At 42.3% G+C, this 72,089-nt stretch overlaps 1 long non-coding RNA gene across 2 annotated transcripts; it reads left to right on the top strand.

Moving 5' to 3' along the window:
• The first annotated feature begins 22,085 nt into the window (after positions 1-22,085).
• On the top strand, positions 22,086-58,408 carry LOC129334953 (uncharacterized). 2 transcript variants are annotated; one of them, XR_008597546.1, is made up of 4 exons: positions 22,086-22,333; positions 55,701-55,772; positions 56,163-56,261; positions 57,792-58,408. It is a non-coding gene; the product is annotated as an uncharacterized LOC129334953 (long non-coding RNA). The 2 variants fall into 2 exon arrangements; XR_008597547.1 differs by lacking the exon at positions 56,163-56,261.
• The last annotated feature ends 13,681 nt before the right edge of the window (positions 58,409-72,089 follow it).

The raw sequence follows: 72,089 nt of genomic DNA, 5'->3' as shown, positions 1-72,089 counted from the left end.
GTTCAAAGGTGGTTTGCCATTGCCTGCCTCTTTATAGCAACCCTGACCTTTCTTGGTGGTCTCCCATCCAAATTCTGACCAGGGCTGATCTTTCTTGGCTTCCGAGATCTGATGAGATTGGGCTACCTGGACCATCTGGTTCAGGACCAGCTTGATCAAATCTGTCCAGTCTAGAATATTGTCTCCTGCAGTGGCCAGTCAGGTGCTTCCATCAGCAAGGTATGAAGACAAAGATCCTTACTGTTGCTGCGTCCCCAACCCCAGCAATTGGTATTCTGTGGCACAGTGCCTTCAATCAGAACACAGCATCATCTTTGACTGCAGATCTATTTTTAATAAAGTGCCATCACTCATTCCGCAGCTGAAGTATGAAAGGTGGTCACTGTACAAAAGGTGGTCACTGTACAGAAATTATACAAGCAACTCGTGTTTGCTAAAAACACATTAGAATTTCCCCTGCTGCCTTTGTTATTTTGGGTGGGCCTTCCTCAGGAGCACAAGACAACCCAGCAGCAGCAGAAGGAGAGGTATCAGAGATTGTAGTGTCTTCTTCATCCTCCTTGGCAAGTTGAATTCCCCACGGCACTGAACTTTAAGGACAACTGCACCCCTTCTATTTCATCAGCTCCAAGACGATCTGGTGAGTGATTTGTCTTGCTTATCTCTTCTACTATCCCCAGCACACAGCAGCAGGCAGTCTGCACATATGACATGCAAGTATCTGTGTACATTCAATTGTAGACCACATGATTGGAGTTTGAGGGAAGGTAGAAGGTAGTATATGTTAAGAGGGTTATTCCAAGCTTGAAAAATTTGAGATGCAATATTTTACTTCATCATAGTTTGTAGCTGAACCCAAAAGGACTTGTAGGGCTTTGGTTGTGATGCTGAAATATTTAGTCTGCATGTATGTTTGTACATGGGCCTCAGGTAACCCTGAAGTATATTTGGCCTCTCATTAAAAAAAAAACTTGTTTTGGCCCTCCATTTCTAGATTTGTCTGTACACCCAGGGAATAGAGATACAATGCAGCAGCAATATTCCTGTTCTTGCTTTCCAAAACAAACCTGACCAGTCAGCTTTTCTGAGGGAATCCAAACTCTGCCCTCCACATTTCTAAAGTTATGTCCTCTTGCTAAATCCTCAGATCACTTGCTGCACATTGGAATGAGAATGGCATTGGGAATATGAAGATGGAAATAAATATGGCTTCCCTTCATACCACACAGCATAGCATGCTGTGCTTTCTTATGCTAACTACTGGTAATAGATCTCTTCATAATATTCAAACGTTCCTCAGCTCATAAGGTAGAAATCATTGGGTTTGGCTGCTGTTGGAATGATTCTTTTAAATCTAAACTGACTTCTGGTTTCTGAAATTGTTGACTAGGATATTTGTTTCAGAGTTTTTAGCTAGCCTGACATCTCTGTTTCTGGAAGAGCAGCAGCAGAGCGAGTGTAGCTTGAGTAGTTGGAGTATTTAATTGGACCTTGGGATAGGTATTCTCTGTCAGCCTGACTTACTGCACAGGATTGTGGTGAGAATAACATGAGGAAAGGAGAATTGTGTATGCTGCCTGAGCTTCCTGGAGGAACGGTTGTATAAAGAGAGAGAATTTTTCTGCAGTTGGATGATATTGTTTGAAAGCAAACTGACTGAGAAATGTACTAGATACCCCCTGAAGTCTGCTTTAGTGACAAAGAAATCAAGGGGCTATCCCAAAGGACTGTCTTAACGTACAATGTGAGGTATAACAAGGCAGTTGAAGCAACTGTATGTTTGGGCAGCTTCACTCCAGAACTCCTGTGGTTCTTTGGAAAGGGTCTGAAACCTGCCCAGATCAACTGTGCTCCTTTAATAGCAGTGTCGTGAAGGGAGAAGACAGCTAGATAGCATGCCAGGGACAGATCCTAGTGCCAGAACATAGCTTTTTGCCTTACACAGTACTATCTGTACAGCAGCTAAAAGTACCTGGCTTTAATAGTACTATCCTAAGCAGAGTTCTACCAGTCAAAGTCCATTGAAGTCAAGTTTATTCTGCTTAGGGACTGCTCCCTAAATCACCTTCAGTACAAACAGCCAGTTTAGGTAGTTGGCTGATTACAGATTGAACGTGCTATGATTGAAATGTATTTAGAAAATCAAGGCAGCCAAGTCTGAGCTCACAGTCAGCTCTCTCTGAATGATTATGTCATGAATATGCTGTGAGAAATATTTGAAGAATATAAAGTAATGAAAACAAACAGTCACTGAGCTGCCTGGAAATGCCATCAGAGAGGGTGTATATTCTATGCACGGTTCCATTTGGGGCATATCCACCTGGCTCGGCTTTTAACTCAGACATCAAGATTAATATCATGAGCCTGTTACTGTTTCACTAGGGATTAATCTCCTGGGTTTGGTCCATGCCATTGGTGCATACCTTCTCTCTTACAGGCTTATCCTATCCTTTTCACTGAACAAGACCCTGAATGATGGAATAGGCGACTCAACATGCCTTGGACACTGGGGGACACTGCATGTCTCTTTGTGTGTATGTGTAACTCTCTTGATAGTAACTTAGTTGCTTCTATTTGTAGAAGATGGGACATCTCCTGACTAGGGTTCCCAGTCCCATGGTAGGGTGAGGGTTCCCCTGCTCCCAGCCTCTGCCCCTGCTGCATCTTACCTGGCTGGGGGGGGGGGTAAGGTGAGGGGAATGGGCCTGGGAGCTCTGGAGCACGCTCCAGAGCCTTCGTTGTCATGCTGGGAATGATACCATTTGTGGCATAACAATGAAGGGAAGACCTCTGAGTGGGGGTATTTTCCTTAAAATTGGCCCAAATCAGCTGATTTTAAAGAAAATTTCCCTGCGGGGAGGCCTTCCCTTTGCTGTCACATTGAGAATGACATCATTTCCAGCACAACAGGACATTTCTAGAGCGTGAAAGGTAAATACTCCTCCACGCCTCCCCAAGACACCTCTACTACTGACTTCTCCTCTGTGTCTCTTGGGGGATTCATCTTTTCCTTCTTGTCTCATGGCCTTCCAAGCGTAAAGATGTATTTCTTTGAGCTCCTGCCATGAAGGCCTCATCCACATACCTGCATTCAGTCTTGATGCTGGATTAGCTGGCCATTGGTATAAGGAAAGTGACTTTATACGGGGACTCTTTCTTTCTACTCCAAGATATTGCTGTAAATGGAATCTACCTCAATAACCTTTAAGTATCTTTTCTACAATTTGACTACCTGAGGAGGGAAGTGATTCTGATTGAGTAACTCTGCTACTACTCTGCTACCAAATGAAATAGAACTATTTCTAATAATAAAGTGGTACCCTCAGGAAAAAAACCTCTGCCCAGTGACTACAATTGTGTGGAGGATCCAGTGTCTGTTATATCTGACCATAGTATGCCTTAAAGTTTAAGGTGACTGAAAACCTTTATTTCTGATTTGGTGCAGAGGCATGGTGAAATTCCTTTTGCTGCGGATCAGACTTCCTCTGTTCATATTAGATGATCCATTTAGGAAAGCATTTATAGCCAGCCACTAGACAGCTTGGTTCTTCTGGTTTCAAAAGCTTAATAGAAATTTACAGATGAATTTCAAATTTGGGAGTTGCCAGAAGTATTCATTCTGTGAAGGCATCTTGAACAGCATCCACAAGTTCCTTGTGTTTCTGGACACCATGACTATTATATCTCTTGAAAACTGGTTGAAGTTTGGAGTGCAAATGGCTAATTGACTGCAATGATGTTCTGCCAGAGTTAACAGACAATGCAAATCTGACCAAATGGGGTTGGTAACAGCCCATGCAGGCTAGTGGAACAAGATGACCTTAACCCAGTTGTGCTATTTCCCCCCCCCCCAAAACTGTGGGCTAAATGTTGGCAAAGTGCCAGATGATATGTGACTCCCTGTTTCTATGAGACAGAGGTTTGCATAATGAATGCAGTCAACAGTAGGCCAAATAAAGGACAGAAATGGAATTCATGAGTAGTTTTGTCAGTGAAACTGATCAGAGGATATAATTTCAACTGCTCCTTATTGCAAGGGAGAATTTACAAACAGATTTAAAATCCATACATGCTTTCCTAATGGGCTTTGTAAAGTCTTCCCTATTTATTCTCAGGGTATTCTCCATCCTGTTCCTCAAACACTCAAATTCAAACTGTGAAGTTTCTCCAAGGAACTGTTTTGAACTGAGCCTTGTAACTTATTTACAGAGGATCTGCAGTCAGGGATGAGTAGTGAATTGTTAAGTTTGTGGACAGTAAAATTCCAAAGCAGGTTGTGAAGATATTCTGAAATATCTTTCCCGAGTGAATAAGCAACAATTAATATTCAATATTAATTAAAATATCAATTAAAATATCAATTAAATAATATCAATTAAAATATCAATTAAAATTCAATATTAGTAAGTAATCTGCACTAGAGCAAAGAATCCTGAATTCATATATGTTATATGATTTTGATTGTTTGTGACTATCCTGAAGATAGATCTTAATGTCATGGTAGGGAGCTTGCTGAAAATGTCAGCTCATTGTGCTGTGGCATTGCAAAATTCAGTGGTGGGAACTATTGGGAAAGAAGCTGAAACCAAATTTGCTGGCATATTTACAATGCCCCTGTTTCAAACTTTCATATGTGTACCATTCTGATTACCTTCTGTACTGGAATAGTAAAGAGTCCAGTAGCACCTTAAAGACTAATCAACTTTATTGTGGCGTAAGCTTTCTTTTTTTTTTTGTAAAAATTTTTATTGGATTAGAAACATATCATATCATATCATTTACACTCGCATTCCTTTAAATTTCCAATTCTAACCCCCTCCCATTCCCCCCCCTTTTGTTGACTTCCAACAGTTTTCCAACCCCTCATCTATTTTCCCTTTACTCATATGAACTTTACTATATTTATTATAATATACTTTCAAATTCTTCTAAGCTTATCTATCATATTTGTGCTATTTCTGATTCCTTTCAATAATATTCATTCTGATCACCTATACTCTATTTTACTCTTTCTACTCTCTTTGATATGGGACAAGCAATTTGCCCCACCTTATACATATTTTCTAGTACTTCTATAAACTTTGCATGCATTCGTAATAAATCAATCAATTTGACTTATATTCTATATATGTTGCTCCTTACTTCCTTTTACCTATCATATCCAATATAATTATCTAATTTCTCAGTTATAGAGCTATTTAATTAGAGTAATCCATTCATATATTCGTTTAACATAAGTCAATCTGTTATATCCACATTTCACCAGCTGATATATATCCATTCACCCTTTTGCAACTATTATTTACGTCAGAAAGATGTTTAGTTTAGTTTTTATCCTTATATTTCTTATAATAATAGCACTACTAATACCCTATATAATAATCCAATATGATATTTGCCTAGAATTATTCAGTCAACTCTCCCCCCCTCGGTATAGTCACTTCCCTCTTCTTCCATTATGTTTCAGTAATTTTCAAACTGCCACAGTTCTCCACCCACCTCCCATTTTTTAACCAGATATTGTTTCAGCTTCTCCCAGTCCTTGTTAAACTGCCTTGGGTCAAGGTCTCTCAATTTTCTTGTCATTTTATCCATCTCCGCCATGTACAGCAATTTGTAGATCCAATCCTCAATGGTTGGCACCTCTTGTACTTTCCACTTCTGTGCGTACAAAAGTCTAGCTGCTGCTGTCATATAGAATAACAATGTCCTGTATTGTGCTGGCATATCTTGCATTCCCAAGTTCAGTAGCAGGAGTTCTGGGTTCTTATTCACTTGAAATTGTAAAATCTCACTCATTACTTTCATTATTTCCCCCCAGTACTGCCTAGCTACCTCACAAGTCCACCACATATGGTACAAAGAACCCTCATGTTTTCTACATTTCCAACATTTGTTAGACATGTTCAAATTCCCTAGCGCTATCTTCTTTGGTGTCAGATACCAACGATACACATTGTGGCGTAAGCTTTCAAGAGCCACAGCTCTCTTCGTCAGGTGCATGAGGTCAGATGAATGATGCATCAGAGCTGTGGCTCTCGAAAGCTTATGCTACAATAAAGTTGATTAGTCTTTAAGGTGCTACTGGACTCTTTACTATTTTGCTACTATAGATTAACATGGCTAACTTCTCTGGATCTTCTATACTGGGAAAGGTACAGAAAAGCTTACCCAAACAATAAATACTAAGTATTTGGACTTGTTAGTTTAGAAATATGATAGAAGCTTACAAGGTCATGGCATGAAAGGAACTGGTAAAGAGATATTTGTATTCCACTCATAATGCTAGAACTTGGGGTCAAGCAATGAACTTGACTGGCACTCGGTTTGGAACTGGCAAAAGGAAATGTTCTTCATTCAATGCATGGCTAACATGGAATTCTACTGCCACTGGATGTGGTGATGGACACAAGCTTAGATGGCTTTTTAAAGGGTTAATCAAACCCATGGATGATGAGTCTATCACAACAGCTATCACAAACAAGAGCTAAACAGAACCTCCATGTTCAGTAACATTATACCTGTGCATACTAGATATTGAAGACATGCAATGGAGGAGGAATGTTTATTTTCTGCAGTGCTCGAGGGGTTTCCAGCAGTATCTGTAACTACTGTGAGAAACAAGTTGTTGAACTAGATGGATACTTGGTCTGATCCAACAGAACTTTTGTTGTTCTTATATACCTGTATGTCAACTTCAGTCTAGTGGAAATAACAACTGTAGCTGTTTTCTCAGAAGTGAGTTCAGCTTACTTCAGTGAGCCTTAATCCCAGAACTCTGCAGTTAATCTACAGAATAGATCATATTTATATATAATTGTGCATAGAATTGTGCTGTTAATCTAGTAGGTGGTGTGTGGGTTTGTAGATCAAGAAAGTAAAGATTCTGCTTTTTGCATATTTGTTAAGTTTCCTTGAAAATGTCTGAAAAACTTTCACAAACCTCATTGCTTTTTATAGCCATCTGGTAGTTCACATCTGTCATACAATCATTGTATTTGACATTCACTTTAGCTCTACCTCTCTAAAAATCATAGCCAATCAAAGAACCCAGAAGACTCTCATGACTTAGGTGGCCCATGTCAACAACTATAACAGAACATAATGAGCAGCTGGAGTAAATGAAGCACAACCCATCCCTAAGCTCATGTTTTGTTCACATGCAAGGCTGTTGAGTACAATAATGCTTGAAAGGCAAAGACCTTTGTAGAATGAATGAGATAAAGATGAATGAATGAGATAAAGAGCTAAATTTGCAACATATGTTATTTACAATGAACCAATTGGTCTCCTCTAATCAGAGGGTATTTGTAAGGCAGAACAAATACCTGGAACAATAATTGTTTTCCTCTCCATAGGATATCATGCTTATTTTGCTCTTAGCTATTCATAGGGGATTTTGTTGTTTAATGCCAAAAAGAAATCTATGACTAACTCCATATGATTCTTCACAGGTGTGCATGGGTTCTTGAAGAGATCTTCTAATAGACACAGTCTCATAAGTGGTTTTGAATCTCTGACTTCCTTCATTAGTGCTACTCAGAAAGTTTCAGGTTTTTGGCACAAACTCTATCCAACAGGTGCACTAAATGAAAGAGTTTTGGACAGAAAAAGAGGGACATAGTTGCTCCTAGTGGGCCATGCCTCTGGGACTGGAACTTGCAAAGTATTATTTGGTCCTAAAAACAGCTGTGGGTGTCCTCTTTATGGATTAGGGGCTGCACTTTGTTTCTTTCCCTGATCTAAAATATCCCCACCACAGCTGGTAGGGACAAAAGACAGGCACTGATTTATTGTTATTACTGTTTATTTATAGTCTGCCTCTCTCACTGAAATCCAAGGCGGATTACATCCTGCAATACAATATAATATAATCAATAACTAGGAAATTCAATAAGTAGGACATTCACAGCAAAAATACAATATGATAAGCAGTTGGGACATTCAATGAAAAACAGAAAACAATAGTGTATAATAGCCACAAATTTTAAAAGTACCATGGAGCCAAAACATATAGAAGAAACCTTTCTGAATTAAAGCATAAGTGATTAACATGACATCTTTAGCAACGTTGAACTACCCACTAGAAGGGTATCTACATCAGCAGACAGTCCCCAACTGTCTAGAGTACAGTCCCTGTCCCTTACTGAGGTATCTCTCTGAGGTATTATTTATTGCACAGTCCTATAATCTAAGTAGAAAGCTCTCCTGAATAATTCAGTCTTGCATGGTTTGTGGAAAGTCAGGAGAGTGGGAGCTTTCTTGACCTCCTCAGGCAGGCCATTCCACAAGGTGGAGGCTACCACAGAGAAAGCTGTGTGCCGGCCAATGTTGGTTTTGCCCAACTGCAGGGTGATAGCTGCAGAAGGCCTTGTTCAGGTGAGTCACACTGCTGTGGAGGGACATAGAGAGAGGTTCTGCAAATATGAGGGGCCTAGGCCATGAAGGGTTTTGATCTGAATGTCTTTGACTGAGCCTAGTAACTGATCGGTAACCAATGGAGTGACTGCAGAATGGGAGTGATATGTGTGCTGCATCTAACTCCTGAAAGTAAACTAGCTGCAGCATTTTGCATCATCTGAAGTCTCTGAGTTGACTTTGAGGAGAGACCTATGTAGAATGAATTATAATAGTCTAGTTTCTATGTTACCGTGGCATGAATCCAGGTGGGGGATAAGTTTGCACCTTGCAGAACCCCACATGATAATTCCCACACTGAGGATAGCTGGTCTCCAATGAGTTCATCTCATGAGGAATGATTTAAACCAGCCCAGAGCACATCCCCTGATACCTACTTCTGCCTCCAGCTGCCTCAACCGGATGGCATGGTCTACTGTATCAAAGATGGCAGATAGTTCAAGGGGGAGCAACAATGAAGCATGGCCTTTGTCTACATTCTGGCCGAGGTCGGCACCTAAAGCCACTAAAGCTGTCTCTGTCCCTTAGCTTGGCCTAAAACCATACTGAAAAGGGTCCACAAGAATTGTCCAGGAAGGTCTGGAGTTGGTCAGCTACAGCCCTCTCAACTACTTTGCCCAGAAAGGGCAGATTACAGACTGGATGATAATGAACTACAGCATTTTTGTTGAAGAAAGTTTTTTTAGTGGGTGGATGATCGACTCTTTAAGAGGCTGAGAAAAAGTGCCTTGAGTTAGTGATTAATGATTAATGATAACCGAAATGGACACCTGTCTCCCCCCCCCCCAATTTACTAGGGTTTAAACTTGTCATGGAAAGGACATTTTTGCCTAGAGAAACTGTGCAGGGAGAAAAGTTAACCCATTTCCCCTGGTGTCAAAGCCTCAGTCGACATCAGGGGGCATCAACAACTGATTTTAGGTCCAAATAACACATAGTTCCAGCCATGGAATCCCAGTATCATGAGTGATTGGATCTTAGCCTTCCTGGGAAAACCATATTGCTGATTATAGGTTGGATCCAGTCAGGTTGAGCTTGGCCAATTCCCCTTCTTAATACAGCCACTATCTCACATGACTTTTGTCCATGTAGGTCCCAGGAGGATCTCCAGCACAACCTTTTTGGTGATCAAAGGGAATCCTTTGTCCTTTGTTGACTGCAGAAAAGCTGATTGGATATAACCCTATATGTGACACAATATATTTGCCAGGCACTCACACTGATGGCCTGACACTGGATGGTCATGATGACTCAGAACTTAGCAGTACTAACGTCAAATCCAGCATGACCTTCAGTTTCTAATAGAAATGCCCCAGTTAAATTTGACTCCTCACCATAACACCAGTTGCTTCTAACTGTTCAGTCCTTATGGGCAAGTGTAAGCAGAACTCGGGAGTTTAATCCTGGTCTCCGCTTAGGCTTGCCAAGTTTATTTTGGCTGGGCTCCTACCACCTTTAACAGTGGCTTGACAAGCAGAAATTCAACAAGTAAAAAGCGATTTTTTAAAAAATTAGCTTTATGTTTACTTGTTATATGTTTAGATTGAAAGGGCAATGCAGGGAGGAAGATGCAGACTGAGTGACAACTTTTTACTGTGTTTGCTCCTTTGCATTTACCAGCAGTCTGCTATGCACTCCTTTGCAAGAAGACAAAGTGACTGAAAAGCTTCCTTTGCTTTATTTCACCAGAGTACAAGAATAAGGACAGTAATAAAGGTGGCAGTCTGCAGAGAGGTCATACTACTTTTCACTCATAATCAAACAAACATAATTGTGCTGCCAAAGCACACTTGTGCCACAATTGCCCAAAGGCATTGCACAGCCATTGAAGACATACAAATGAGGGTGAAAAATATTTAAAACATCTCAACAAGGCATGAGATTGGGGGCTGAGTTATTTGCCATTGTGATGTCATAGATAGTAGCCAATAGACACCAGTTTCACTCTCAAAACTGCAACCCCTTTTAGACATATATGGTTGCGGGAGATGATGCAGCTGGAGTTTCTCCAGTACCAATTGCTTCCTTGGTCCTCCTCCAATGTACCTCCTCTGCCTGTTGTAGTGCAGAATTGGTTTGATAAACAATGCAGATTTAATTTGCTATGGACTGATGTGCTATCAGTGTGGGTTACACAGCACTAAATTCAGTTATGAAATTGAGGGAAATGAGATCCTGTTATATATATTCACATTAGTGATTTAGATATTATAACAGAAGCAGTTTGAGTAGTTCCAAAGGCTTCCATTTGGTACAATAACATGAAGAAAGAAACTGTTAAGTTTGGTCTCTTTTTTCCTATGATAGCAACAAGTGGGGGAGGGGGGAGAGCATGTGGTATTCTCAAGGCAAGAGTGATAGCTCTTTGCTTTCATTTTTTCCCTTCTGGGCTCATTATTGGTGATGGTGGTGTTCTGTAAATGCCGACCACATCCTCCACATTCCCACAAGCAGCCATCAGGCAGAATTCTTGGAACAAGTGGGGAACTGAAACCATCAATGGAAGCCTGCAATCATGTCAGCCCATATCTATCCTGCTACGTGTGTAACAAGTGACACACTGCTTCTAAGCCACTGGTGTCCATAGTGTTGCCAAGCAGGCCCCCTCCCCTGCTTTAAAGCCTGCTATGAACTGTGTTAAAGTTTCCTGCGTTACTGTTTTACTGCTACACCAAAGACTGCTTTACACGTGTGTGTGTTAATACACGTGTCAGTTTCCTGCCTGCGTGTCAATTACCTTGCTGCTGCTGTAGACTGTGTAGTTTACTGACTCCATGTTTGGATAACTGCACAAAGGACTCTCTTTCTGGGCAACCCTGCCCTGACCTGTATCTGGACTTCCCAGTGTGCGTTTGGACTGTGTGCCCCGTGCCTGCATTGCCATCTACCACGGACCGTGCCTGTTCCCTGCTTTGGACTGTGTTTTAAAGTGCTGTTTCCCCTGCCTCCATGGAAGCCTGCCTCATATGGGCCCAAGCCGCTGCTAGCAGCCGGGCGCCTGCCGGGGAAACCTCCAGCGAGCCTGGCTAGGCGCTCCCTGGTCAGTTCCCGCCTGGAGCCTCCCGCGAGCCGGTCCCCGAGCTTGCCCTCGCTACCGGGCAGCCTGCAAACCAGCCCCAGCTATGCCCAGCCGGCATCCATGTTCTCAGGCAGCCAGAAGACCCTGGGAAGAAGACTGCTTTGGGAAGCCATTTCGGCGAAGCGGGCACACCACGTCCGCAGCGAGAGCCCCTCGCCCCGCTCTGCATATCTTAGGAGCCGCCCCGGAGAAGAACTAAGTGCCGACCATCCCAAGCACTTAGAGAATGCATCTCAAAGAAACCTCCGCATTCCAGAGCCGATGACATCAGGACAAGCCCTGTCCGCTGGAACATCCTTTCAGCCCACTTGGATTTCCCCCTCCCTCTTTTGTCCCCTCTTCCTGAGGTGTCACTTATCACAATCTGATTACCAAAGCGGCCCATCCAAGCCATTCAGTAGCCCATTAGACCCTTTGTTTTAATCTGTGAGAACCACCAAGTACAGCACCAGCACCAGGGTACGTTTTGGGGTATTTAAGCCGGCCTCTCCGACCGCATGGTGCTCGTGCCATTCCCGTCCTGTCCCAGCCAGGCGCGTGCCATCCTATCCAGACTTCCTTGCTGTCCGTCTGTGGTTCCAGTGCTGGCATTGGACCACCCCCCTCGCTGCTGTGTCTCTGCTTCGCTTCAGGATAAGTGAGTATTCCCCCTATCATCGTTGGGAACCAGCTAATGCGAACGTCTCTGTATTTCCTACTCTGCATTTCTTAGATCTTGTGTGTTCTCTGTATGCTTGTGCAAGTTTAGGCTTACGCCACACTGAATACACGTGTTTGGAACCTATTTGTTGTCTGCCTCTTTTTCACTAGAGTGTCTGGGATCGGGACATAGGTTATGATCCGCGCTTAATTTTAAGTTACAGACTGCTATAGCTAATTCCCCATTATAATAAAGAGCAGTTCTGGTAACAATAGGGGATTGATATCGAGTAATATGTCAATATTTGCAAAGGCTCACCTGAGACTCTATTAAAATTGTGAGCATTGCCTTTTTCCTTCTCTCTCATTCTGAGATTCATCTTTGTGAGAGGGAAGCAACAGAGAAGATCTACTATTAACTGTCTCTAGTTCATTTTTCTAACTTAGTGGTGGATATGAAGATGAACAAAATATTCTGTAGCCTCAAGCAAAAGTTCCTATCAGTAAAACACAGAAATTCCCAAGGGTTTGGGGAGGGGGGTGGGTGGGGGGAATGGTAGATTTTTTCTCCTGCCAGGGTCTACCATTCTACAATCGCTTCTCATATCAGTGGTTCAACCAGCTCATGACTTTCAGCAGGTCTTGAAGCTGCCTTTCAAGTGCGTCAAGCAGAAGTCTTTCCCAGGACCTCTAGAACAGAATGTTGTGGAATCTGTCTCATGAACAAATAATCCCCTTTGCTTCAAGCAACTTATTCATGGTGACTGAATATGTATGGGCAGGGGGGAGGATTATGTCCACTGGCCCTACTTGCCGTCCTCCCTGCATTTATCATAACTTCTGAACACAAGCTGTGCATATACACATTGCACATGCATGGGCATGCTTTGTATATGTGATCTCTACTTCATAATGATGCAGGGCACAGGTTGTGCATACGGCTCATATATGCGTAGGCTCCATTTGAGAGTTATAATAATGAATTTGTTATCTTCACAGTGCTAATGCTGCAGGAATTCATAACGAGCTTCTTATAATTTCTCTTCAGCTTGTGGTTTTGAATGTTAACAGTTTGTTCCCAACATCTGCTCTGCAAGTAAATGATAGGAGATATTACTTGCTTGGGAAATTACACATTATGTTGTCATTGCTGGAACATTGCTTTAGTGGCACAGAAGGAAAGGCAGACACCAGTCCTTAGAACTGGGGTGCAAGTTAACATTCTAGCTACAAGTGCCATCCTTCAAAGGAGCATCAGTCTTCTAGTGATCTCATTTATTGGGCCTCCAAGCCAACTGCGGAGGACCAAACTGGGCAACTGCTTTTTAAAAAGACTCCCCTGCCCCAGCTCCATGCGGAGTATTTGGTGAATATGGGGCAGCAAAAATAGAGAAAGAACTTCCTTTCCAGGAGGCAGAAGCCCTTTCTTCCTCCAGTGGGAATTTTCTGAGCCCAAATGAACTCTGCTATATTTTTAAATAGCCATTCCCCGTGGCTCAGGTGTGATTGAAGGGAACCTGAGTTGAGTCCAGGGAACCAGACCCAATACTTTAAAAAGGCAAAAATGGGGAGGATGAGAAGTTTGCTCTGTCCATGGCAGACCCCAGTATCTGTCTGGTTGCTTTATTGGGCTGGGCTTGCTTTAGTGGAAATATAAATAGTGCAGGCTTGATCTAATCAAGTGGGGCAGGCCTCATCCTATCAATTGCAGATCATTCCCAAAGCAGCCTAGAAGGCTTCTGACCAAAAATGCCCAACACATCCAGCTTTCTTAGGGCCAAAATAGTTTTGAATGCTGTGAATTCTTCAAACTGATCTGGATTTCATGTTTTACACTTAAAGTTGCCAGATAGTCTCCACCCAAATATCGGACCCTGATGAGAGGGGCGGGGCCCTGGTATTCACATTATGAATGATCTTTGTGCACTTGTGCTCCTGGCCCTGGCACAATGAAGTCACTTCTGGAAGGGATGATGACATTGTGACAAGCTGCACAGGCCCCAGCGCATGAGTCCTGCAGAGCTCGGGCCATGTAGCTGGGGGCCAGTGGTGGGAAGCCATCCTAGTGAGCCCAGCTCTCCTAGGGGCACCTCTCCATGGGTAGCGGAGAGGTGGCACACCATGAGCCTGGCCTGCGAGCAGCGCCAGCCCTCCAGCCACATCCTGCCTGTTCTGTGGTGGCGAGTGGCTAGCTTCCTGCATGCTGTGCCACTGCCTCCCTTTCCTCCTCTTCTCCTTCCTCCCGTCCTGCAGCTAGGTGTCTGGTATTTTCAGTCCATTTCCCCTGGTCAGTCCAAGAAAACACCAAACTGTCCAGGTGAAAAGCCTAGGATTGTGACTCCTTGCTCTCTCCCTGTGCCATCGTGGTCCCAACCTGAATCCCCTCATCCTCCATGGCTCTTAGCAGGTTTAAAAAAACGGGAGAGCTGTTCATGGATTTCTCATTGCCATATCCTGAGTAATCCTTACAGACAACAGCTTCAGGTATAACTGGGCCTTACTAATCAGTAGAAAGTCAAACAGAAGCCCTTCTGTAGCTTCAGACGACCTTTATATGAATGAGAAGATGTGCAGTAATGTTCTGGGTTGCTGAACAACAGTGTGGTTGATTATCACACGTTTTTATGGACTTGGAGCACTTCATAGGGATTGTTTAGTAACTCAGAGAACAAGATGGTTAGGTAAAGGATAGGAGGAATTTATTCAGTAAAGCAATAGTAACTATGACTGATCTTGATAATTTTCTTGCTTGCACAGTAAGTTTTAGGAAATGGATCTTGGGTTGCTTATCAGACATTTGTGGGGAAGATACTCGCTTAACCCTCTTCCCCAAGGACACGCTGCTCAGAAGGAAAAGTTCTTTGTATGCAATGAAACTATGCCACACCCTCTAGGCTCAGGGCCTAGGTGTGGTGGAGAGACCTGCATAAGTCAGGTCAGAGATACAAGATTAATGCTTTCAGAGTAAGATAAATAATAACTGAGTCATATATTTTGTGTTCAAATAAGAAAGAGAATGGTTGCTCATTTTGTGGTTTGTGTGAAACCTAATTGCTTATTCTGAGAATTCATATTGTGGGAATTTCAACAAACTTCAATTTTTGCTTGTAAGTATAAACAAAAAGTGAGTCATAACTTTCAGTAAGTGTGGGAGAGTGAAGAAGTGATTGCAGGAGGTACTTATTTCCCATTATTAATAGCACGGTCCAGTGTACTCTAGTTGACTTCAATATTCTAAAAAAGAAAGCCATTGGCAACAGTTCAACTGTACTCATGCACAAAAATGATATTTATATGTGTCTGGTTGTACCAAAATGCGTATTTGAAAGCAACACAATAAGAATGGACCACATCTCCATTTGGATGCACATCCAATTTATGCAAGATTCCTCCTGATGTAGCATCTGAAACACTAGCAGTTTTCAATATATTTTAAAAACATTGTACACCCTCCCAGCACAAAGGGGCTCAGTCTCTAGCAGGATGGCTGTTGGCCACGCCACAGAGCTGGCAAGCATTTAATGTATGCACTGTTAACTCTCTTATTGTTTGATGATTAGCTTTAAAATGTTTGATTTTTAAAATATCAGATACACAAAATTATTACACCACATAATTACGGAATCAAGCAGAAATGTACGTTTGATTTGATTGCTTGTTTAGTGGCTACTGTTCTGTTTTTTGAATGGGAATGCTTTTAATTACAGCTTTTATGAATGCTACATGTTTCTTTGGGAGATGCTATAGAGTAAAAGTCCAAGACTGGAAAACAGACAAACAAATAAACACACTCCTGCCTGCCTCTCCAGTGTTTCATTCTGCCTGCTCCATAACTGAAGAGACAAAGGTAAACCTTTCCCAAGGCCTGGAAGATATCCTACCTGTGTACTATAGCATGCACTACAGAGGCACCATCTCAGAAGTCAGGGCCATACTCTTTTTAAAAAGTTGGGTCTGGGTTCCCTGTCATGACAACTCACATTCTCTGCAGTTGGCCAGGGGTCTGATTCTGCAGGGGCCTGATTTGGATTGGGACCGTAGCGCAGGAGGAAGGCTGAAGCCCCTCCTTTTCCTGCCTCACAGTCCCATTCAGAATCAGGCTCCCTTGGGGCTTGGGTAATTCATTCCTGCAGCTGCTGTTTGGCTGTGGGGAATGCAAGTTGGCTCAGGGGAATCCAGACCTGTCCTAGAAGCCAAGATCAGAAACAGAATAGACTAGAATGTGTTGTAAAGGTGCACAGGATCCAGTTTGGGGTACGTATGCTTTGAAGTTTCACATATGGTGATCCATTCCTTTGGATCCTCTGCTCCTGAGGAGAGTTGCAATCACCTGAAGTGTTAACTATTTGTGGACCAGACTGACTGCCCCAGAACAGTTCTGAACCTCAGTGGGCAGAGGGTGCCTCTGACAGGGAAAGTCCTTTTTCTGCTCCAGAAGGCCAAAGTGGGCAATTGTCTCCGCTCCTCCTATGTTAAGGAGCCTGAGTTGTGCAGCTTGTCATCAGAATTCTCTCAGGGCAAGATCTGATTCTAAAAAAAAACAAAAACGTATTCTCATTTCCTAGAGAGGTATAAAATGAGGAGAATTAAGGAAGAGAAATACGGAACTTAGAAAACAAGATTGAAGTTTTCTTTAGTCTTTATACCTTCTTTGCAGATGAGCCACCTGTTCCAAGGTTCACAGCTGAAAGCTTACAAAGGACTCTTTCTTGCTAATCTTTGAGGGGTTCTGGGAAAAGGAGGGGAATTTGATCAATCAGTGTGCTTATACAAATGTTCCCTCCAAAAGGGGGCAGACAAATGATCTATTTCCCCAGGATCATGTGGGTTTTATACTTGGGACTTCGGGGGCTATGGGCAGAGTTAGGGGCAGGGTGCAGGAGCAGCAGGTGGGCTTCAAAGGTCCCTTGGGCAGTGCACGCCAAAGGCAATGGTGGGGGGACTTCTCTTCATTGGCGTCCCCTCAGGGTACTTGACAGGCTACTTAATAGCAATCCTGGTCTCGAGAACAAGTTGCCAGGTTATGAAGTGGAGGTTTCAACTCGTCAGCTAAGATCCTCACAAAATTGGCCTGCCTTACAACTGCCTCCCATGCTGTCCCTTTCCCAAGTCTGTTCTCTGTGCCCACCATCTGCAGAGGTGAGGAGGGGGGTGACCAGACAGAGACAGAGCTTTTTTTATTGGTTGTGCCACACCTTTGGAATGCCCTATTTTTTGAGGCTTGTCTGCTGCCTTTCTCATTGTTCTTTAGGTACCAGCTCAAAACATTTTGTTTTACCCAGACTTTTAACTTAGGTGGTCAATATTTTAAAGTAATTTTTGTGGTCTGCTTTTATGGAGTTATAGAAAGGTGCAAGTGGGGACCCTTAATGTCCACCTTCCCCCACTATGTCCTTTCCCCTTTCCTTGCCCTCATAGCCTCTTTTCCTTTTCCTGCTTCCTTTCTATCCTAACCACCTACCTTTGTCTGCTACCCTGTCTTCACTTTCCCCCCTCCCCTCCCCGGCAGCCTCTCCCTTATGGCCCAGTTGCATGGTGCCAGCTGAGCAGGGCCCAGTTGCATAGTGGGCAACCTGCAAGGACATATGAGTGATACTTCATTTTTTCCTGTATCCCCTTCCCCACACTATTTCCTTTTTCCTTCCTCCTTGCAGACTCCATATTCTCATCTTTACCTAGGCCGTTTTCACACTGTCTATAAGTCAAGCGAGACTCACGGAAGGCTGCCGGCTTCCTCGTGCGATTTTTAACACCATTCGATTACAAAATGCCGTAAATCACTGTTCGTGGCATTTTGTAAACAGATGACGTCAAAAATCGCACGAGGAAGCCAGCAGCCTTCCGTGAGTCTCACGCGATTTATAGACAGTGTGAAAACGGCCCTGCATCCTTCTCTCCAAACCCACTACTTACCTTTTATCTGGCCCCCATCTTCACCTATATTTCTTAATTTTTCTTCATTTATATAGTGCCTTTCTCCACAATGGGGACCCAAAGCTGCTTACATCATTCTGTTTGCATCCATATTATCGTCACAACAAACCTGAAAGGTAGGTTAGGCTGAGAATGTGTGGCTGGATCAAAGTCATCAAAGCTTCAACAGCAGAGTGGTCATTTGAATCTGGGTCTCCCAGATGCCACTCTGAAACTCTGACCACTACAAGCAGCTGGGCCTCGGTGAGCCATGCAAGTCATGTGGTATCAGGTCACCTGGTGGTTGTTTCTGTGCCTGCCTCCAATAAGTCCTCCCTCAAGGACCAAAATAGTTCTGGAAAGGGTCCTCCCTACTGCCTTTTGCTGACAAGAACCAAGCCAGGAATACTGGCTAACCAGTTATGGTTGCCTAGCAACAGCCACTGAGGGCATCTGGTTTTTAAAACTACAGGAGCTCCTTTAATCATTTTGGGTTTTTAAAAAACCCACAATGTATTTTTTTTCAAGTGTGTAGGAAGATCTGTCTTGTCCGTTCATAGCTCCAATTTCTGGATTTAAGTATCTTCAGATTAGGGATACTTGGCTGTTAGTATATAAGATGTACTATATTGACAGTTTAAAAAAGGAATGGTATGTTCCATTGTCAGCTCTTGCTATGGTGGTTGTGATGAAATAGTCTGGGAGTTCACAGCTGAAAGTCTGGGAGTTCACAGTTGAGGGATGGAAAGGAAAAAAAACAGTAAACGGCTAAAAATATTACAGCTACATTGTTTTGTTGCAAGTTCTGATCTGTGTCAGTAAAACCCATGAGGCTCAAAAAAGTATTAAACTTCTATTCTGAAGACTGTTTAATGAATAGAATTTTAGGCTGCTGAATGTTGTTTTATGTCCAGGGTTGTTTTACAGCATAGTATTAATAATTTTTATTCTGCTGCTTTCATTATTTTATTATATGATGTTTGTTTTGTGAGATGCTGGAACAGATCTCTGAAGAGGTGGCAAATAAAGTTTCTAAGCAAGCAGCAAAAAAGAGTTTTGTTTATTACACTACTTACTGCAATCCAGCTCAGAGTCACTTTGACTGTTAGTAGTTCATAGATGAGCCAGGTTAAAGAAAAACATCCTTTACCCCATTGGGAACCTTTGGGCTGGCTGTGTCCATGCGGATGTCCTGCCTGTAGCCAATCTGGGGAGGTGGCGCTAAGCCTACTGTCAAAATGACGGACTTAAACTTCACATTTCCACCCTTCCACTTGGCCTTTTACAGGCTTTTTAACTTCACAGATAAGTTGTGTGTGGTGCACTTTTGCCTTCTGGCTCAGCTAGGAAAGGGGAAAGGGTGGTTGTTGGGCTGCAGGGTGTGGTGAAATTGCTATCACATCACTGCTTCTGCACTGGCACAACAGAGGGCAAAGGGGAGTACAGTGAGGCTGGGGTGTGGGGATGCTGTCCTCATCTGCCTCTGTACCAATTATTGTAGCTTCCACAACAGCGCAGCTGTGTTTTCAGAACCCAGTATGGAAACAGTCCTGCTTGAACTTCTTACTGAAGACAACTGTAGAGCAGAAAAGACCCACCTCTTGTGGATATTATAACTGGAACGTATTACTTTGTGATGTGAGAGTGAACTACCATTCCAACTGCTAAATGCAATGGGATTTATTTGGGGAGGTATTCCAGTTTTACTGCTCATTTTGAAGAAATTAAAGTACTACTGACTCTTTGATGACATTTTCAAGTAATTCAAATTCCACTGGCTCTTTGAAGTTACAAATAACCATACTGGCAGGTACATAGACAAAAAGTGTCCCATAAGTGTTTGGTATGATTGAATTTCTTATTTACATGTAAGTCAGGTCCCACCTGTTCCCTCCCAGTGAACAAGAGGTTGGCTTCTCTAGAACTGCAGTGCAACACCCCTCCCCAAATGGTTCTGGTGCAAAGAAGTTTCTAGGTGTCCCAATCAGAAGTCTCCTGTGACCTTTCTTTTAGTTATGAATGAATGAATACAGAGCTTCCTAATGGATCATGGACTCAATCAAGTACATAATAAAAGAGATGTGCTGCGTGGAGGGTAGGCAGCTAGCTGGCAGCCATTTCTGTGATTGCAGAAATTTTGCAGTCACGATGATAACAGAAAGTGACACTGACTCCTTATCGGTATAGCCCAGTAAACACAGTACAGCCATGTCCACAGTCACATGGAGAAATTTACTCACATGAGCAGGACTTAAGGCATACGAAGGCAGCAAACCCCCTTCACAACTCTTGATCCTGTGAACTCTGCCTGCCAGTGTCCTCGGAGGTAAACAGACATAGGCACCAGTAGTACTGAAAGTCCATTGCTAACCTAAAGTACAGGCAGTTCTTGGGTGCTTTTTGTGTACTTACAACTTTATTGTGCAATTTCAGACTAAGATATGGTCAACTGAATGTTTATACTTTGTGTCCGAGTCAGTGCCTCAGACTCTGCTTCTGGCTGTTGTTTCAGCTCGCGAGTCAGACGCTGAAGGAGCCTGGCACAGGAAACCTAGTTTTTTACTAACGTAATATTTGACACTGGGTCTGCTCAGAAGACGTTGCATGTTGATCTGGAGCAAGAGAAGAAATACATACTGTACAGTACAGTTCCTGGGAAAGCTGATAAGCAAGTGGAGCAGCAAGCAGCAGATTTTCTTCAAGGCAAGGAAACAAAACTCTGCTCCAGGCACCGCATTCGGGGGACGGGGGGGGGGGGTGCTGATCACATAGTCATCTACTTTTAGAGGGGTGGGCAGTATATATTCATTCTAGTGTAGCAGGACTTGTTCATTTTTCTTAAGAGAACATTCACCACCACCAATCACCCTTACAGTTTTAGGCACATAACTCGTTTAGTGCTTTATACACAAACCCTCAGTTCGTCTGGTCAATATCATGTGGCTACTTATTGTATTGGACCCTGAAGCAACACCTTTATTAATGCTGGTGGAGAGAACAGAATCATTCTAATAACCTACTTAGGGCGATACAATGAGGACTTTTTCCAGTTTCTAGGGCATGGAAAAACAGCTGGCCCAACTGGAAGATAGGAAGCTTCACCTGTGGCATATTTTTTGTTGAAACAAGGTTAATGTAAAGCTTGTTTGTTTTGCTAACAGTGCAAGACAATGCATTCCAAAGGAGATCATTCATCCATAAGAACCATAACCAGTTATTAGTCTTGGAATGAAGTAATATATTCTGTTTAAAAACAAAACAAACCCCCCAAAGCCTGAAATGAAAGGAGGCACATTCTTTTGCCCAAATTAATTGGGCAATTGAACATACTTTCAGAATTCAGGCATCGTCATTTAATAGTTTTTCCCCCAAATTGCTGAAGCATTTTATTTATTTATATTATTTATAGTCCACCTTTCTCATTGAGACTCAAGGAGGATTTGGAGTTCAACAGCAAATGATACATCATGCAAAACTTTGGTCAGAGATACGAGTTTAATAACAATGTCTAAAAAACAGCCTGAGGAAAATAGAGAAAATCATTCTTAAAGCAGATTTGAGGAAAAAAAATGGATGAAAGATGTACAAAAGAGCTATTATGTTATCATATGACTTAAATTCAGTGATGTATATGACCACTTTTTTTTTAGAAACAGTTGATTTTAGTGATCACAAGGTTTGACTACAAGTTCTTTCCAGTAGACAATTGCCTAAAGAAATGTCTTCTGGAGAGCAGAAGATAGATCAATGTTTTGACTGTGGAAAGCTACCTTGGCAATATCAACCATCTTTAAGACAGTCCTAACATTAGCGAGCAAATGAAGAGTCAAACTAAACACAACACTAGGCTTATGAATGTTTTATTACCCAAAGTAGTGTTGAAAGATGAAATCTGAGTAAGAAAGTTATATGGTGAGGACACAAGGCTTTTTTCCCCTTGTAGGCTAGTTTTCTTAACTATCCAGCTTAACTATGCAGACAGGAGAATGATACAGATATTCTTCTCTTTTCATCAATAGGGCAACAAGTTGCACAGAGGGGCAATTTTTATAAGAAAGGCCTCTTGCAGAAAAAAGAGCAAAATAACAGCACCATCCTAAGCATCAGCTTCAAAGGAAACAGGATGGCAGGGTTCATCAGCCACTCTTGATGAAAACAGGCACCTGGCTATGTGTCACATGTAGTTTGATAACATGGAGATTGCTGGAAAGATGCCAGATTGCAAATGGTGAAATTAGGGAGCATGGAACTTTGAAGCATGAAGAGTAAAGACACATGCAAGCTGTGAGTAAGACTCTTATGTGGCCTAAATATATGTGTCTGAAATCTAAGTGAAGTGTCATTTTTTAGCAAATCAGTTATTTGCATATATAAATGACTAACACATTTGTTAACATTGCGTAAGAGCTGTTATAAACAATTGTAGTATACAAGGAACACTCTCATAGCGAAGTTACTTCATGAGACTCAAAAGCCTTACCTATCAAATGACATGCTAGCTGGAATCAACTGTGCTTTTTAAAGGGTTCTAATAGTAATTTTTCTGTTTATGCTTCCATTATTATTTGCTGTGGAATCTGAAATGTAGTTATGATGAATGCATCATGGACACAAGTTGGTTACTGACTTGGCCTGCTGTGATGGGCAGTGGTTCTCCAGGGTTTCAGGCACAGTGGGATCTTTCTCTGTACTAGCTTCCTGAACTCCTTGAACAAGAGACACCGACTATTGACCCTGGGACAGTCTGCATACTAAGCCTGTGCTCTACCATTGAGTCATAAGCCTCCTGCCACCTTCAGTCCTGCCATTTAATTGTTTAAAAAATGTATTTTGCAGGAAACGATGTGTTTAGGAGTATCATGTCAGTGGGACTGCATGGACAGTATATGACTGCTGGCAAGGATGAAATCCCAGCAGAGGTGAAAGTCACTTAAATGTCTTTCCAGTACTGTCTCTCTTGGGGGTGAGGAGGTACCACTTTGTCTCTTTCTGTACCAGCCAGTTCTGGCTTACTTTCATCTCTGAATTTTGATCTTGTTTTTCTTATGTGCAATAGAAACCTACTGTAAGAAATGCCCAAGATCACATTCAGTGAAAGCAAACATATTTCCTTGCTTTTGAACTGCCAAGAGATAAAGCAAATAAAGGCTTCTCTATTTATAAACAAGAAAATATTTGTTTCTTCTTGCTTTGTAACAATGCACACCAAAGGAAAACAGTCTCCCAAAATAACTCAGGCAGAAGGTACAATAATAAATCCTTAAGTCTTCTATTAATTCTGAGCTAGTTTGCAATGTAAGCAGCTAGCACCTAGCTGTGGATGTGGTTCCAATGAGTCATGCAGTGAAAGCATGACTCGGCAGATCTGCAGAGCAAATTCTTCCCTTCTGGCTGTGTGTAATCCTGCTGTTGTGTTAGCTAAGAAGTACCTCCTCTATAACATCAGGGGCCTACAAGAGCATGTACTCCTTATTTATCTGGCATGCTATATTTATTGGTATTTGTCCCTGGTAAATCACTGTCTCTGTTGTTGCCTTTGGGGGATATCTCGTTAAAATCTGCCATGTGAGTTGCCACAGTAAGGGTTGCTACAGTTGCTACTCTTCAGGGTTCAGCCTTTCACCCCAAGTTTCTAAGTTAAATCTCAGACTGGGTGCTCAGTCCCTGGGGTCAATGGTTGTGCAGGAACTATGCATGAGGGATGTGCATGTATCTAACAAAAATCCAGCTAATATGCTCTGTTCGTTAACCTAAGAAAGGTGACTGACTAGAATGAAATTATTTATTTTAATTCCTGTATACCCTGCCTTTCTCCCCATTGGGGACCCAAAGAGCTTACATCATTCTCTTCTCCTTCATTCCCACCCCTCTCCCCCAACAAACCCTGTGAGGTGTGACTGGCCCAAGGTCAACCAACAAGCTTCCATGGCACAGTGAGGAATTGAACCTGGGTTGCCCAGATCTTAGTCTGCCACTCTAGCCATTATACAACACTGCCATTTAGAAGCAAACATCTGAAAAATTGGGGGCCTTTGGCGTTCTGATGCTTCGCTTGCTGACACAGTTTCTGTTCCAGTATCTGGCATACATGACAGTTGGGAGAGAAAAGGGCAGAGGGCTGCTATGCATCTGAGGAGGGGCCCTTGCCGCCCGGCTAGAAGAGTTAGAGCACCCACTGCTCAGCCTCATCCCTGATGGGCATTTCTGTACACTACACACCATGTCCCTGGAGAGACACAGTTATGCACTAATCTTCCAATCCGTGTGTGAAGTGAGGAAGAGGATGAGGGCATTTCTTTGTACAAATATGGAGCATGTGAGTGAAGTGAGTTAGTGCTTGAGCCCACCTGCACCTTACCTTGCTGTACTCTGCTGTTTGTAGCCTTTAAGCATATGAGTTGCAATGAGTTGCCAAAGCAATTGCTTCCAGGCCTGGACTGACCTGATTCATCGTCTCTGGGTTGGGACCAAGTCTACCCAAATACTGTCAGTCAGATGTACACTTGGGAGTTCCTCACTCGATTTTTAGGTGCATGGAGCCTGATTCAACAGGGGGAGAAGGGGGAATATCTATTTCTCCTCATGCCTGTTTTCTGACCTGAAGTGCTATTGGCTCTACTGGAGAAATTTCTGTGTACCCCATCAGTATACATAGAATATGTAAAAGGACACATAGCAGCCCTCCTTTGAGTGCTGGAGGTTGGAAAAATGGCACTGCAGGGAAGGCACAACCCCCTTCTCTCCTTATGCTATGGTCCCAGTCTGAATTGGGTCCTATGTGCCTGGGAATGAAGTTCCCGGAAGGGAACTTGAAAGGACACATTGGATTGTGATGCCTCAGAGAAAAACAGAACATATAGTCCTAAGAAAATGAATGGGCCTAGTCCAGCATTCATGTTGAAGTATAGAACTGAGCTCCTCTCACCAGTTCTGTTTTGAAATAGCCCCTTTGGTCTGTTTTCGTGTTCACATCATAAAGAAAAAAATCAGCCACATATTTCCATGTGTTTGTACTTCAACAGAATTTTTTAACATGGGGGGGGGGGGCTGTAACATGGCGGTGGTGGTGGTTCCTCCCTGTATTCAGTTTCATAGAACAGATTCCTTGAATAAGGGTTACAATTTCTGAGATCGGGAAAGGGGAAGTTAGTTCTGAAAATATGATATGCTTTTCATTTTCACTAGCATGGAGGAGAGGTGGCTGACATTTTGGAGGGAGGTTCCTTCGAGTGAGGAGCACAGCTCTGAGAATTTTTTTTCGAATTGAGTATGAGTGTCTAGTTATAATTGGAAACGTACTTCACATTATAACCAGTAGGAATGACTACAAAACTGTTTAACTAATCCTAACAAGTCCCAGGTAAAAGTTATGATTACATGTCTAGCATGTGGGCACAGCCTGCCATTGTACATACTGCACAGTTCAACCTGTTGCTGAATAATGCTGCTTTTCTAGTGTATTTTTTTAATGCAAAGAGTAAACTCTCCTGGATTTTAAGTCAGTAGAAAACGGCGTAAATGACTACAAAATTACACTCGCAAGACATGGAAGTGAGCATACAAAAGCTGGGCTGTGATCCTTGGCATAATCGGGATGTCACATAAAGATTTCTGATTTTGACTATGACATGGGGGCGGAAGGGTCTGACAGTTATTTGGCAATGATGCCATAGTGCTATTCAGTTCTGATGAAAAGGTTTGGGATGCCTTGTTTGTGCTTGGCTTCAGTCTTTAGATTCAGAAGTAGACCTTCTCCATGGTCTACTAGCAAGAAGATCAAGAGCAGGCTTGACAGGGTGGCAATAGGAGCTGATATCAACTTGAACCATGCAACTGAAATTGGAAGCTAATTTGCAATAGTCAACATTCAACACAAATGTCAATTTCTACCTGTTCAAATGTGCAAATTTGAATACCCGTTTTGGAAATGACCTGTCAGCTCTCCTGCAAGTTATTTTACCCTTCTTTCTCTGTGATGATACAGTTCTTGTTACCCCTCTCAATGTCATCTTTTCACTCAACCTTCAGTCTAGGAGAGTGCATTGCATTCTTTTCCTACCAGTTTGCTGCTGTGTCAGGGCACACACGCACTGCAGTTGCTACTGCTTTTGGCAGAACATCATGTTATGACGCAATGCGAGATCAAATGCAAACCCTCCGACACCATCCTTAGAGTTATTTAATTACAGTCAATGTTTGTCATCCAGACAAGGGCCCAGGAAATCATAGTTGCCCACATTTGAGGATCTACTAACTTGGAAAGTACTTTTGTGTTGTGCATATCAACTGCATTCAAAAGAGCAATACCAGTGTGCTCGGCTCTTGTGCAAGATCTGAAATAGATTCCCCATGCCGCTGCCAAAGAGACTCTTACAGTGCAATCCTATGGAGAGTTACTGCACTCTAAACCCATTGAAATCAATGGGCTTAGACTGGAGTAACTCTTCATAGGATTGCACTGTTAGAAAAAGCCTGCAGATGGAGGTGGTGGTGGTAGCAGCAGGGTGAAGAAATCCAACTTAGGAACTGGATACTATGCCATCAGAGGTTTGCTAAGCTGCTCCTTTGCCAGTACCAAGTGAGAGTAAACAAAAAACAGGATTTCCATAGAAAGGGGGAAAACAACTTGCCCTCCTTTCTCCACCCCCTTGGCTGCTCCCACCCCCTTTGCTAATTGTCAGCTTGACGGCATTGAGTGGTGAAATTCAACTCTGTATCTGTTCATCTTGAACAGCACAGCTCTGTTTACATACATTTATCACCGTCTTATTTTTTTTAAATAGCCAAAGAGGTGACAGCAGCAACGAGAGGAGGACTACTTTGAAAATCACACCATGTGCAAAGCCGTGTTTGTCCTTGGAATTCCTGTGCAAGCAGCATCTGCTGACAGTCATGAGGGAGAGGGGAGGCTGGAATAAATGTTGGTTTGCTGGATCCCCATGGGCTTCTCTTCAAGCCAGCAGTTGTTTTGTAATAACCCAACTTCAAAACAACTCTCAGTAATGACTTACAGGGCTAGACTTTGCCATTGTGCAGCTCTAAGAGTTTGGCTGTGATGACAATGGTGACAAAAAGTGGCATACACACTGCTCAAATGCCAGGCACAGAATGCCCTGTGAGGGCCAAGGCTCAGGATCAAAGAGCTGTGCCTGTTTTCCTTAGGTAACTATTCCCGGCTTAGTGCTTTAATCTTGTTTACCAGGTGAAAAAACTGAATTATATAAGGGGAGGGGCATGATTACCTCGTGCTTGGGAGCAATTTGTAAATGAGGACATTTCAGCTAATCCTGCAAAGGAACACTGCACTTCACAGCTTAATAAGGGTATAGGAGCTATTCTGTGCTGTGTTGCCACTGTGTCAAGTGTATGTAGAAACTCTTCAGGTTTCTGCACAGAAGTTGGGGACTCTGTGTGGTTCAGGCACTGCTTCTTTTGTACATGGTTGGAGCACAGTGCAACTTTTCCCCCCTTGCATACTGAAAGCCAAACCAAACAACTGCATAGATAACAGGCTCCTTTCTAGCAGGTGTAACTGCAGACTCTGGAAACTGTATAAAGCTGGTACTTTTGAGAGGGCCTTAAATCAATGACAATGGACTGCTCAAGAATAGGTATGTTATGACTGATACCCTTACAATGCAATCATAAGCAGGCCTACTCATAAGCCTTTTCAAAGGGGCTTCCTGCCACTCTGGATTAGGAAATTCCTGGAAATTTGGGTGTGGAGCCTGGGAGGAAGTGGTTTGGGGAAGGGAGGGACCTCAGCTGTAGAGTTAGGGTTACCAGATCTCTTTAGCCTCCTGGGAGGAGGGGGGACCTGGCACTTACATTGTGCCTTGTGCATGGTTGCTTTTGCACTTGTGTGAAGTGCGCACACTCCAGGCACTTATTAATTTTTATTTATTTTATTTATTTCAAATTTCTATTCTGCCCTCCCCGTGAGTGGGCTCAGGGCGGATAACAATATATTAAAATATAAAATACAATAAAAATCCATACGCATTTAAAACAGGATGGTGGATAGCCTTCACAGGGAGGGTTAAGATTTTATACACCCCCTTTATTTTTGCATGATGACATCGTTTGCATGATGACATCACTTCCAGGAAGTGGCATCATCGTGCCAGGCATAGCATGCTCTCGTGCTTTCCTAAACATAAGATTCTCACCCCTTATTAAATTTAACACAAGAATGTATCTGTATACAAAACTTAAAAAAAAAATCTTGTGACACTTTAAAAGACAGATGTATTGTGGTATAAGCTACTGTGGAATAATCATTAGAGTCTACTTCATTAGCTGCATGAAATGCATCTTCAGATGGTATGTGTATAAATAAAAAATAGTTATGAACAGTGAGGCTAAAAGGCTATGAAATGTAGAAGATAGTCTGCCCTTAAAACACAAGTGTATGCAAGAGAAACATAATCTTGACTTTCACACACGCCCTGGGAGATCGTGCAAACTCACAGCATGAAACATCTTCCTAGCACGATCTCCTGGCACGATCCCCTTTAATGGCCCAATGATGTCCGAAAAAGGGCCATTAAATAGGATTGTGCCAGGAAATCATGCCAGGAAGACACTTTTATGCCGTGAGTTTAGTGTGATCTTCTGGGTGCGTGGCTGTGTGAAAATGGCCTTGGAGCCCTGACAACATTAAGGTGGCAACGTAATTTTCCTAGATTTGCCATGCAAATTGAACACTTGCCAAGGGGAGAAGAACTTGGTTTGGACTGAGTCCTAAATGGGTAGAATCAAACTTTCTGATAAATTCTTTTTCAACCTTTCATAGCTTTTTGGCTCCACAGCATGCTGACAGAAGTGGGCTCTAGTCCACAAAAGCTTGGCCGATTCCAGATGGCCAGAAATTGCGGTTTTTCTGTGGAAATAATCGCTTACCGGCCACGCGTTCACTTTCGTCTCCATCCGCTTTGTCTCGCAGCGTGCCGTGCCGTCCCGCTTCCGGATGTTCGCACGGCCAACTGAGGTACCCGGGATTGGTTGTTTCCTCCCCGTCACAGTTGACATCGGGGGCCTTCATTGGTTCGCATTTCGTTTTTTAAAATTTTTTTTACGTGTTTTGCGCAAATGCGCAAACGCGCAGGTATGCGAATACGCAGCATCGACGTTTGTGTGCTTTTGTGCATTTGTGCATTTATGCGCATTTGCGCAGTTTGATGTGCGCAAACGTGCAACTGCGCAAATGGCGCCCGTTTTTTAAAAAAAAAATTAAGGGAATATTGTTGCCGGCTGGCCAGCAAAGGAAGGAGGGTAAGGGGAGGGCCTCTCCGCAGTGACAAAGCATCCAGAAGTGTGCAAACCCGCAATACCATGTTCACACCGTCCGCTTATAGAGCGCAACCGAGTGCCATGGACCTCAGGTAAGCCAGGACGGGAAATTGCGGGTTTTTACGAGTGCTGTTACTGAAAAAGCGAAAGCACTCGCTTTATTTGTGCCCGTCTGGAATCGGCCCTTATGTGACAATACATCTGTTTAAGGTTTCCCAAGACTCTTTTCCGTTTTTGCTGTCAACAGAATAACACAGAAGCCCTTCTGTAATTAAAAAAGACACATGTGACTCTGTCATTTGAAAACGTGCCAGCTCTGCTCTTGAAACTGTGTCAGATTCATAGAACCTTCCTGGCTTCAGATGGTATTTCTTCTCTCTAGGAAACTGGCTGTTGACTTCTAGGAAATGAGTTGAGCATTTATGACCTTTCAAATACTAATGTTCCCTTGGCCTGCCTAAGTACTACAAACAGGGAAACATGACCACTTTACATTAATTTATTTATGGTACCTATCATGTATGCCTGACCATTGCTTACCTTTTCCAGAACTTGATTAAACACTCACATCATTTCTTCTTTAGAAAACAGCTAGCTAGAAAAGTGCCTTGACTACCACACTGTTACACCAATATAACATGACATTGCTTAAAATCCAAGGTGTGCTCTTGGAAGTCATAGCCTTACACTACTAAAGTGCGCAAGAAAATAGTGTCAACAGGAGCACAATGTCCCCATCACCTGTGGGGCCCATTCCATGCTGCCTGGCTCTTTTTGACATTGTGTTCTTGGCTTCCTGTCTTCCTTAAAAGAGCAAAGTGATCTCTGGAAAAAACAAAATCCCTTCTGTCTGCCATTGCAGCAAATATGCAGGTCTCTGCCAAAAAAAATAATAATTCATGAACAACAACACAACTGCTAAATTGCATAAAGAAAGCAGGGTCTTTGAACACAAATGCATTTTCAAGGCAGATCTTTGGGAGGATTGCCATGTTTTCAGTTTGCCAACTTAGAGATTAAACTGGACATGCCAGAAGTGGGAAAAGTCTGCTGCCTTTTCTTCTGCACTGCTCTTCTACATTGTGTGGTGTTACTGATATAGGGCATGCCAAGTGGCAGAATTGTGGGCAACTTCAGTGTCTAAAGACTCAGCCCACGAGGGCTTCAGAAAAACTAAATGTGTTTATTGAACACATGCAGTTCCCTAAAAGGGCCTTCTGCAAATGTGACTATTACCAAACATCACAGGAGACATTCAGCTTACTATATTAGCAGTACAATTGTACACAGATACTCTAGTTTAAGCCTCTTCATTTCAATGGGTTTAGACTGGAGTAACTTTGCATGGGTTTGTGCTGTAGACCTAGCAAAAGCCTAATGTCTGCCTCTTTCCCCCAGTCCCCCAGCAGAAGTATGACAGGAAGGTATCCACTCATATGCTTTGACTTTGCCCCCACATCCTCTGCCTGCGTTGACATATTTGGCAAGTTCACAGCTGGTCAGGGAGCAAAGCTATTGTGTCATGGATTCATAAGTTTACCAGTAGGAAGTTGCAGAGAGCCAGCACTGAGAAAAGAATCACCATTTCATTTGATCTTTGTTGCAAGTTTTCCAGCAACTAAAGCCTGTGCAGGAAATTCACAATATAAAAAAGTGTGTGTGTTAGGGTGCGTGTTAAAGTGATAGCACTGCCAAGGGGCCTCATTTGTAACAAGTGACCTTATTTTATATGTGTGGGGTTGGATTTATTCTTTTTAAAAATGAGTTCTAGGTATTTATGTAATCTACCTTAAGCAGTATGGCAAGAGAAATGTGTAAATCCAAGTAACTCTGTATTAGACTTCTATGACAGCTACTCAGTAATTCTATTATTTCAAGAACCTGAAGCCATCTGAACTTTGATTGTGACGATCAACGCCCCCGTACTCCTTAGGCTAAGTAGCAGGCAGCTGAACTACGGAATGTAGAGAGCCATTAGGAGGACAGCTTACAAAATGGCAACGTTTTCCTGAAGTTTTTTTTTTAAATATAACAAGTACAGCTGCCTTCAGCCATGTATATGGAAAGCCAAATACAGGCTGCTAAAAAGGAAAACAGCCCAGCCCAGCCACATTCTTGGCCGCTGCAAAGGCTACATGTCCACTGTTTATGAAACTCAAAGCCCACCTCATACCCTACAATGCAAACTCTTATTTATCTATCACTGTACTGTATTAGGATCATAGAATCATAGGGTTGGAAGGGACCTCTAGGGTCATCTAGTCCAACCCTCTGCACAATGCAGGAAATTCACAACAACTCCTCCCCCCCCCCCCCGACTGCCCCAGTGACCCCTGCTCCATGCCCAGAAGATCATGTGTATATATTGCTATTCTCTGGAGCAGGATTGTACAGTAATATGTTCAAAGTTAGGTTACGATGCTGAATAGGAAATATATACTAGCCATATATGAGAGATGGTAAATTACCTTTCTTGGGTTTGATTCATCACATTGTTTACACATACCTGCAAAGCTATAGTTAGACAATGGCAGTCAATTCAGGCCCATAAATATTGACAAGGAGACTTATGAGACCTCACAGTGGCAGAAGAATTCCTTCCCACACCAGCCCCCCGCCTCTGCCCCTCACTCACTCCATTTCTTCCATCCCATTCCCATTGCCTCTGATTCCATTTCCCCTCTCCTCTATTCCACCCATTATAATAGCCAAATCAGTGTAAAGCATTATGAATTACATGATATTTTTGGACACAAGTGTGGGCCCAGGGGCTTTCCCCACAGCCACCTGGCAGCTGTGGAGAATTTACTTACCCTAGTGCCAAAGGGCCCAATTTAGATCAAGACCATGGCTCCGGGGAAGGAGGGGCTCCAGCCTTCCCCTTTGCCCTTTTCCTGACTCAAAATGGCCCTGGGGGCACTTTTTGCACCATTGTGGCCCTGCATGTTCAGCATTCAGCACATAGGCATCCCCACAATGGGGCAAAAAACTAGAGGGACAGCTGCCCTTTGCCCCTATCACTGCCACCACCACCACCACCACCACCACCATTAATTGGATTTCTATCCTGCCCTCCCCACAAGCAGGCTCAGGGCAGGTTACAAAAGTAAAAACGTAAGTTACATTCAAAACATTGATAAAAACAGCAAAAATCCCATTAACACCACCCACAGACAGCGGCCTTGCAGCTCATCTCCTACCAGTAAAACACAGAGGGGTGGGTAAAAGAGGGGAACAGGCCTTTCTAATCAGGCTATAACTCATCTGGCGGCAGATGATCAACTATAACTCATATGCGGGGGGCAGATGGTATACGGCCCCTCCGCCCGGAGGCCAGTTGGGAGGCTTCCAGGTGACTGCTGGTCTGGCCTCAAACATATGCCTGATGGAACATCTCAGTATTGCAGGCCTGCCAGAATGACAAAAGATCCTGGCAGGCTTGCATCTCCTCTGTTAGAGAGTTCCACCAGGTTGGAGCCAGGACTGAGAAGTCCCTGGCTCTGGTTGAGGCCAGTCTCACCTCCCTGGGGCCCAGGACCACCAGTAGATGTTTGTTGGCTGATCTCAGTGCTCTCCGGGGCACATATGATGAGAGGCAGTCCCGTAGGTCCCTGTTCACTAAGGGCTTTAAAGGTCAATACCAACACCTCCACAAGAACTCCACAGGAAGCCAGTACAACTGCTGCAAGATGGGAGCAATATGCATCCTATATGGAACACCAGTAAGGACACGAGCAGCAGCATTCTGGACCTGTTGTAATTTCCAGGTTAAATCCAAGGGAAGCCCTGCATAGAGCAAGTTACAGTACTCCAGTCTGGAGCTGACCATTGCATAGATCACTGTAGTTAAGTCCTGGGTTGAGAGATAGGGGGCGAGTTGCCTAGCCTGCCAAAGATGGAAAAAAGCAGACCGAGCAAATGCTGAAACCTGGGCCTCTATTGACAAAGAGGCATCCAGAATCACTCCTAGACTCCTGACCACTGAAGTAGGCACAAGTGGTGCCCCATCAAAGGCCAGGAGCTGGATTCCCAAATCCAACGGCCCACGACCCAAGTGCAGGACCTCCGTCTTCACCAGATTCAACTTCAGTCGACTCTGCTTCACTTGGCAAGACGCAGCCTCCAGTGCTCTTACCAGGACATCTAGGGCAGAGCCGGGCTGGCTGTCCATCAACAGATACAACTGGCTGCACCCCACCCGTCAGAGGATGGCAGCGGGCTTGGCAGCAACAGCTGCTCATAATGACACCGTCTGGGTCTCGGGCATCTGGCAGCGTCTCCTGCCTCCCTCACATGGGGCATGAGCTGCCACTTACTTGGACCCCAGAGACAGGGGTTAGCATGGCAGGGAGCTCAGTAGATTGAGGCAGTGATTCTGGGGCCCCATCCTGTGTGTGTGTGTGTGTGTGTGTGTGTAAATTCCACCCAGCTACTGTGTGTTTGTGGGGAATCAAGAAGGGCCAGGGGGCTTGTGGCCAAACGTATTACATGCTTTGCATGGCTATAAAACAGAAGATAGATTATAGCACAGTCAGGAACTAATAAAAATAAACTACATATAGTAGCATAAACATCCTTAGGTTACATTTACAGAAACTTTTATGTGACGCATTAAGTTCTCAACAATCTGGATCCACCAGAGTATTGTAGGGGCTTCCTTCTGAAGCTTCCCATGAGCTCAAGCTCTTTGGTTGTCTTGCCTTCTGAAGTTAGCTTGTTGCTATATTGTTGCCTATGAAGCTTCAGAGACAATTTTAGTTGCTTCAAACATTTATATACTTTATTAAACAAATCTTCATACATATATATTGCAGGAACCTCTGGGCATTCTCCCATTTCATGTTGTCGTCTGGAGTGATCAAAGCCTAGTTTGTTCACACACTTCTGAGCATTTCTGAAGCCAACAGGGCTTAGCTTAAGGAAGTAAAAAAGTTACACCCAATTCTCTCTGCTGGAAATGTCCGTCTGTTCATAAGGGGATAACATGTTTTTAGAGGGGCACTTAAGAGCATCTTGGATGCCCCCCTAAAACCCCTGGAGCATATATTTTAATTTTTAAATTCCGCTTGACGTTCCTTTGTTTGAATCAGAATCCTCTTATGTTAGAGGGCAAAAGCATGAATATTGAAAATGACAGCTGCTGGAACATAAGTGCAATATAGTTCTTTAGTTTCACAGGAATTTAAAAGTTGGCTGTACAATAATTAAAAGCATAAAAATAGCATTAAAACAAAGACAGCATAAATCATCATAGATAAAACACACACTTCTACACAAACCCACAGTCAAAGCAGTCTGAAAAAGTAGCCAAGAGAGCATGGTAAAACCAAAAAGCAAGGATTTAAAAAAAGGAATGTTTTGTTTTCCTGGAGCCAATGAATCATGAGACTTGGCACCAAGTGGAGGGTTATAGGAAGTACCTTCTAATGAAATCACTACAAAAAAGAAGGCCCTGTGTTTGGTAGCAACCCACCTCTCTTCGGAGGGTGAGGAAACATAGAATCACTGTCTTGGGCATATTTGCATGGGAATAGGCGGCCCTTTAGTTAGGCTGGACCCAGGCTGTTTAGGTACTGCCTCCACACAACTGTTCACCTGACTGTGCTGTAAAGGAAAATAAGAGCAGTGTGTCATCAGTGCAGTGCTGCTGACACTTCATTCCTAATTTCCACATGATCTCAGCCAGGGGATATTTGTTGATGTCAGCCAGTGCTGTCTAGGGCCTCTAATATTTGCAGCTCTATTTTTTAACAATATAGAACAATATGAAAGATTGGCTTTACTTTGTCCTTTGTGTGCATTTCATGGACTTTCCCAGTCCCATAAAATTTGTCCACATGTTCTTTTGGCCATTCTTCTACAATGTTTGTTGATAGTATTATGATGTTCAGATCAACGGCTGTCTCACAGCCTCGCAATTTCATTCAGCTACAAATCACATTCTTGGAATGTATAGATTTTATCACAGCTGTAAATTTGCTCTTAATTTGTACCTTCACCTTAGAACCCTGTGAATATCTTGCAATAGTGTTGTGAGTTGCCCCATCCCCCCAGCTGTATTGTGGGGATAACACTGACTTTGTTCACCACTCTGAGTGGGGCATTAATTGGTCTAGAAGAGCAGCATATAAGCACAGTTGTTATTGTTGTTGTTATAGGTTCCTGCAGGTCCTACAGGTTGTCTCAAACTGGCAGTTCCTTCTATATGTACAAGCAACTATATTCTAGCACCACTTATGTAAACAATTATTTTAGGCTGTCTTTTTGAGTGTCCTTCAGGTTTTACTTTCCATCCAAAAATCTAATTTTCGTTAATACTCATTTCTCTGCTTGTATGATATGGCTTGTCCCCTTGTGCAGTTTTGGCTTCAGCCTGTGTGCTTCAGTGATTCTGTGTTCTTAAGGGTGTGACAGAGTTCTTTTCAGGGCTCTTGCATGCAAGCTCTAGGAATTCTGCTGGTATAGCAGCACACTCACGGAGACCTTGCTTTTTCAGGTGGGTTAAACTGCACTGCTTTATGATGTGAAAGTTTATTTTTTTAATCAGCATTTCCAAAAGCACAAGCTGTTGCTAACTGATTTCCTGGCATGTTATTCATCTATTGTGTCTGTAACTTGCTGCTTTGCTTGACTAACATTAAACATTTCAGACCCAATATTTGCTTAAACCTTTTAAAAATGCTGTTTAGCACAGGTTGGAAATCATCTTCATCCTTTGCATCTGGGAATGTGTTAAGGTATCATAAACTTCTGTGGCTAAATAATAAAAGAACAAAGCTCCCTTTTCTGACATTATCAGTAACTCCAAGGATCAGAAATAAGTTTTGCAGCTGCTGTATGCTCCCCCCCCCGTCCTCTCCCCACTTGCCTATAGCACCATTTGCATGCACTTGAAATGGTGGATATGCTGGCAAGCTTTGAGCAGTCCTTTCAGAAATGGGAGGATTCTCAGTTACATCTCAAATTTTGCTTACAGTTGCACAAAGCTAGGTTTTTAAAAAGTCTTTATCAGCTTGTTTATGTCTTCTGTAAATTGTTAACAAGTTTCAATTTCCTTTCAAGTTGTTTTCAGAGATAGAAACCGCTTCCGTACTTTTAGCTGCTTTTAAACACCGACATTACTTCACTGACCAAAACTACAAACCATCCATTCTAGCCTGCAGCTACTTGTTCTTTTTTCTTCTAGTCATTACTTTTGGTCTACATCAACTTTCTTTTCCTAAATTGACAGGCTCACTTTCTAGAAAAGACTGCTATCAAGTGTGCTATAAGAAGCTCGTATTTCTCTACAATAGTTCCTTAATTATAGAATTTACTTCTTCTGGAGGCTTGTCAGCAGTGCTTGTGTTTTTAAAAAGTGCCATTTTGGGCCAAAGTGATTCAGATTTTCTTCGATAACTCTAGCCCTTAGGACCCTTTTCATGGCCAGGCCACAGGACGGAGACAGCCCTAGTAGCTTTAGTGGACGATCTCTGCCTAAATATAGACAAAGGCCATGCTTCATTATTGCTCCTCCTGGTTCTATCTGCAGTCTTTGATATTGTAGACCATGCCATCTTATTGAAGCATTTGGAGGCAGAAGTGGGTATCAAAGGATGTGTCTTTGACTGGTTTACATTGTTTTTCAAAGGCCTGTTGTGGGAGACAGCAAGGAATTACCTTGCAAGGTTCTGCAGAGCACAGTCTAATCCCTCATGATGTTCAACCTCTATGTAAAGCCTTTAGGAGAACTCATTTGTAGCTATGGAACTGGATGCCGTCAATATGCAGATGAAATGGGACCACCTCTATCCTTATGTTTCACTACAGCAGCATTGCTCATCCGAACAGGGCTTTCTGCAGGTGCCACCTTGCACACAGACAAAATCAACAGCTACCTGTATATGTGCATTCGCTGTGGTGGCCCCTACCTCATGGGATGGCCTACCTGAAGAGGTCAGGAAAGCTCCCACTCTCCTGGCTTTCCACAAATGATGCAACTGAATTATTGAAGAGGGCTTTTTTACTCAGATAGAAGGGCTGTAGAGTAAGGAAGGGATCTCAGAAGGATGCTTCCGTAGAAGGATAGTGACCATAGCCTTTACTACTATATATTACTAAGCGCTAGCTGTTGCTTTGGGTATGATCCTACTGGGTAGCTCAATGTGTTAGACTTAGAACTGCTTATGCTCTGTTTCAGCATTTCTTCAACTCTGTATTGGATTTTTGCTTGTTTTAAATTCTTGTAAATTTGCCTTTATAAACCCTGTTATATTGTTTATTGAAGCGTTCTTGAAATTGACTGCATTAATGAACACTGTGTAATCAGTCTTACATCTCAGTGAGAAAGGCAGACAATCAATCAATCAATCAATCAATCAATCAATCAATCAATCAATCAATCAATCAATCAATCAATCAATCAATCAATCAATCAATCAATCAATCAATCAATCAATCAATCAATCAATCAAAGATTGCACTAATTTCCGCCAATTCCCCCCGCCCTCAGATTCCTACCACTCCCTCTTTCTTTGGCAGAGTAGCATGGGCTGTTTCTACACTGCTTACCTTCCCTCGGAACAACCCGAAACATTGCGCAAAAAATGCGGAAGTTCGCGTTTTGTCACGCAAATCTCACGCGAGAAAACGCGATCTTCCGCGTTTTTTGTGCTATGTTTCAGGTCATTCCGAGGAAAGGTAAGCAGTGTTGAAATGGCCATGGGCGGCTGCAAGAGGATCATGGCTTGTGAGAGCCCTCCAAAGGTGTCAGGTGCCAGTTCTCAGTACTGAGCACCATAGCAAAAAACCCAAAACAACCCCCCCCCGCTTTTTAGATTCTGGTTTTGACCCTTTAAGAAAATGACATTTTGAAGGAAGACTTGTGAGTTCTGGTGTTTTTATCAGATGGTTGGCTACATTTCAAACAGATTTCAGAATGCTTTATGGTAGAACTGGAAGCTGCCTTAAAATTTCACCTGAGCAAAAGAGTATCAGTTGAATGGTTTAATATGTCTGCATTCAATGTAACTTGTGAACAGGCAGCTGGCAACCCTAGACTCCTAGAACCAGAATCTACTGTACTATGTACCATAGTATTTACCTGCTGGGATTATTATTCTTACACAAGTAGACCGACTGAAGAGGAGGGAAGCATGGATTAAAGTGTCCACTCATCACCATTATGTAACAATAAGTGTCCTCCCATAGATTATAACGTCCAGGTAAAAATTTAAGGAGGTACATATTGTACAAATAAAGTAATAGCAGATCTTGTGGCCAGAATTAATAGAAAACATGCTGCTAATATTTATAATTCGTGTAGCATGTTTTGAAGATATAAAATGCTTTCTCTTATAAGGTAAGTCATAATTATTACCATTTTATAGAAGGAAAATAGACTGAGAGAGGGTAGTTCTGCCTGATACAATGAGGCCTTGGCAGACTGGAACCCACATTTTAGAGTTTAGCTTCATCTTGCTATTCTTTAGGCTGTAATATGGCTCAAGCAATACCTCTTAATAAAGCTCACAGACAATTTACAATACAGAGACATCAATCTGTTCCATTTAAAAAAAAAGACTAAACCTTACCAAAGTGAAAAACTCCTGGAGTGACGGGTCCTAAATAGGGCTGCCAGGTCCTCTAGTGGAGGAGGGGGATCCCTCTTCCACTGGAGAGCCAGTTTGGTGTAGTGGTTAAGAGCGCAGGAGTCTAATCTGGAGAGCTGGGTTTGATTTCCCACTCCCCCACTAGTCACAGTTCTCTGGAGCTCTCTCAGCCCCACCCACCTCACAGGGTGTTTTGTTGTGGGGATAATAATGCCACTCTGAGTGGGCATTAAGTTGTCCTGAAGGGCAGTATATAAAACAAATGTTGTTGTTGTTATTATTATTATTATTGTTATTATTATCTCCCGCTCTCACACTCTGTCCCCCAAATTGGCCCCTGTAAAGGGCGGGAGCATGGTCGCTGCCGGGTGCGATGATGTCTCTTCTGGAATTGACACCATAGTGCCAGGATCATAAGTGTTTGTGTGAAGATCATAAAGGTGAGTGCCAGCCCCCACCTCCCTGCCAGGAGGGTAAGGAGACCTGGCAAACTTAGTCCAAAAGCAAACGTTTTTTCAAAATACCTACTTCATTTCTTTTATCAATTTCTTGTATTTCAATAAATAGGTTCAGATTTTGAGGGATACAATATGATACAGCAAAGTAAAGTTGCAGTTGTTCATATATAAACCAATATACTAAAAAGATAAGTGTATTCTGGGCTAAGTATGAATTTCTTTCCATTGCAATTTTACACAAATGCAACTAGAATTTTTTCTTCACTTTACACATAACGGGAATCATATCAATTAACTAGATAATTTTTATTGCTCTGCAACAAATACCCAGTTCATTTTATCCTCAAAGTGGCACTTTTTAGGAATAAGACACCCCTCCCCTCCTGGAATCCAGAATTCTGCCCAGCAACCGGGCCACACTCCATCTGCTGCCTCACATAATGAGCTAAGCTAGGATCGCTGGCACAAGCCAACTTTCATTCTTCTATTCACTACGATTTACCCTTTCAGCTTCCCATTGTTCTTTGCTAATGGTCTTACAATGGGCCTCCCTGTTGCCTTTGCAGCTACAGCGAGGCCAAAGGGGGTGGGTGGGGGTGGGGAGAAGAGCCCTAATCTTGGCTTCAAATTAAAGAGACCTTTCTGAATGAATAATGCAAAGGGAAAGGCTGCCAGGAATGTGGTGCCTGGAAGAAGAGGATGTATAGCACTCTCCAGCCATCAGCTGCTGTGATTAGCTGGGCTTCCAAGTGTCATGTCCCAATATTTCATCTTGGGCCCCCCTTCCCTTCCCCCCCTCAGTCTGCAGGGTTGCCACATGGCTCATCGTGCGTCTTCTTTTCAACCCCTGCACCAATCGTGCGGCAAATATGGCCCAGATAGGGTGACAGATGGGACTAGGTTAGTTTAAGGCTGGGCCGAGGCCTGAGGGCTTGCACTGATAGCTCAATTCTATACTGAACAGGAAGAGAAAGGAGGGAAAGGGGAGGGGGAAGAAAAGCAGCATAATGGGACTCTGTTTCAACCTGACTACTTGTGCAGCAGAGAAGAACCCACCTGTGTCTGCAGTTTATCTGTTCTTCTGCCAGACACTTGAAATGTACAAAAGGAGAATGCCATTTTGAGGCAAGATACTCCCTTACACGTAGCTTGTGTTTGCAGCTTGCTTGTGGAGAGGAAAAAAGAGCTTGTGGAAAGAGGGGAAAAAACTAACAGGAACAAGGGAATCATGCATCAAAAGAGCAGTCAAAGAGAAATCTAATTCAAGAGGGCTCATACTGTCTTGCTGTATCTTTGAAAATAAAAAAGTTTTTGGTAAATAGTTCTTCTTCAGGCCAGTAGTACCAGAAAATGTCACTGGCTAGGATGTGTGCACATGGAGGGAGGTATTTGAACACTGGTGTGCTGTTTGTACGTACTGTACTTTCAATATGACTTAAAAATATATTCATCTGACAATATCTCACTAATTCTGTTGCTTAATCAGACGTTGACTCTTACAAAAATGCTTGGCAAACCTATGTGTGCAATCTCCTGTGTGTAGTTTTATCATGTATGTACACTACCAGCATCATTTTTTTTAAAAAAATAGCATTTATATAATGTCTCTTTATGCTATACTCTTATGAAACATTATCACTTTGACCGAAATATTAAAAAATTAAAACAAAATGTACATAAGCTGTACCACCAAACTCTATGATGTAAATTCATTGTTAGGCATTTCAAAAACTGGCAAGCATAAGCAGAAACCACAGGCATAAATCATGCATCTCCTTGTTTTGATCCACTAGATTCATCGTTTGCATAACTATGTGCAGGATTTCAGCAGGGATCCATAGAAGACAGCTCACATTTCCTTCTAAGCCATGGGTCCCCATCACGGTTCCCATGGGCACCATGGTGCCCATCAATGTCTTTCCTGGCACCTGACAAGCGTTTTTAGAAATTATGGGGCTTCTGATTGGTCTTTGGGGATCTGATCGGCTGTGTGCAGAGCAAAAAAAAAAATGCTTCAGCACAAGCCTCTTCACTGTGTGACTGAAGGTAAGCTGTGTGTATGTAAGAGAATGTTTTTAAACAGTTATGTTCATTTTAAAAGACATCCTGTTAAGCAGAATTTCTGCCTGACATACTATTAGAGTTATGTCACTCCCTGACATTTTGTGGTTGGTTCTGCCTCCTATGGCAGCCATTTTGTTACTGGCTGTGCCTCCTTTGAAAGGTATTTTGTGGTTGTGCCCACCACTGTGTCAAAATTCCAAAGGTGCCACAGGTTCAGAAGGGTTGGGAACCTCTGTTCTAAACTATTTGTTGAAAGGAGTCATAATCTAAACCACTAAGTATGAAGCTGTCTCAGATAACCCCCCCCCCGCTACATTTCACAAACCCAAATTCCAAGATACAGAATAAATTATACAAATGAGATAGCTTTGCACTTTGTAGGCAAAGAGATTGTGAGAACAGTAGCAGACCAAGTCCAGGTCTTCTTGGATAACTCTGGTGCTCTGGATGCTTTTCAGTCTGGGTTCAGGCTGGGCTATGGTATGGACCCTTGCTTTGGTAGCTATAGCAGATGACCTCTGTCTGGATGTAGACAAAGGCCATGTTTCTTTGCTGCTACTCCAGGATCTACCTGCAGTCTTTGATGCAGTAGGCCATGCCATCTTCTTTAGGTGTTTGGAATCAAATAGATATCAGGGGAATTTGCTTTGGACTGGTCAAATAATTCCTCATGGACTGGACTCAAAGAGTTGCTGTTGGAGACCAGTTATCATAAATGTGAGACCTATTCTGTGGGGTTCCACAGGGTGCAATCTTATCTTCCACACTACTCAACTTCTATGTAAAGCCATTAAGACAAATCATTTGCAGTTTGGGGGTTGACTGTCATCAATATGCTGATGACTCCCAGCTCTATCTCCTTATTCAAATCTCCTGGCGATGTGGTAGAGGTCTTGAATCAATGCCCCTCTGCTGTGGTTAAATAGCTAAGAGCAAAGAAATTGAAGCTAAATCCTGAGAAGACAGAAGTAATACTAGTTGGGAAGGTAGAGATCTTAAAGGAGATTGTGCTTCCCACCTTTGATGAGGTTCAGCAGATTCTTGTTGATGTGGTTAAGGACCTGGGTGTCATACTGGGTACAACATTACTGGTGGAGAAGCATGTCAATGCAGCTGCAACAAATGCTTTCGTCTAACTCAATTTAGCCCAGAAATTTAGCCCTCTGCACGTCGTGTCTTTTTCCGTAGTCTATTCTTGATGTCACCAAGGTGTGGATCCAGATGTCCAGATCAGACACGACGTGCAGAGGGCTAAATTTCTGGGCTAAATTGAGTTAGACGAAAGCATTTGTTACTGGAAAATGAAAGTTTTACAAGATGCAAAGGAAAGAGGCGGAATGCAACTGCCCAATCTAAGACTTTATTATGATGCAATCTGCCTAGTGTGGCTGAAAGACTGGATGACGCTGAAGAATAAGAAATTATTGGCCCTAGAGGGATATAAAAAAATATTCGGATGGCATGCATACCTATGGTACGATAAAGTGAAAGTGAACTCTATGTTCTTACATCATTACATACGGAAAAGCCTATTTGCAACTTGGAAGAAGTACAGAGACTTTCTACAAGAAGGAACCCCCCATGTGGGTGGTTCCATATGAAGTAATAGATCCAAGAGCTGTCGATACTGAGCAACAGTGTTTAACATATAAGGAGATAACCCGAATAGAATCTTTCAAACTTAAAATAAAGACACAGGACGAGTTATCACCCAACTATGACTGGTTTCAGTATAGGCAGATCAGAGATCTCTACAACTCGGACTGTGCAAAGGGAGGCATAAGAACAGAGAATTCGGAACTAGAGCAGACATTTTTAAAAGAGGATAAGAAGGAAATTTCCAAGGTATACCAAGTACTGTTGAAATGGAATACTGAAGATGAAACAGTTAAAGTACAAATGGTGAAGTGGGCCATAAATTTTAACAAAGAAATAACAATGGAGGCATGGGAACACTTGTGGAAAAACACAATGAAGACTACAACGTGCACTAATATTAAAGAGAACATTTACAAAATGATCTATCGTTGGTACATGACACCAAAGAAGATTGCGCTAGGGAATTCGAACACTTCTAATAAATGCTGGAAATGTAAAAAACATGAGGGCTCTCTGTACCATATGTGGTGGACGTGTGAGGTAGCTAGGCAGTACTGGGGAGAAATAATAAAAGTAATAAGTGAAATTCTACAACTTCAAATCAATAAGAACCCAGAACTCCTGCTACTGAACTTGGGAATGGAGAACATTCCAGCCCAATATAGAACATTGCTATTTTACATGACAGCAGCGGCCAGACTTTTGTATGTGCAAAAATGGAAAGTACAAGAAGTGCCAACTATTGAGGACTGGACTTACAAATTGCTGTATATGGCCGAAATGGACAAAATGACAAGAAAATTGAGAAATCTGGACCCAGGACAGTTCAACACAGACTGGGAGAAGCTGAAGCAATATGTGTTGAAGAAGTGGGAGGTGGGAGGAGAACTGTGGCAGTTTGAGAACTATTGAAACATGACAAAATGTAGAGGGGGGTGACTTTACCGGAGGGTAGAGAGAGAAATGAAAATGTCTAAGCAGTTATCTTGTTAGACTGTTACATATAGAAAAATATATAGAATATGGATAGAAAATAACTAACTATAAGGACCGACTAATTAATATTGTTTCTGGTATAAATGTGTAACATGTTAAATTGAATAAGTCTACCTGAAGAAACATATGGATCAAATTGAGTGATAACTTTTGATGATAGTTATATAGATGTATAATTAAAGAAAGAGGAAATTAATAACATAATTAAATATAACTAAAGTAGAATGAAGACAAGATATGTAGAAAAAGTAATATACAGAATATAAGTTAAATTGGTTGACTTATATGAATGCATGGATTATTTGGTTTATATGGTATATGGTTTATAGAAATATTTGAAACCAGGAAATTATGAAATTATGGAAAAAGGGACAAATTGTTTGTCTAATGCGGAAGAAGGGACTTAAAGATAGGGTACAGAGTGTTAAAAATAGTTAAAGAATTAATGCTTAGATTAAAGGGAAAGTATATGTTTGTTAGATAGATGAATTTAAAATGAGTAAGGGAAAAGGGACAAAGGGTTGGAAAACTGTTGGAAGTCTACAAAAAAGGGGGGAAAGGGAGGGGGTTAGAAATCGGGAAACGGGAATTGATTGTAATGTGAAATCAAATGATTCTAATTCCAATAAAATTTTATTAAAAAAAAAGAATAGACTACTGTAATGCAGTCTACATAGGCCTCCCCTTGAGGTCAAACTGGAGACATTCCAGTTGATGCAGAATACCACTGGTCAGTAATTATCAGGATCTAGACTAAGCATGAATATTACTCCAATTCTACAGTTATTCGATTGGATGCCCATAAGTTACCATGTTCAGTTCAAGGTATTAAATATTGCAAACAGAGCCCTTCATGACCTTGAACACTCATATCTGCAGGACTGCCACTTCTTCCCCATGACAGTTTCACTCATCTGAGCTGGAGGTTCTGCAAGGGCCACTCTGTAAATGGGCAAGATCAACAACTGCCTGTACATGTACATTCTCTGTTGTGGCCACCCACCTTATGAAATGGCCTGCCTGATGAGGTCAGGAAAGCTCCCACTCTTCGGGCATTCTGCAAACTATGTAAAACTGAATTCTCCAGGAGAGCATTCTTACTCAGGTGTTAGGGCTCTACTGTAATGGAATGGTTCAGAAAGATGCTTTAAAGAAGGGAAAGAGACTGTGAACTATACCCAGGGCCAGCATGCCCATTGAGGCTAGGTAGGCGGATGCCTCAGGGCATGGGGCGCTGGAGGGGGCGCTGGGGGTGGGAGTGCACGCCACAGAGCTGCAGCCTCCCAGCCCTCCCGCCCTGTGCTTCCGCCGCCACCAGCAGACGCCCCCGGCTGGGCACAGCAGCCACGGGCAGGCGTCTAGAGCGACGCAGGGCAACCGAGCAGGAGAGCTGGGAGGCCACCTGCGCGCCGTCCCAGCCTCCCACCACAGCAATCGAGCCAGCTCATATGCACGGCCGTGATGACATCACACGTGACGTCATCACGCAGCCCGCGGGCGCCGCAAACCCTGGTGCCACTCCTGACTATACCACTGTGGGTAGTATGTAATGTACTTAATGTAAATATGTAATTTTCGTATAGTTTAACTTGGCCTGTTAATGCTTATGCTTTGTTTCAGAGATTTCTACTTGGTTGCAAATTTCTGCAGTCCTAATCTTATTACATTGCTTACTGAATGTCCCATCCTATTGGTTCTTTTATTTCTGAAGTGCTGAATATGACTTTCAAGGGTTGGCCCTCCCAGTCTAAAAAGTTTTGATGAAACGTTCTAGTTAAGCATAAATAGGATTAAAACTTGGGCGGGGGGGGGTCTCAGTAAATATGAGCACAAATGTAAGCAGAGACAGCTAGAAATTGATTTTTAAAAAAGCATTGGGATACATATTGAAGGAAGGATCCTCTTCTTGTCAGGTCTATTAGAAGCTCAGAACTCTGGTTTAGCCAAAAGGACTTTCCGGTGATTTTTTTTCTTATATAGAAGCATGCATTTTAAAGAAGCAAAAACTATTTAAAGTATGAGCTTCCATAGAAGTTATCAAATTCTTCAGCAAAAATTGTTGCTTGGATTTTTGGGACACAATTGCAGTTCTAAATCACTTTTGTATGCTGAAAGTCAATGCTGTTCTATTATCCATCTAATTTTTGCATTTGTAGACCTGGACGTTTTCACCCTCCTCTGGTTGTAGTATTGACATTTGCCTGCTGCTAAGCAATTAATGCTAACATTCCATGCCCAAAGCAAACTGTTATTTATTGAAGGGTTCTGACTCATTAATTCAGTTTTAATGGAATAACTATCTCTGTGTGCGCTTCTATCTGTATGGGTGTCTAAATAATGGGCAGTCTCTCTTGTCAGCTATGACCAGGGAGTGCTCTCTCTCTCTCTCTCTCTGCTAATCTTGAAAGCCCTGTCACACTGCTAAGTTAGATCTGCCTGTAGTCTAGGCACGTGGCATCAGTCCAACATGCAAATAAGCCAAAATGCTTTTGCCCCCTGGCCCTCTAAGCTACAGTGAGCAGCCTGACTCCTGCAGAGCCATTTAGCAGGTGCTAAGCACAGAGCAGGTGTACCATTCACCATATGTTGCACTTGGGATAATGTTTCCTGTAAAGTTCTTTAAATTACAGGCCAGGTGAGAGGAAGCAAGTAAAACATGTGTACTTGCAGAGAAGCACAACATGCGTACAAGCAGTGATTAAGGGTGCTTCTCCTGATACCAAAATGTACTTGATTTTCTAAAGAGAACATTAATGCAAGGAAACCTTCTTAGTTTGTTTTCTGACCTGGCATATACATAAAGGGCATGTGTGTCAGATAGTCTCCTTTATCTTGGACTCTTCATTAGTTAGGGTTTCTCTTATTTTGGAGCATTACAGCTTCAGAAACAATAGTTGGCATCTTCCATGTGCAAGGCCAAAAATCTTCAGACACTGTAATTTATTATATTTTGACTTGTCCTCCTATATACAAGGTCTCAAAAGTCAGCTGAATTGAAGAGGTAATTTGCAGAGCTCAGCAACTGAGCAGTCATATATAAAATCCATAAATAAATGTGGATGTTGCACTGTGTGCTTTTTTTCCCCTACAGAGCAAACAGACTGACGCAAATGTGTCGGGGTTTGCATGCTTTCCCCTCCCTGCCAACTGAACTGTCCCAAATACTCAGGGGAACTGACTTTGATCTTTGTGCAGCTGTTCTCTATTGCTGCCAACCCAGTGCTCAAGAGCAAGGGATGTCAGAAAAGGTGTAGCATGCAAAAATAAATAAGTTAATTAAAGTTTTGAAGGATGTATTTGATGACTTAATTTGAATCTTTGGCTTCTATTTTCTTGCTGATTGAAATTTCCAGTAATTTAACTCATTATTTACATGGAAGGGCAGTTTCTGTTTTTTGCCTAGTTGTGCTTGCTATTGGGTGTATACAAAAGTGCAATGTTTTATCTGTGCAATGGCAAACATATATGCAGTGTTCCAAATATTCACTACCAGCAAGTAATGATTTTTAAAATGTAAAGTTCATATAAGATACATGGAGGACTGTCACAAATGGCATGTCTGGCATGTGCATGTTAATAGACCTATGATGTAGACCCTCTGAATACTGTCACGTTTAACATTGTTTTGGACTTTTCAGTTGCATCTGTATATTTCTTACATGGAAGATACTTTCCTGTAAAAGCCATGATACTCATAGAAGGAAGCCGAATGTGATAACTGCACATTTCTCAATTGCATGGTTATTGTATGTTACAATCTGTACATAGATTTCATGCTTTTTCCTTACATGTAACAAATTATCAATTCTGAAAGGGGACCCAACTCTACTTATTATTATTAAGAATTGGTACTGTCTATTCTTAATGATAATAAGTAGAGTTGGGTCCACTTTCAAAATTAATAACTTTCTTTCTTTCTTTCTTTCTTTCTTTCTTTCTTTCTTTCTTTCTTTCTTTCTTTCTTTCTTTCTTTCTTTCTTTCTTTCTTTCTTTCTTTCTTTCTTTCTTTCTTTCTTTCTTTCTTTCTTCTCAAAGTTCACTGCAGCTACAAGAAAAACATAAAAACTGATCCAGGCCCTGATTCACAGTGTGCATTGTTGTGTCTCTTACACTAGAATAGTAAGAGGTATAAGGGAAAGAGGCATAAGCAAGCACACTTGAAGCTGCTGGCTTGTTTCTGTCCTAGTCTGTAATTTTGCAGTTGATCATTTTAGCAGCAAAGTTATCATGGAACCAGCCAGGGTGCCCTGCCCTTTGAAGCGGAAAGATTTCTTCAATCAAAGTTCAAGCTAATATGCATGTGTGTGGCAGAGAGTGGGAGAAAATGAGCATGGCAGGGGCTGAATTGCTGGACAATGCAGTGTTACACAGCACGTGCTGCCAACTGTTGAAAATATACATATATGTATATATTACTTTCCACCGGCTTTGCTTCTTCCTATTATGCAGCCAGAGTAGGCAGCAGGCCACAGCTGACAGCTGTGCCTTGAGCAGCTCAGGAACAGCTGCTTTTTCCGGGGCTGAAATTAAAAGATTAGGGGGATGTGGGCACGTGCTGGCTTCTGGAGCCCCAGACAATGCCTGATTTAGGGTGGAACTTGTCTGCAGCGGCTGACAAAAGGGGTAGGTTTGTGCTAGCTGAGGGGTCAAAGGGGGAGCATGCTTTTGACAGAGACAAAAGAAGCGAAGAGGGAGAGTGGAGGGGGGGGCTTCAGAGAGCCTCTGAAAAGCCAGCTTCAGCTCCCGCAACAGCTGCTCCTGCCCAAGAAATTGGAGACACTCCTTTCACAAACACAAGAGGCTTTAGAAAGAAAAGAAGCTGAGGCCACACTTTGCTCAAATGCAATTGTTTGCACTTGAAAGGGGAGGGAGGTTGAGAGTGCCTAGCAGTTTCAAAAGTTTGCACCTAGAGGACTTTTAAAAAGATCAGCAAATAAAAACTTCGCAACAGTGGAAAAGTGTGCCGCAGACCGCAGTGGGGGAAGTGATCCTTTAACTTTCTTTAACTACCTATGAATATTACAACCATAGCTCATTTTTATATCAGGGCTTCTTAGGATAACTTCTGGATGAAATTGACAGTACAGTAGGAAAAAATATTTCAGGTTTGCTTTCTGTTGTGTTGACTTCTTCAAGATAAGATGAAGTGTACACTTTCTCTGCCCCTCCAGTCACAACACTGGAAGGAAGAGAGGGCAAAGACTGATCCTTTAACAAAGACTATCTCCAAAGGGGTTCTATAACAGGGAAGTGAGATGAGATTACAGCAGTAAAAGCAAATATCTCATAAATCAAATGCAGGCAATGTATTTTACGCACAGTTCTCATTCATTGTACTTCTGCAGCATAGAAAACTGGCACAGTCAGACATCAGCTACTGATTCAACTTAATTTTTTCTTAGGCTCCTTTAGACTTTTGCCTAATGTGTAAAATATGTAAAGGATGAAGAGGAAACAAACATCTCATTTATGTGCATGCTTTGAATTGTTTTGAAATATATGGACTTTGAATTGTTTTGAATTACATGGACTTTACTGCAGGTGAAAACCTTTATTTTTCTGCTTTGCACAGTACAATTATTTTCTGTGTGTGGAGAAGAGGGCATCATGCATCTATAAAAAAGCACCATGTAAATTGTGCTTGTGACAGAGATGGTGGATCTGGTCTGGAAAGTCTGTTTCTCCTCCCGTGATGAAAAGCAGCCGGCAAGCCTGCTTATGAGCATGTTTACTATAGGATAAGTTTGCAGTAAGATTCCATGAAAGTATGCACTTGATTGTGGCCTTTGCTTTCTCCATGTTTGTTTGATGAAAAGTTTTAAAATTGAGAAATCATAATATTTTACTAACAGAAGTTGGTCTAATGAAAGGTCCCAGTGAAGTACAGTGTTCAGAGTGTCAGACTAGGATCAGGGAGACCCAGCTTTGAAGCCCCACTTGCTGTGTGACCTGGGGTCGCTCACATCCTATCAGCCTAACCTACATCACAGTGTTGTTGAGAGGAAAATGCTGATGTGAAGGACAGATGAATTATGATTGCTGTTATAGAATACATTAAGTGAAAAAGGGGAAAATAGTAGGCTGGAGTTAAGATCTAGTCTAGTCTGACCATTCATAAGTTATTGCTAATGGTTATAAGAATGTGCGCCATAACTGAGACAACAAAATACCATTCAATATGAATAATATTTTACAAATCAGAATGTAATTTCAAATTACTTTAACCTTGGAATTCTACTTATGAGCTGAACATGCTTATTGCAATCAGTGTTGAGAGCAGCTGACAGTAATTTGGGTTTGGAGGAGATTTGGGTTGTGGGAGGCATTTCTCTCTCACTTATCCCCTTCCTATGGCTTCCTGTAGGTACAAGATAGTATTGTAGTCATCAGCGTCTTAACTTGACTTTGCAATTGCTCTTGACTTTGTAATGAAAAATTTAAGAGCAAGATGGCTAGTATAATCATTACCGGGCAAAGTTATAGAGTGCATTCAGTCTGAGAATCTCTCTACATGAGATGCCTGGCCACATGTTCGTCAAGTGCCAGGAAATACAATGTTAGCTGGGAAGCATAGGTTTAAAAGACAGAGCCAGCGGAGATTGCTCTGGAGGGGATGGATTATCTCACAGCCCTCCACAACCTCTGGCATGCCAGACTGTATCCTTTCCACAGTCTTTGCCCTGCTGCTCTCGCTGCTTAAAACTTTGAATTAACTGAGCCTCAGCAGGGCAATGCTCTGGAAGAAGAGACAGTCCAGCATGCCAGAGGCAGAGAAAAGCTGTGAGAGAATCTGGCCCCTCCAGAGCAATCTCCACTGGCTCTGTCTTTTAAAACAATGCTTCCCAACTAACATTGCATCTCCCGTCAGGTCAAGAACACATGACAAAAGTCTTGTGTAGAGAGATTTTGTGTTTAGATAAGGTATATCTTCACTACAAATGAAGTCTATTTGAGATCTAATTGTCATGGCTGCACTCAAAGAATCTTGGAAACTACAGTTCTGTGATGGTTCTCCTGACACTTACCTACCTCACAGAATTACAGTTGCCTGAGGAAGAGAATGACTTCTCATCTAATTTCAAATAATGCAGATACTATTTAATTTATTAAACCTGTTTGCAGAGTTTAAGGAAGGAATCAAATCTAGCAATAGGAAAATGATTTGCATCAACATTTCACAAATTAACTTTAGGGCACACACAGAAAAACACAATTGTGACAAATCTTGATGTTGTAATCTACAGGTGATTGTCAAATATAATATTAATGATTAGTTCTGATTCATGGGAGGGTTCTTGTCTACAGTAATCTTTCAGGCTCAAAATATCAATTGGGTCAAAGGAACAGAGCTATAGTTATGACCTGCAATTCGTTTACTCTGGGTTATTTCCATGAACTTCAATGAGATCAGTGCAAATTAATTGACTTTGAAAACTTCAGCCAAATAGGAGAAACTTTATTACAACAACATACAAAGAATGGTAAATCTTTATATGAATGGTAAATTACAATTACATACAAAGAATGGTAAATCTTTGGGCTAAGTTTCCAATTAACAAAAATGGCAGTGTGTGGGTTTCCAAATATAGGTGAGCAATTATAAAGTTAGTTGATAAGGCGTCACCCTTTTCTTCTGCTTATACAGTAGATTTTGTGATCCAAGCTGTTACATTATTAAAACTGTTCTTGCCTCCCAAGCTTTATCACCAAGCTACTTCAAGATGTAGTTCTAAAGGCAAGCCTCCCAAGATGTCTACATTTATAAAAAATAGTTCTGAAATCAGATCCAACTTTCAAACCTTCAGTCTCCTGTGTCATTTTCATCATCCCGTTATTGTGGTAATCAGACTTGTGGAGGCCATAATTTGCTCTTTAAACCAAATGTATTGATTAACAGCTATTTAATATCCTGACCAAGTTTTGCAGTTAACAATGCTGCTTCTGCTGCTGTCCTGAACATGAAAATGTGCATTGCCCTTTTATAGTATTTGGTGGAGTGGGGATTTGAACCTAGGTCTTCCAGATCCTAGCACAACACTCTAACCAATACACAATGGTGGCTGTCAGTAAGGCAAGTTGCTGTATAATTTGCTACATCATATTTTCCATTGTCTTGACTTGAAGCTTGTAAGATTGGCTTTTTTCTGTGAGTCACCTGGGCTGCATCCACACATGCTTGAATCTTGTATCTTCATTGAACAATTGCAGTCACTCATCTCCTGGATTGTGTTGCCAAGGACCCCCTCCTCCTCCTCCTGTTGTGAGGCCTGCCATGAACTGTTTCCTGTGTGGCTGTTTTAAAGCCACACCAAAGACTCTGTGTTAGGGCAGCACTGCCCATGCCTGTTCCCTGTCTCTGCCGTTATGAACTGTGCCACTCATTCCTGTCTCTACACTGTTATGGACTGTATAATCTACACCCATTTCCTTCCTCCATGGATGCCTGCCTCATCTGGGCCTAGAGCCATGCTGTTAGCAGCGCAGTGCCAGCCGGAGGGAGCCTCCATGAGCCTGGCCAGGCACCCCCTGGTCAGTTCCCATGGGAGCCTCTTGCGGGCCGGTCACTGAGTCTGCCCTTGCCACTGGGCAGCCTGCTAGCAAGCCCGAAGTCATGCCTAGGCAGAAGCCATGGTCCCAGGCAGCCAGAAGACCAGCCTGAATGGCTTGCTTTGAGAAGCCATTTCATGGAAGCGTGCCGACCACATCCGCAGCGGCCAGCCTCGCCCTGCTCTGCATATCTTGGAAGCCGCCCAGAATGGAAGCTAAATGCCAACTGACCAGAACACCTAAAGGACGCATATCAATACAGCCATCACATTCCAGGGCTGATCCCGTCAAGACAGTTCCTGCTTCCTGACAAGATCCAATCAACCCACCCGGCATTCCTCCCCTTCTCTTCTGTCCCCTCCCTAAGGGTGTCACTATCACACAATTAGACACTAAAGTGGCCCATCAGGGATAATTGTAGACCCATTAAGCCTTTGTTCCCCTTTTGAGAACTACATGGAAGGCACTAGCCTCAGGATACATTTTGGGGTATTTAAGCAGACTTCCCCTGCCATGAGGTGCACATGCCATTCCTCTCCAGACCCCAGCCAGGCGCGTGCCATTCCTATCCTAAACCTCCGTTGCCTCTCTATGGGTCTAGTGCAGGCATTAGATACCACCACGCTTCGCTGCTACATCTTTCTTCCACGCCGTGACCAGGTGAGTATACCCAGTTCCATCATTCTCAAGTGGGCTCTCCTGCAAATGCAACCGGCTCTGTTTTTCCTACTCTTTATTTCTTAGTCTCTTATGTGTATCTTGTTTGTGTGTGTGCTAGCTTAGGTATATGCAACATTATTAGTAAAAACACGTTTATCTTTATTAGTCTCGCCTTATTGCACGCGTGTTCTGATAGAAGGACTCTGGTATAGCTGGTCAAGATCCCACACTAATTTAAATCCAGACTGCAAGCTAATTTCCCCCATCTAAAAGAGCAGTTCTGGTAACAATTGGCTTGACCAGTCAGGAAAATCCATTTGCAAATGATTCTGTCGAAAACCCCCATGGTGGTATATGGATGCAGCCCTAGAGTCATTTGTTCTGCACAAACTTGTCTTCAGTTGGTGCTGCTGTACTTTGTAGAACATGGAGGTCTGCCTGAGGCTTATGTGAGCTAGAATGATGGATGAACTTGCCATACTACAAGGGGTCAACTAGATGGTCTTTGAGTTCCCTCCAGTTCTGATTCCATGCTGCAGTCATTAATCTGCCTAAACCAGCACATAATACACTATACCCTGGGTGACAATAGTACAATAATGGTTTAGATTTGGGTCAATGCTGGCTCAAAAATTGCATTTATATTTTAGGTATGCAATAAAAAGGGATAGATTTTGGGCTCTGAGCAGTATGTAATGTTGGAGATGAACTTTGTGTCCTGCCATTGCCAGGAGCAGTAATAATACATGACAAACTGCAAGAGTGAGCAGTTCGACTTGCACTGTCTACTTTGTTTATTCATGAGCCCAGTGTTCAGGCTTTGGGGGATAGCTGGTATTTTTGCATTATTGTCTAAAAGAAGCCAAATCCACACTGGTAATTAAGAACAGGGAGTCCTTAACAATGTAGTAGGAGGACAGAAGCAATTCATCACTGACATTCACAAATTGTGGCACTCTCCTCTTCCAGCACAAAAGCACAGCTGCGTACTGATAACATCAGTTTATCCATGTGGGGATCCCATTTGTTTCATTCTACCCCTTGTGTGTCTCACTGGGGAAGCAGGTGACTACCAGCTGACTGGCTCTGCTTGACTTTTGTGCCTGGTCCATAGGGAAACACTACACAAAAGAGCCCAACAACATATTTACCTGTTTGAACCTAGATGTAGGTGAATTAAAATGGGAAGAGATCCTTTTCCTCTTACATATTGATTGGCTTATGTTTTGAAGCATTTGGAGAAATAAATATCACTACAGCTATGTCATGCTTAAGAGTGCAGTAAAGAGCCCTAAACATTTGAGGGCAATGCTATTTCTATCCATTTGTTGCGGGAACACTGCTGAGAAATAAATAATAGTGAAGTGTTCCATTTCTGTTAAGACCTCTATTCTATTCTATTCTATTCTATTCTATTCTATTCTATTCTATTCTATTCTATTCTATTCTATTCTATTCTATTCTATTCTATTCTATTCTATTCTATTCTATTCTATTCTATTCTCATCATAAACAAGCATTATGAAATGAAGTATCTTCTCCTAGCATATGCAGCCAATGTCTATTCAGAAAACGGTGCAAAGCTTGTATGTCTTTACTGAATTTGGGGACAAAATTAGGAAAGCCATACATTTCATGTCATATTCAACAGTCAAATGTACCTTGTTCAACTATGACAATAAGATGTGAGCTGATTATCAGGTCTTTTCTGTTCAGTAACAAATGACTCAAAATGTAGGATTGCCAGTCTCCAGGTGGTAACTGGAGATCTCCTGGAATTCCAGCTGGTCTCCAGGCCATAGAGATTAGTTCCCTGGAGAAAATGACTGCTTTGAAGGTCATTATATGACATTATACCCTAATGAGGTACTTCCCCTCCCCAAACCCCACCCTCTCCAGGCTCCACCCCCCAAATCTCCAGGAATTTCCCAACCTGGAGCTGGCAACCCTGCTGACAGCTTTTCAAAAGTGCACATCCACCGAAATGCTACTGATCCAAACATACTGACAGCCTTGAATGTTACTCAGGACAACTTAGACAAACACCAAATGGTAGAATTTTATTTTTGGAAAACAATGTGTTTATTTATGACTGGTTTATATGATTTGTGACTGATTTAATTGTCTATACATTTCACCTCTGCCAAGAATTGCTAGATCACCATAGCATGCTGACATGACAATCTGTTGCGATGATCTACTAGCTCCTCTGAGTTCCCAGTTTTCATTTCTACAAAGTAAGTCTCTAGCCCTTTCAGTTATGGAGATATAAGGTGATCCCCTGTTCTTTGTACAAATGTTTGTCTACTTAGAAATGAGACAGAAAACTACAGTTAAGCCTGAAACAAGTGGAAAGCTTTAAGAGGTGGCATTTTTTCTCAGCGGTTACAAGAATTTGGGATTGTTCTAATGCTTCATTCCCCCCCCCCTTTATGTCTCCTTAAGCGCACCAGGAAGAAAGCCAGAGCCCCCTTGGAGGAAAAGAGAAGGTTGCAGAGCCTGTTTTAGTCATTACCTGTAAGTTGCTGCAAACTATCCTGTCAGTAATGCTGAAACAATGAATACCAAGTGACTAAACAGTCTGACAGCAGTGCTGTGAAAGGGGCTGGCTATAATTCATCAGCAATTCTTTAGAGCTGTGATGTTATCTTCTCCCTGCACAAAAGTCACAGCTGTCTGGTGATAACATCAGAGCTAGGGGAGTCCCATCTGTTGTCACCTTCCTCACTTGGGGAGCAGGTGACTGCCAGCCGGCTGAATCTGCTTGACCTTCTGAGTCTGCTCCCTTGAGAGGCACAAGTCACAGGCTGAAAGGATTCAGTTCTTGCTACCCAGATATGCTTGGCCAGGCATGCAACACCTCAGAGACCGTGAACATTGACAGGGTTGTTCATTTCTCTTCAACAGTCAGCTCCTGTACTCTCAGTAACAGTGTGGCACAGAAAGATTGTGCAGGTGATTCCCATCAAAACACCACAGTGGCTGTACAGCAACATCTTCAGTGAGGTAACAATTATTTCCAGCTAAGGAGAAGGAGTATCCTTCAAGGAATTAGTATCCTCAGAGTATTATGAACAGAGGTATATTGAAGCAGCCTCACTATATCTTAGTTCTGGGACCCATGTTTAGCTTAAATCGCATCATCCTGTGACTAGGGTTGCCATCTCCAGGTTGGGAAATTTAAGGGTAACAACAACAACTGTGCTTATATACCTCTCTTCTAGACAGATTAGTGCCTCACCCAGAGTGGTGAACAAGTTGGTGTTATTATTATCCCCACAATACAGCTAGAGGGCTGGGGCTGAGAGGAGTGCCTTACCCAAGGCCACCTACTGAGCTCATGGCAGTAGTGGGATTTGAACCAGTAGAGTGCTGATTTGCAGCTGAACTACTTAACCACTATGCTACAGAGCCTGGGAAGGCCAGGGTTTGTGTAGGGGAGGGACCTCAGCTGGGAATAATGCCATAGACTCCATCTTGCAAAGAAGTCATTTTCTCCAGGGGAATTAATCTTTGTAGTGTGGAGGTTAGTAATCCTACCTTTGACTCTAAATAATAATGATGATATGCTTGAGAGCATGTATAGCGTGTGTCTTTCCATACCATTGAGTAACCACTGCTACAGTTTATACACATTTGAGAAAAGTTTTTCAAGTTAAAGGGTACAAATTGTAAGCTTGTTTCAGCTCTAACATATTTCATTTTACTAAAAAAGAAAAAGGAAAAAAACACTGGCTATAACTCCATAGGCTTTTTTGGGGTATATTTCTGGTGTTTGCCTTTAACAAAATTATTGCACGTGTATTTTCATTTGTCACAGGAGACAAGATGGCCTTATTTCAGGGTAAATCACCAGGCCCCAATTTGGAGGAAATGTTTTAAATATTTAATTAATTAATTTAATGTTTAATTAAATTTAATATTTATGATGACATTTATTTAATATTTACATGAAGTACTGGGAGTAGTTATCAGGGAGTTTGGACCATGATGTCACAGATATATGGATGATACCTGTCTCTACCTCCCATTTCCATCTAATTCCAAGGACACAGTTGACGTTCGGAAGTGATGTGTGGACTCAGTAATGGGCTGAATGAGAGTGAAGAAGCTGAAACTTAATCCTGACAAGTCGGAGATTCTCTGAGTTAGCAGAATGGCTGGCCATCATTGGGAGATATCCCCAGTTTTAGGTGGGGTTTCACTCCCCATGGAAGGTCAGGTTCACAGCTGCATCCATTCCTGGTTCCATCAGATATAGTCACAGTGATCCATGCCTTAGTCACAATCACTTAATGATTGTGCCTTATCATGACACTCTCCAGTTGTGGTTTGACTGAGGGCCAAGCTACACATGATGAATGACACTTGAACGGCAAGTGGATTGAGTGGAGGGCAAGTGAACAGGGAGGAATACACTTGCTGTTCAAGTGTCATTCGTCATGTGTAGCTTGGCCCTGAGAAGCTTGTTCTTAATGGCATCCCGATTCAAAGACGCTTCAATCTGGACAGCCTATTTGTGTTCTGTCTTAACAGGTCAGATCCTGGAGCTGGCTAAGGACTCCTACAGAGCAGAGATCCACACAGAAGCTGGAGGCTGGATCTGCCCTTCAGAGCAGCTGAATAGGGAAGCCAACCTCCAGGTGGTGCCTGAAGTTCTCCTGGAATTACAACTTGTCTTCATGGTACAGAAATCAGTTTCCCTGAAGAAAATGGCAGCTTCAGATGGCAAATGGAGTCTGTCACGGGTTGAACCTGTGTCCACTGCAATGTCTAGTCTGGCTCTCAAACCCAGTGCTGCAAGGAACTATACAGCAGTGATCCTGCTTGACGGCAGAGCCTGGTTCACAAGCCTGGAACTTCTTCACCACTGTGCCGCCTCCTTACAGGCTTGCTGTCTCGGGTTGCCAGGTCCTCTTACCCTCCTGGAGGGAAGCAGGAAGCTGGCATTCACTTTGTGTTCTCTTTGTGCATGCGCACTTCTGGACATGTGTGATAATGGCACTCCTGGGAAGTGAAATCATCATGCAGTCCCGGGAGTGTGCACATGCTTTGCACCGGGTTGACTGGGGCAGCAAACAGGCCCAAATTGGCCCCATGCAAAGTGCAGAAGTGCACTCTGGAGGCCTGTTCCCCTGTCTCCCCCTTACTGGTCAGGTGAGTGATGGTGGAGGGTGGAGGGAGGGAGGGGGGATCTCCCGCACAGGGATTAGGGATCCCTATCACTGTCTCTGCCTCTCCTGTAGGGAGGAGGAACCTGGGAGCTGATGGTCTGTAGTCTAGCCCTATAGGGGAGAGGGATGAATGCCCTGAGCTCTGGTGAGTTCATGGTATTTTCATCTGAGGCTTCAGGAACAGGACCTCAGATAGAGTTGCCAGTCTCTCTTACCTTGAAAGCAGGACATGAGGGGTGGTGGAGGAGAAGAGATGCAATCCTTGCTCCTCACGCACCCCAGAAGCCCTCTAGTGATGTTACTTCTGGTGTAAAATCAGAAGCAATGGCATCATCTTGGGGTCAAATTGGCCCCAAACATAGCAGTTTTGCTATGTTTGGGGCTGATTTGGCATGACTAATACTCCATAGCTTCCAGTCTTACACCAAAAGTGACATTATTGGGGCCTAGGTAGCATGCATGCCATTTCACCACATGCTCTGGGGCACCCAGCTTGCTTCCCCTCCTCTTCCCCACCACTGGACAGGTGACCAGGGTCAGGGATTGAAAGATGGGGGATCCCCCATCCCTGCTGCTATCCTTACCCTCAGCCAAGGCTTTGGTATCCTGGTGCTCTGGGTCTGGAGCTAGTCTAGTGAGGCTGAGTGCCCCTGAGCCCCCTGAGCCTTCTCTGTGATGGTGCCCTGTCTGTGGCATGGCTTTCCCCAGAAGCTTGCCTTGTTCTGAGCTTACTGGGTTTGAGGCTTCAAATGAAAACCTTTTTATTTGCTTGTGCTTTTAGTTAGTTATGCTGTGAATTTTGCAACCTTGATTTTATGCTGCAGTAAATAATACTGCTCGATCCTTGCTTAATTTTTATATTACTTGATTTTTATTACTCCTTTTCCTTTGATATTCTATTTTTGCTTCTTCTGTTGCTTGATGTTTTTTGTATTTTACATAAGAACATAGGTAAAAGCAGCTATGCCATTTCAGATCTACAATCCATCTAATTTAACTGTGTTGATAACCCCTGTCATTGGTACTGAGAGATTTACTGCCTCTGAACATGGAGGTTTGATTTTGTATTTTAAAGAATCAACAGTTCTGTAAACTCCTCTCAGCACGTTGTGGCATATGTGGTCAATAATAACCTCAGACAAATAGATAACATTAATACTGAATTTTTGTTTTTCATCTAATGATTAAAGAAACATACATGGTCTCGCTCCTTCAGCAGCCCACATAGCAGCTCTAGCCATCTTGAGGTCTGAATGTTGAAATGTAGAATAGACATTTTTAAAATAAAAGAAATAAACCATGTGAAGAGCCAGTCACCTGTAGTCTCAGGTTGTGCAGAGACACAACTATTACAACCCTCCCATGACTTCGGCAATTCGGAGAAGAGCATGTGTGATAAGACACATCCACTGCTGTGCCCCAAATATTTAAGTGGCCATCACATGGAGGAAAAAAATGTACTGTAACATTTTGTACTACCAAAAAAAAAAAGTGTGCCAGAGGGGAGGTGAATAAAACATGCAAAATCAGTTATTCTCAACACACACAAGGACAGTTCCTCCAGGTCATCCCTTCTTAGTGTGTGAGCTGAGGAAATGAGCTGTGGCTCACAAAAGCTCAAACCCTACCACAAATTTTGTTAGTCCTATAGGTACTATTGGACTCTTGCTCTTTTCTACTTCTTAGTGTGGTCCCTGAAATGGCTTCCTTCCATACAAGAGTTCCAAGAATGTTAAACAGGGTACATTCTATTATCAAAAATGTTTCCCATGAAATTCATGGCATCTCTCTAGGCCTGATGACTGCAGCAAGCAAGAGTGGGCAAACCAAGAAAGAGATGGATGAACGGGCTACTGCTTCATCTTCTGCAGTCTCATAACATTAATGGACAGTGCAATATCTGCAGGATGTAACAACCTTTATTTCAAAGATGTATATTCTGTCCCATAGCAAATGATCTTGAGGTGGCTCACAATCTGTTGTAAAACACTTTACTATTGCTATAGGCAGAATACTCTGTTAGACTATATAGGCCCTGTCGGACAAGGAATTTAGGCTATACACAGACTGGAGTATTCTATAAAGAGGTTCATAAGGCTGTGAACACACTTTGCACTCTCTTTTTAATGTACATGCGGACGTAGCCTATCAATGCATTGAATTCTGATATGCTAAAGACACATTTTCACGTTGCTGATCTCCCCTTTGATGTCACTTCCTCCTCCAATGGGAGAATAAGTGCCTTTCAGCCAGTGAACTGTGATTGTAGCTGCAGGATGCTTTCTTTGCTGGCAGCCTCAGAAGAAAACAGTAACGGTGGAAGCACAGAGCAGGCAAATGAGTAAGGAAATGTACCGCTACATGCACATTAAGAAGAGAGCTCAAAGTGCATTCACAGTCCTGAGAGCCTCTTTATAATGCATATTTCTATGTACACATTTTTAAATCAGTGAAATTTGTTTCTGCCAAGTACCCAATTAGACTGTAAACCATTAGGCAGGAACTATGCATGCTCTGTACTGTGTCTAACTTCAGAATAAATGCTGGAGTGTGGCATTGCTGTTCATCACCCAGGAATACCATTCTTCATGTTCAAATGCAAAAGACGCATAGGGAAAAACATTTCAGTCATCAAATTGAAATAAGAATTGCCTGTTTTCCAGACTAGCGCTGTCAAATATAATCCCCACCACAGTAACTTGCATTTCTAACAAGGCCTTCTGTGTTTCTCTTCTCTCCCCTTCTCCTCCGTTAAGCAGGAGATTAAATAGACTCATCACAAGTGTAGTTATCCTTTAATATATCTTTGTTGATGCTTGGTGTTGTGACACTTCTACATCTTTCTATTGATTTTATGCAGGTCTAAGACCAATTACTGAATACAGAAATAAATCCACTTTGAGAACTGAAACATATTAGTTTGAAAACATGGATTTTGCAACTCCAGCAATTTTCTTAATAACAGGAAAGTATGGGTGAGTCTAGGCACTATTAGCTGCATTAGGCAACAATGACTTGTCCCCAGTAATCAAAGTCTCAGTTCTGCATTGCAGGGTTTTCCAGATGTGTTATTTAAGAGCAGTCTTGTTGGACTATCCTATTTGCGTCAAAGCATTCTTTTTTGAGAGTGATTTAGCTGTCACTGTGAAAAGCGAACCAATAAAAATTCTTAATCTGATCCAGCCCAAGGGTGGTGACTTGAGGAGACTAATAAATATTTCTCTACTATTAATAAAGGACATGTTTCCAAAATGGGAAGAACCAACAAGCATTTTCATTAGAATTCTTTAATGGTTGTGGCCTTTGCTAACCTTAGTGTCTTATTGTGTGGACGGGACATTTGTCATGGGGGCTAGTGCTAGAAAAGGACTCCACCATGTAGCCAGCTAAATGTCTGCATTGTTACAGTCATCATCCTTTATCCTGGGTCTGCTCTTTGACATGCAGAAATCCAGAAAGTGAGCTTTTGCCCAGCATAAAATAAAGTGATGGTAAAAGCTTCATTAGCGCAAAGTTTGCATTCAGGCTGTTGCCATGCTAAAGACGCAGGCACAGGACACATAAAGAGGGGTAACCATGTCCATACACATATCAGTCCATACACATGTCCATACACATATCAGTGCTACCTGTGGCCATTGCTGAAGGAGCATGTAAAGGATGAGTGGCAGTATTAGTGAAGATGTGGGCCAGGGATGATGTTGCCAGCAAGTTCAAGAGGGGGCAGAGGTGATGGCACAGAGAGCAGATATGTATATAGGAGCTGAGTTGCCAGATCCAAGTGGGAAAATTCCTGGAGATTTTGGGGGTGGATCCTGGAGAGGGTGGGGTTTGAGGAGGGGAGCGATCTCACTGAGGTATAATGCCATAGAGTCACCCCTCCAAAACAGGCATGTTCTCCAGGGGAACTGATCTCTGGGGCCTGGAGATTTGTAATCCTGGGAGTTGTAATCCTGGGAGATCACCGGCCTAATCTCGCCCCTTGACTAGAATCTCATCTCCAGTCCTAATCTAGCCCCCTTGATTTGAAGGGATTTTGTTCCATAGGCAGCAGCAAACTTCCTCATTGGGTAACAGAACATTTATATAGAGGTTAGCTGAACAGGAGTGGGAAAAACTGGCTGGTGTCTGATTTGGAAACTAGGTGAGTTTGATTAATGGCAGAAGTGCTGCTTTGCATAAGCACTACAGTTTAAATGAGACATTCTGCATGTGTAAAGTCCTCCAGCAGAGTGCTTTTGTCTCTGCCACCATCACATTTAAATCAGGCCTTATTACAGCACAAAGACAAAATGTATGTTTTAAAGAGGAAGGTGAAGATTAGAGATGGGCATGAACCTAAATACGACTCAAAAAAATCCCTGAACCAGGCCAGTTCGGGGTTCGCGAACCAGGGTTCGTGGAAGCTCCTTTTCACGGAACTTCCACTAACTGTATACTGGTTTGTTGGGTCATATTTACATTGGCAGTTTAAAAGGCCATTTCACCAGGGAAATGGCCATTTAAACTGCCCCTTTAAGGGACTTGCAAGGGCAGGTCCCTTTAAACTGCCCAAACTCCAGCCCCCCTACCCCCAGCCCCAGCCCCAGCCACACACCTACCTTCCCCTGCGGCACGGCGTCCTTCCTCTCTTCCCGAGAAGGGCGGGAAGGCTGTTTTTGGCCTCTTCCACCACTCTGGGGGCCCACAGGGCGATGGAATAGGCCAAAAATGGCCTCCTTGCTCCTCAAATGGCTGCCTCCAGGGTGGTGGAAGAGGCCAAAAACAACCTTCCTGCCTCTCCTGGGAGGAGAGGAAAGACACCGTGCCACAGGGGAAGGTAAGTGTGAGGCTGGGGCTGGGGGGTAGGGGGGCTGGAGTTTGGGCAGTTTAAAGGGCCCTGCCACCAGCAGGTCCCTTTAAACTATCAGCTGGCAGGCTGTGAGGGGGGGATCCCCCCTGCTGCCTGCCAGCTGATAGTTTAAAGGGACCTGCCACTTGCAAGGCAGGAAAGTGCTCTTTAAACTGTTAAATGCCCATTTCCCTGCTGCTGTTAAGACTGGAAAGGGGCATTTAAACCCCACAAACCACGAACCACAAACCACGAACTGGTTCATAACTGGTCCAGTTCCGTGGTTTCTGAAACCCATGAACCACGAACGTCTTGGTTTGGGGTTTTTTTTGTTCTGTGCCCATCTCTAGTGAAGATGAGTACAGGAGAGAGTGGAGGATGGGATATGCATGATCATAAATTCACAAAGTAGAAGTACACAGCTGGACTTTGTCCAGATCACTTGACTAGGAACAGCAATTGTATTCTCTCTCTCTCTCTCTCTCTCTCTCTCTCTCTCTCTCTCTCTCTCTCTCTCTCTCTCTCTCTCATGATATTATGATAGAGAAATTGAATTTCCCATTGCATCTGGAAATAAACTGAGTACAAGGTTTTCCGAGCAGAATCATTCAGGAGCTGCCCTTTCACTACTAGCTCACTGACTGCATATTCATTCATTGTCACAGTAACCTCTGGCTGACAGAAGGCATATGACGTTACACAGGAAACTGAGATATGGAGAGGAAATGTTTTGCTGATAGGCTAGCCAGGCATGCCACCCCTACATGGCATGGCATGCCAAATGGCTGGGTCTAAGGATGGAATGTTCCAAACAGGGGCTCCTCTACCTAGGCATATGCTTCTGTACTAGCTGAAACATTCTTCCCTCCCCCACATACTCAAAGCACCTTACATGGAGTACAGGTAAAACAAAAAGGGGAATCATGTAAGAACTAAAAATAGTTCTCAGATGTAACAAAACAACCAAAGTGGCCAGAAAGTTCCCAAGCCTACAGTGGGAAAGACTCTGTGCCTAGCTGTTTCTAGGGTTGCCAGCCTCCAGGTGGGGCCTGGAGCTCTCCCTGAATTACAGTTGATCTTCAGACAATAGTGATCACTTCCCCTTGAGTAAATGGCTGCTTTGGAGGGTGGAGTTATGCCTCACTGAAGTCCCCCAATTCTGCCTTTCCTGGGCTTCACCTATTTCAGTATGTAAAGTTCGAAAGCATGGGTCAACCTGACAAAGTCACCTCCAGTTCACTCTTGTTGTTCTCCAGGCCCATCTCAAGTTTCCTGCAGCTACATAACAGCTTTGGGAAGTTGCTGTTAAAAAATAAAGGAGAGACCAAGCAGCTGTGGAATGCCTCTGTGGCGGGAGGAGAGGCTCTTCTCTCCTCCCTCAAGCCCTTTCTCCATGTCAAAATAGAAGGGGAAGGAGGTTTTTCCTTGTTTTTTTGCTCCACACGGAGTAATCTGTGCATATGGAGCAGTAAAAACGGGGAGGAGGCGCTCTCCCTGTGTTATTTTGACATGGGGAGATGGCTTGAGGGGGAGGAAAGAGCCCTCCCCCCCACAGGGGCACTCTGAGGCTGTTTGGGCTCTTCTTTATTTTTAACATCCATCTATAAGTCCATAGAATCCATCCTCCCAAGTGGTCATTTTCTCTAGTGGAACTGATCTCTCTGTATTCTGGAGATCAGTTGTAATTCCAGAAGAACTCCAACTCATATAGAGTTGATGCCATTTCCAGTGTGATATGGAAGTGATGGGCTACACCGGGGGCCAGCTCACTAAAAATTGGCCCGAAATTTACTCTTTGGGGTTGATTTTTAAAGAATTGCACCTCCCTATTGTGAGCCATTGCTTTTGTGTTCCATCGGAAATGACATCATTTTGGGGTGGCATGGAAGCATGCATGCACACTTTGCACATGTACTTCAGTCTTGCCACCTCCATTTCCTGGTGCCTTTCCCCCCTGATGGCCAGATGAGCAGAGGCTGGCAGAGGCTGAGGAATAGTATCCTCCACTACAGCAGGGGATTTGTCATGTCTACGCAGAAATGGAGGTGTCTGTCTTGGACTTATCCTGCTCACTGTGGCAAACATACATGTGACATGTCCTTTGCCATGTGTGGCCAGCCATGGCCTCACTGCAGAGCAGGATGCCCAACCTGGCTTGGTATCACCACAGCAAGAAGCACGTGCCCAGCCTTACCATAGCAAGAGATGTGCCCAGCCCAACCTCACCTCACCAGCCCCATGACTTGGCCAGGCTGCTTATGACTGTTCAGGCATGCTATCCCTCCCTCCTTTGGAGTATGTATAAAGGAGGGTGAAGCCACTTTCCAGGGTTCTTTCCCTCCTCCAATCCACCCCAGGTCAAGTGGCCTGCCTTTGACCTACAGGTAGGGATACCATTCCCCCACTGGGAGTGGGGGATCCCCTGCTCCCACCCTCCACCTCCTTCCTCTACTCATCTGGCCAGCAGGGGTGGAAAGGTAGGGGAACACTGCTCCAGGTGTTTGGGGCCCAAACTGGTCTGCTGAGAAGCGCATGCACGTTCTCATGCCCATGCAATGATGTCACTTACAGGAAGTGATGTCATTGCATAGCTGCAGGAGTGCACATGCACTATGCGCACACAAGAGGAGCACCCAGAAGAGGTAAGTGTCAGGTCCCCCACCCTCCTGCTGGGAGGATCGGGGGACCTAACATCCCTACCTATGGGCCACATATTGTATGACCATGAGCTAATTTGATCTTAGTGTCCCTTCTTTTCTATATTTTTTCTTTATCTGTTGGAGAAAGACCAGTATACGGATAGCTGTTTGAACTGAGGTCTGATTGATGAAGTATCAAAATAATTTAATAAAATATAAGGTCATTGTGAGATATATAGCAAAGGATACAAGACTTAAAGAGTCTGTTGCACATTCTTATAGTGATTAAATTCTATGCAAAACATTCATATTTTTAAGACATTCTTCTTAATCAGAGAAACTACTTGGCTGTTGCTACAAACAGACCTATGAATATGTTGATTAAACGTGTAGCAAGCAATATCTCCCTCCAAACTTTCCCATATAAGCAGAATGTCTTAATACAGGCAAAGGAAAGGAAAGCAAATGGTCTAAGTGGGTGAAAATCTGGGAACAAATTAAAATGTTCAAAAAGGTACTAACTTCCTGCAATAACAAAACGGCTGTGTACACAGCACACTTAAAGAAAAGATTTTATAGACTGGAAAGGACTTTGAAAGAAAACATACTTCCCCCCCCTCAAAATGTTTGCTTTCTTGTCTCTCTAAGAAGTAACCACATCCTCTCTCCAGCTGCTTGCCTTCATCTCAGGAGCCAATGTGGTTCACAGTGGTTGCTCCAGCGTCAGGATGACAACATGTCATTTGGTCGTGAAGAGGAAGCACTTCCTGATGACCTGACTATCAGTAAATGGGCAGTCATTTATCATCTTTTTCCAGTTTGCTCAGCTGTTAGCTCTAAATAAATGTGCCCCCGTTCAGCCTAAACATATCAAAAGGAAGAAAGAGCAGAAATTAAATATATTAGGCTAGTTCTTTCCACCATAATTGGACTCATAGTTTTCTTTCAATTAATTATTTAGCATTTTATCCCCCCCCCCCCCCGCCCACAGTTATACCTTGTCTTCCTGAGTAACTTAAGATTAGAGATGGGCATGAACAGAAAAAAACCCGAACATGATGTTCATTGTTTGTTGCCATCCACTAACAGGGACTCATGAACAACCACGAATATGGCGCTGTTCACGAACATGTTCGTGGTTGGCTGTTCGTGAGGGCCAGCGGACTCTCCTCCAGCCATCATCCAAGTTTGGTCAAGATCCCTACTGCACCACTCCCAGAAACCTGACCTGAGCAGGCACCAGGAAAGGTACCAGTAATAAATAATAGCTTGGTCCAGAGCTTGGCAGCAGCCCTGGAACTTAAAAGGGTAGATCCCTATCCCACCACACACAAAGAAAATTCAAGCTCCAATGCATGCTCTCTATCAAAATGCCAACAGCAACTGTCTCTCCCTCTCCACTGTCTGCAAACTAAGCCAGAGCTGGGAGCCCCCCTCCCCCCTGCTCTTTGCTCCCTTGTAACAAATTTGGAGCACACTTGAAAGGAAGACCTGCCTATCAAGCTAAATTGGGTTTAGATTGGGGTTTCCAGGGCAACAGCAGGAGTTCAGACAGAGTTCAGACAATCCCTGCCTAAGTTGCCAAGGGAATTGATTGCAGGTGCCAGACTGTCTGGCTTGACGAATAGCAACGAACAGCAACGGATGAAGCTTGCAATGACCACCTGTTCGTTTAGAATGGGGCCTCACGAACAGCTTGTTCACGAACAGCAGATTGGACTGTTCGTGGCTTTTTTTTGTTCATATTGGTGTTCGTGCCCATCTCTACTTAAGATGGCATTAGAATATTGGAACAGTACTACAGTACTACATTAGTACTGTACAGTACTACATTAGAATACATTAGAATACATTAGAATACATTAGAACAGTACTACATTAGAATATTGGAACAGTACTACAGATACTTCAGTACTTATTGTTAGTTGTTATTATACAGTTGCTCTTTGGAGCACTTGAACTTTGTATAAAAATTATAAAAAATTATTATTCATTGTATTCAGGGATTAGATTGTATTCAATCTCCTTATAGTTTTTCCTTTGACAGGACCTGGAGGACTGGGTTTAAATTCTTACTCAGCCATAAAGATAATTGAATAATTATGGGTGTCCTTAGCATGACCTACCTTCCAGGGTGGTTGTGAATATGTGTGAGTGGGGGGGTTGAAGTGGGATCAAAATTTTTGGACAGACTGCATACTTGGAGTTATCTCTTTTTTAAAAAAAAATTATTGGTGAGTTTAAACTTTAAAATTTAGTACATACATTCCCTTCATATCTAATTAGTCCTATTCCCCACCCTTTTCCTCCCCCCTCCCTATTGACTTCCAATAGCTTTCCAACCCTTACCCCTTTTTTTTCCTTAATACTATTTCATTTATATTTTTCTTCAACACACAGATCATAATATCTCTTACTCTAAGCATATTCTAATTCTTTTATGCAAGTACTCTTTCAACTATACTATCAGTATAATATTTACTGTATACTATACCCTACCACATAACATAGCATGCATTAAAGTATAACATAACCCAACATAATATAACATGACATGTATTTATCTATAGCACTTAAATTATAATATCTCCTGCTCTAGCCATATTCTAATTCTTTTATGCATATTCTCTATCCAATATACTATCAATATAGTATACTATCAATATAGTATTTGTTATACATTATTCCATACAATGTAACCTAGCATGCGTTATAATATAGCATCCCAATATAGTGTATAGTGCCTATACTAACACCATACATCATAATATATATAATATATAGTATAAGTCTTCTAGTATATCCGTTTTACTTCAAATTTTCTTAATCATAATATTAGCTTAGATTATCATAGTTAAATTTCCCCCTTAATGGTAAAGTCACTTCTCTCCTCCATTTACACCACCACCCTTTAAAAATTCTCAAACTGCCACAATTCTCCTTTCACATCCCATTTTTTCTCTAAGTATTGTTTTAATTTCCCCCAATCAGCAATATATTGTCCTAGGTCAAGATCTTTAAGCTTCCTTGTCATTTTGTCCATTTCTGCCATGTACAGCAATTTGTAAATCCAGTCTTCTGTAGTTGGTATTTCTTGTACTTTGCACTTCCGCACATACAAAAGTCTTGCCGCTGTAGTCATGTAAAATAACAATGTTCTATACTGCTTTGGTACAGCTTCCATCCCCAAGTTCAGTAGCAACAATTCTGGGTTCTTATTTATTTGAATTTGTAAAATCTCATTAATTCCTTCAATTATATCTCCCCAGTATTGCTTAGCTACTTCACAAGTCCACCACATATGATACAGTGATCCATGATTTTTACATTTCCAGTATTTATCTGACATGTTTGTATTCCCTAGCGCAATTTTCTTTGGTGTTAAATACCATCTGTAGATCATTTTATATCCATTCTCTTTAATATTCGTACAAGTTGAAATCTTCAATGTATTTTTCCACAGGTATTCCCACGCCTCCATTGATATCTCTTTGTGAAAATTTATTGCCCACTTCACCATCTGGGTTTTAACTGTTTCATCCTCTGTATACCATTTCAGAAGTAATTTATAAATTTTAGATATTTCTTTCTTGCCTTCTTGTAACATCACTTCTTCTAGTTCAGAGTTTTCCATTCTTATACCTCCTCTTAAACAGTCCGAGTTGTAAAGATCTCTGATCTGCCTATATTGGAACCATCCATAACAAGGAGACAACTCTTCTTCTGTTTTTATTTTTAGCATTGAGTGTTGTATTTGTGTTATCTCCTTGTATGTTAGGCACTGCTTCTCATTATCAACGGTTCTTGGATCTATTACTTCATATGGAACCACCCATGAAGGAATTCCGTCTTCCATGTAAACCTTATATTTTTTCCAGACTGTGAAGAGGCTTCTCCGAATATAGTGGTGCAAAAACATCAAGTCCGCTTTTACTTTATCATACCACATGTATGCATGCCATCCAAATAATTTTTTATGTCCCTCCAAGGCCAGCAATTTACGATTTTTTAACATTATCCAGTCTTTTAACCATACCAGACATATTGCTTCATAATATAGTCTTATATTGGGCAGTTGGAAGCCACCTCTTCCTTTCGCATCTTGTAGTACTTTCATTTTCACACGTGGCTTCTTACCTGCCCACACAAAGTCTGAAATTGTCCTTTGCCATTTGTCAAACTGTTTTGAGTCTCTAATAATTGGAATTGTCTGCAACAAGAACATCACTCGTGGTAAAACATTCATCTTTACTGCTGCTATTCTTCCCAACCATGATAAGTTCAATTTATTCCATTTTATCAAGTCTCTTTCTATTTGTATCCACAATTTCTCATAGTTGTTTTTAAATAAATCAATATTTTTTGCAGTCAGTTCAACACCCAAATACTTTACTTTATTAGTTACTTCACAGTCTGTTATCCCCATCAGTTCTTGTTGCTTTTGTTTAGTCATATTCTTACATAGTATTTTAGACTTCTTTTTATTAACATAGAATCCAGCTAGATCTCCAAATTGTTTTATTTTCTCTATTACCTTTGGCATGTTATCGATTGGATCTTCTACTATTAACATTATGTCATCCGCAAATGCTCTGACCTTGTAGGAAAATTCTTTTATTTTTATACCTCGAATTGTGTCATCCTCTTGTATTTGAACCATCAATATTTCCAAAACCAAAATAAACAACAATGGAGACAATGGACACCCCTGTCTTGTTCCTTTACTTATTTTCAATTTTTTAGTTAAATCCTCATTCACTACAATCGCTGCACTTTGGTCTTTGTAAATTTCTCTAACCGCTTGTATAAACCTTTCTCCCATTTGCAACTTTTCCATAGTGGCAAACATAAAGTCCCAGTTCAAGTTTTCAAAAGCTTTTTCTGCATCCACGAAAAAGAAACCAACTTCCCTATCACAATGCTTATCATAGTATTCAATAGCATTTATTACTGTCCTTAAATTGTCTTTAATTTGTCTTTCAGGTAAAAATCCTGCTTGTTCCTCTGCGATAAATTCCACCAGCCATCCTTTTATTCTTTCTGCCAAAACTTTTGCAAATATTTTGTAATCATTGTTCAGTAACGAAGTTGGCCTATAATGTTTAACATTGGTCAAGTCCAGTCCATCTTTCGGAATCAATGATATATTAGCTTCGTTCCATGAATCAGGAATTTTTTGGCCTTGCATAGTTTCATTCATTACCTCTTTCAAAAAAGGTGCCAATTCGTTAGCCATCACTTTATAAAACTTTGCTGTTAGTCCATCCGGTCCTGGTGCTTTCCCCAATTTCGTTGACTGGATGGCCTGTTTTATTTCTTCCTCTGTTACTTCTCTATTTAATCTTTCTTTCCATTCCTCCGACATCTTTGGTAGTTTCATTTTCTCCAAGTATTCCTCTATTAAACCTCTGTTCACGTCTTTTTTCTGGTACAGTTTTGCATAAAATTTGTAAAAGGCTTTACTGATAGCTGTTTGATCTAATAGTGTTCTATCTTCCTCTCGGATTTTAATTATAGTTTTCTTCTGTTTTTTCTTTTTCAATTGCCAAGCTAGATATTTGCCAGGTTTATTAGCCCCTTCAAATGTCTTCTGGTTCATTTTTTTCAAATTCCACTCTAATTCTTTGTTACTCATTGCCGTCAATTGTTTCTGCAATATTTTTATATCCTGATATATCCGCTTCTTCCCTGGCCTTTTCTTAAGTTGCCCCTCTTTGGCTTTAATTTTTTCCATTATTTCTTTTCTTTTTTCCTCTTTTCTCCTTCTGTCTCTCCCATTTAAGTCCATCAGTATTCCTCTAATTACCACTTTATAAGTGTCCCATACCTTTTAAGTTGACACGTCCTTGTTCATGTTGTATTGTATAAAGAAAGGTCTCCTTTCGCAGCAACGTCATGTTGTCTTCTGTCTGCAGCAAGTCTTCATTTATCCTCCATCCTCTTTTTTTGTATTTTTTCCAAATCTCATATGATTGGATTATGATCTGAGCTTACCTTAGGCATAATTTCCACATCTCTAGTCCCCACAACGTCAATTCTTTGGAAGCCCAGATCATGTCAATTCTTGATAGTGTAGAATGTCTTGCAGAGTAAAAGGTGAATTGTCTATTTTTAGGATTTTGTCTCCTCCATACATCCTCCAGACCTTCTTGCTCTTTAATCACAAAAAATGACTTTGGCAAAAGTCCTC

Source organism: Eublepharis macularius, chromosome 8 (assembly GCF_028583425.1).
Source record: "Eublepharis macularius isolate TG4126 chromosome 8, MPM_Emac_v1.0, whole genome shotgun sequence".
Classification (NCBI taxonomy): domain Eukaryota; kingdom Metazoa; phylum Chordata; class Lepidosauria; order Squamata; family Eublepharidae; genus Eublepharis; species Eublepharis macularius.
The sequence above is the reverse complement of the archived record's forward strand: the minus strand, read 5'-3'. Positions and strand labels throughout refer to the sequence as shown.